General features: G+C 43.0%; 1 protein-coding gene across 1 annotated transcript; it reads left to right on the top strand.

The window, feature by feature from the left end:
• The first annotated feature begins 18,663 nt into the window (after positions 1 to 18,663).
• SNX10 (sorting nexin 10) lies at positions 18,664 to 54,729 on the top strand. The gene is made up of 7 exons (XM_050891306.1): positions 18,664 to 18,754; positions 34,453 to 34,508; positions 40,750 to 40,836; positions 42,888 to 42,988; positions 43,576 to 43,674; positions 51,878 to 52,093; positions 52,540 to 54,729. Exons 2-7 carry the CDS (start codon positions 34,485 to 34,487, stop codon positions 52,616 to 52,618), a joined length of 606 nt encoding a protein of 201 aa, XP_050747263.1. The 5' UTR covers positions 18,664 to 18,754; positions 34,453 to 34,484; the 3' UTR covers positions 52,619 to 54,729.
• The last annotated feature ends 17,360 nt before the right edge of the window (positions 54,730 to 72,089 follow it).

The following is a 72,089-nucleotide window of genomic DNA, read 5'->3' as shown; positions in this document are numbered from 1 at the left end:
GGGCCATATTCAAAGCTGATCTGATGGATGGAAATCCTGCTTCAGCCTTTGGGGAACAGATGCAAGCTCCTCAGAAGATGAGAAGAACCACCAACACCTGGAGGTGCCTGAGGCTCTCAGGCTTTTTCAGCTGGATAGCAGTGGCAAGACCAAGGGAATGCATTCTTGGCACTTGAAGAGCACTGAAGAGCTCACCGTCCTCATCCCCTGCGGAGCCAAGGGCAGCAGCTGTAAGAAATAGGATGCACAGATGTCCCAGCACCCTCCCCCAGTGCTTTGGAGCACCTACTGGTGTCCTGCCAGGCACAGGAAGGATTCTTGCCCCCAAGGCATGATCAGGCCAGGGGCATTTTGCTTCTCTTGGAAGCCCCTGAGATGGCTCCAGGTTGAGGGAGAAAAGGGGATGGGCAGTGCTAGGGTCTCCGGGGAGGCGTGACCAGCCTGTGGGACGAGGCGGCAGGTCTTGCTCACATGCTCAGGGAATAGCCGATCGCCAGCTCTGGGGTCAGGAAGGAATTTTCCCCCAGGGCAGATTGGCACTGGTCCCTGGGGGTTTTTTGCCTTCCTCTGCAGCATTGAGCATGACCACTTGTTAGGGCTCCTCTCGTCCATTTTGGCTAGGTTACTGCCTGCTGCTCATGCACCACGAAGATGGCCTCTCGTGCCCTGCAGCTGGGGGGAGGAAGGCTTTTTTTCCCCCAAGGTGGGCTAGCAAGTGTCTCTGGGGGTTTTTTGCCTTCCTCTGCGGCATTGAGCACGGCCCCTTGCCAAGGCTCCTTTGGGCCATTTTGGCTAGGTACCTGCTGCTCTTGCTCCACGAAGGTGGCCCTCGTGCCCCACATCTGGGGGGAGGAAGCTTTCTAGACTCCCAGGGTGGGCCCCAAGGGTGGCCCCCGCGGGTTGCTTCTTGTCCTCCGTAGCATTGAGCACAGCCCCTTTGTCAGGGCTCCTCTGGGCCATTTTGGCTAGGTTCTTGCCTGCTGTTCTTGCACCACCAAGGCACCACTCGTGCCCTGGCTCTCTCTGGCTCTTTCCCGTTGCAGGTTTGTAGCGGGATCGAGCTCTGTTCTTCCCTTGGCTCCATTTCCCCAGGGGTTCTTGCTTGTGCAAAACCGCCCGTGCTTGGAAGGGCTCCAGGCTTGCTGCACCATCAGGCGCTGCCACTTTCCAGCTCTTCGTGCATGCAGGGCAGGCACAAGAGCACTTTTCATGTGTTACTGACCAAGAAGCACAGCGGAGGAATTTTTTGAAGTCAAAAAGGACGATTGTCATCAATATGTGCAATACTTTTGAAAATACCCCACGGTACCACACACCTCTTCTTCTTTTGCGTGTGATCAGTACCAATCCTCATTCTTCAAATTCTCACTCTTCAGGAAACAGGGACTGCTTGGCCTGTATTCCTGCTGCTACTTTCTGTAGCTCTGTGGCTTTCCTTTGCCAGACTGCACGGGAAGTTTTTTCAAGCTAAACTGAAGAATGCATCAGCCTGCTCCTGGCTACACATGTGCATTGTGTTGATGCTTGTGAGCATTGGCTCTAAAACAGATTCAGAAAAATAAAATAAAATAAAATAAAATAAAATAAAATAAAATAAAATAAAACAAAATTAAATTAAATATAAAATAAAATAAAATAAAACAAAATTAAATTAAATATAAAATAAAATAAAATAAAACAAAATTAAATTAAATATAAAATAAAATAAAATAAAATAAAATCCTGTTTCCACTTGTAACCTTTCTGATTTGTGTCCTTGAAAGTGTTTTTGGAGCTGAAAAAAACCGGCATTTCGGGCAAATAACGGTCTTGTTATTCAACTCATCGTGAGTGCAAGGAATAGAATAGAATAGAATAGAATAGAATAGAATAGAATAGAATAGAATAGAATAGTTATGCAATGTTATACCTAGCGTTATTCATGACAAGCTATGACCTAGGTCTGAGGGGTCCATCCAGGAAAGCGGCTCTCTGCAGTGCAGGTCCCAGGCCCATCCAGGAGACAGGGTCAGAGATGGACACACCTGCAACATCGCTCAGGCAGGGACTGAAGGCCCCAGGCTGAGCTGAGACACGTTCCCTGGGCAGGGACAGTGTGGGTGGGGGTCCCAGGGGAGGCCGGTCCCAGCCATTGAGGCCTATGAGCCACCCCCTGGACCCTGACAGAAGTAGACCTGCACTGCTCATATACTCTCCATTAGACATTTATGGTTGGCCGCTTTGGAGACAGAGTATTGGGCCAGATGGACCTTTGCTCTGATGGAGTACTGTTGTTCTCAGGGTCTTGTGTTTGGTTATGTTTTTCCAAGAGAAACAGCTCAGGCATTTCTAAAATGAATATAAGAAAAAAAAAATTCACAGGGAAATGAACAGTTATTGATCACATCAAAAAGATTTACGACCATTTAGTTCCAGAGCACATCCTGCTTCAGACTGAGGGCTTGATCTTTGAGCCTCACTGGTGTCAGAGATGTGGTCTTTTGCCATCCTGTGGAAACCCAGCTAGGCTGGATGAACACAGAAGATTTTAAAAAAACACAGTTCACACACGCTTTTTGCAAATTTGCTCAGATGCTCAAATTATCTAGAGACAATCCACAGCTCTCACCCTCATCAGAAAGTACATGCCTCCTTCCCACAAAGTGACAGAGCCATTGCCTAGGATGGGACATGATTACCCATTCAATCCCTTCTGCTAGTGCAGGGCTGTGAAGAAATGTCGTCAAAGATTTCCTCAGCATGTACAGTTAGGGAAAGAAGGAGGTAAGAAGAAAAATTAGAATAGAATAGAATAGAATAGAATAGAATAGAATAGAATAGAACAGGAGTAGTTCAGTTGGAAGAGACCTACAATGATCATTAATTCCAACTGCCTGACCACTTCATGACTGGCCAAAAGTTAAAGCATGTTATTGAGGGTGTTGTCCAAATGCCTCTTAAACACTGACAGGCATGGGGCATTGACCACCTCTATAGGAAGCCTGTTCCAGTGTTTGACCACCCTCTCGGTAAACAAACACTTCCTAATGTCCAGTCTAAACCTCCCCTGGCGCAGCTTTGAACCATTCCCACACATCCCAACACTGGATCCCAGGGAGAAGAGATCAGCACCTCCCTCTCCATTTCCGCTCCTCAGGAAGCTGTAGAGAGCAATGAGGTCACCCCTCAGCCTCCTTCTCTCCAAACTAGACAAACCCAGTGTCCTCAGCTGCTTTTCATAAGACATGCCTTCCAGCCCTTTCACCAGCTTTGTTGCCATCCTCAGGATGCATTCAAGGACCTTCACATCCTTCTTAAATTGTGGGGCCCAGAACTGCACACAGTACTCAAGGTGAGGCTGCACCAACACTGAATACAGCAGGATAATCACCTCTTTTGACCAGCTCGTTATGCTGTGTTTGATGCACCCCAGGATGTAGTTTGCCCTCTTTTGACTGGCTGGTTATGCTGTGTTTGATGCACCCCAGGATGCAGTTTGCCCTCCTGGCTGCCAGGACACACTGCTGACTCATATTGAGTCTGCTGTCGACCGGTACCCCCAGATCCCTTTCTGCAGGGCTGCTCTCCAGCTGCTCCTCTCCCAATTTATACTTGTGCCTGGCATTACTCCGTCCCAGGTGCAGAATTCGGCATTTGGTCTTGTTCAATTCCATGCCATTGATGATTGCCCAATGCTCCAATCTATCTAGATCCCTCTGCAAGACCTCTTGTTGCTCGAGAAAGTCAACAGCACCTCCCAGTTTGGTATCATCAGCAAACTTGCTAATGGTGCATTCAACTCCTGCATCCAGATCACTGATAAGATTGAACAGAAAGGGCCCTAGAATTGATCCCTGAGGAGCACCGCTGGTGACCAGTCGCCAGCCAGATGTAGCCCCATTCTCTACAACCCTTTGAGCCCTGCCATTCAGCCAGTTCCTCACCCAGCACACCGTCTCTCTGCTAACCTCACAGTTGGACACTGTGTCCAGAAGGATGCTGTGAGGAACAGTACCAAAAGCCTTACTAAAACCCAGAAAAACTATATCCACCACCATCCCTTCACTCACTAGGCAGGTGACCTTATCATAGAAGGATATCAAATTAGTTAAACAGGACTTTTCCTTTGTGAACCCATGTTGACTGTGCCTGATGACTGCATTGTTCTTTAAATGTCTTTCAATAGCACCCAGCACGATCTCCATAATTTTTCCAGGTACTGAATCAGTTTTGCACATAGAATTGCACACCAGTTCTACATCTCCACAGTAAAGGCGCTGTTATAATGAATTAGGTGAGGTCTAATGATTCTACCAGACCCCACGGATCACTGCACTGTAATTCAGGGCTTTGTGTTCAGTAGATTGTTTACCATAATTTGAAATGATTGATCTGAAACCAAAAAACTCTGCACATAAGCATTAAGTCTTAATATTTCAGAAAAGTGTGTATTGGTGAAATCATAGTTACACAAAGGAAGCCTCTTTGCATAACTAAGAAATAGTACTTTTATTAAGTAATTTGTTTTGGATTATATGAGCAGAGTTGCAGTTTGGGTTTTCAGTTAATTTCCATTTATTTGATTAATTGAAATAAACAGACATATACCTGTAAAACTAGAGAGGAGAAATTTTTCACCAGGGCAAGGAAAGCAACTTATATGCTGAACCTTTAAACTCGATAGTCCAACTGTTGTACTAAGCCATAAAACCTGTTAAGGCAGTAAAATCAGATGTTCAAGGGAGAAACAGCATCTCACCTTGTTGTCACAGACATTCTGCAATTGTTGCAGGAGCATCACTGGCTTTTACTGAGCAGCATTTCTGATTATTCTGTATGATTCCATCTCTTCTATCTCATTAATCTAAAGTTTTGGATGCTATTGGTGAACATTTGATTTTGATAAGCCACAGCACGGTTGATTTCTAGTAAATGCATCTCTCTGAATTCAGGATTGTGTATTTGGCAACCACCCCATTGCTCTAACTGCAATATAAAATCTGACAAAGAAACAGGTCAGTGCAACTCTACAGATGAGGAAATTTAAGGAAAGAGATACTACAAAGATACACCTGAGACATATGTAAAGGTGAATAAAAAGGACTTGCTTCCTTAAGAAATTAGGAATTACAGATTTTGATTTTCAATACAATTCTCGGTGATGTCTGTCCTAACAGACTAATTTGCAAATTTCCAAGTATTCTGTAACTGATGCTAGAAAGTCAGTGTTTTTCTCTTCACTTAACATCCAAAAGCTAGTTTAAACTAGATAACTACATTTAAACCCAAATAAAACAGAGGAAAATACTGAGAAATACAGAAACACAGTTCTCAACTACAGGAAACGCTAACACTGACTACTACAATATTGATTTGTATTGTCTTTTTCTGTCCCACGGGCAATAAGAATTTCTCCTTAGTGTGCACACGCTATGGTCAGCAAGCTAAAAATGTATCTCATTTTTGTGGACAATCCATTTCAAAAGAAGCCAAGAGAGTTACACCAATGAAGATAAATACAGTTACGGAGGCTACTATATAGGAACCAATATGTTTGGACAACTTGGACAACATGAGACTGCTAAATTTATTTTTTTCTTCCACTGTCTGAAATTCAAAGGCTGCTTGAACTTCTTCCCCTCCCTTTTTAAAATACCAATCAAAAGGCAGGCAATGCACTGCGCCTTTGGTTTTCTCAGAACTGCAAAATGCTGTTTATACTGTATGTATTGGGAGGGTTAAGAACTGAAAACCCATTTGCTGCTTCCATCATCGAGCACCACAAGTAGCCTGGACAAGATGCAACATTTCTGTTGAACAAAGGCCAGCTGAAACAGTGTGCAGGCAGCACGCTTCCAGTCACCTGGGAAATGCTTGTGTCCTTCCAGTGTTAATAATCATCGTATTAATGATCCAGGTGGAGGCGCTTCAAGCTTTTGCTTTTATAGAATAATGCATGGTAGTCCTTAGATAAAAAGCAGAATTCATGGGCTGCCCTTTGAAATTCTGTTGTTTCTCTTAATTGTCACAGACCCACAGGTGCCATGCCTGTCAGTATTCTGCACATCACTGCTTAGAAAATGTATGCCATCCCCTCAGTTTAGAAAAAAACCTAGTTAAATCTATTTTTTTTTGAATGAGTTGTTGACTTACAGCTGGTTTTAATACTTCAGGGGTAGTTGAAGATACAGTTGCTAGGTTTAAGCATTTAAACATGTTGTTAGATATAACATGTAATTAAAATATCTCATGTGTAGCTGCTTTTATTTCAAATGCTGTGGCTAAATCTACAAACCCTAACCAAATTGCCATAGGCAACGGTGGTGGTGATTCAGTAGATGGCACTCCAGCCTGGGAGTCATGTAGTTGCCCGCACCCAGCCCTGTCAGCCCCCAGCAGGTGGAGTGGCTGTACCCGCCCTGGCTGAGCAGGCACCTACGAGGAGGAAACGATGGGGAGCCACAGGGGACCTCTGAGCACACCTGGTTGTGCAAGGTGTGAACGGCATCTTGGTCTTACGGGGAGTCAGTCACCCTCATGCCATCCTCCTGTTGGCTCTTCCAAGAGTTTCCGGGCTAAAGGGACCCCAGGCTGTTGTGTTTTAACAGCAGGTTGCCGCCGTCTGTTCCTCCCCTTTCAGAAAGGCACTGATGCCTGGGGGGGTGACGTTTCGTTTTTCCCACATAACCGCAAAGAATTCATAGCCAGTGTGCTATGCTGCAATGATATACCTTTTGACTGCCCCGTAGGATGCAGTTTACAACCTACCAGAATACTGAGGATTGGGGTCAAGTTAACAATGTACCATTTTTCCATGTTCAGTGCTCCACAGTGAATTTGCTGCTAACACTCTAGGTGCCACTTTCAAAGTACTGTGCACCATCTTTCTGAAAACCACTAATACTGAATAGTTATCCAGGCGTATTGGCCCTCATCTTGGTGGATGACTTTGAAGAGTTGGAAGATGCCACCAGCCTGGACACTGTGTCATAATGTGGACAGCATTGGAGAAGAGGGATCATGAAAGCAGCTGTTTCTGTATGGCCATCTCGTTGGGATGCTCCACTTGGGGTGAGCTAGTCCCAAGAATGGAATGGCGAGCAGTGGCCAAAGAATTTCAGAGGTGAACGGCAGCTTCCCTCGAGATGGTTCCAGGCATTGACATCTCCTTCAGGAATCTAATTGTGCTCATTGCTTTCTAGTGACTAATCTATTTGCTGCCAGTAGATCAGCGGTCGGAGCTGCTGTCATGAAGATTAGTGCCTCCATTAAGAGGATGTTGTGTCCATTTAGAGGGAAGTAAGTGGGCCTGGGGAATAAAGGTAGTAATGTAAGTCTTCAATATTAACTGCTTAAATATGGTTCAAGGTTTGAATAAAGAGACTTTGGTTTTCTTTATCCCACGGCAGACACGCAAGATCCATGCTGAAGTTTGTAAATGTATTTTTAGGATGAACAACGACTAAATGATAAAGTTTTAAAAGTTTAAACTTCAATTCAATAGATATGTAAGATAACATTAATTAGAATATTAAAATCCCTTACCAAAGATACTGTAAAGGACTCTCTTAACCTGCCAATAGCTCTGATGAGAAAGAACAGCTTCTCAAGCTGATTTAAGGACAGTCATGGTTACCTTCCTGCTTGTGACTTCATGGCTGCTAGTCACATTGGTAGTGGTGTGATGTCCTAAAGATCCAACTTACCATTTGCTTCCTTGGCTTCCAAGTGGTTTTACTGAACATTTGGACAGGAGGCAGAAGCTGTTTAACTTCATCCAGGAGAGCTGTGGAGTAGCAGTAGGGAGCAGATGTGGATGACTGCAGACTAGCTCCACGTGGCAATGTGCACAGTTTGCTTGCTGTGCATATGTGCAAGAGCAACAGAAGAACCACAGCAAATGCTGGTAAACATAGATTTGGGAAACTTTCTCACCAGTTGGAAATGTTGCCTCTGTAAAATGCAGGAATTTCAAACTGGTTAAAAGATTATGCATTGATTTATCACTATCTTTCCAAGAAAGTTGTTGTGCTAAAACAGCCGTTGAAGCAGCACCTACTGAAACGTTCCTGTTCCTTTTGCAATAACATCAGTAATGCTGGACTGGACTCACAGAGCTGACCTGCTGATGCAAGGCTGAGGATGCAGCAGAGCAGTTAAAGAAAAACAATGCAAATAAATGAGAGCACTTTACCCATACGGATGGAATGATTATAGTGTATACTGGGGATGTTATGTGGAAAGAACAGACATGGAGCATTTCTCTTTTCTTTACACAATTGCAAGAAACCTACAAGACCAATGCCATCAGAGGGTTGATTCCTAGTCCCTCACTTTGTCCCATAATGAATATTAACTGTTCTCAAAATAAGAGATGCTGTATTTTGAAAAAGAGGCAATTTGATTTGATAGGCAGTGCTTTGCAAAGGCAAATACTGAAGTTTAAGGCAATACTAAAGCTTGAATTAGTAGAGGACAATGTATGTACATGTCGTGGTTTAACCCCAGCTGGCAACTAAGCACCATGCAGCCGCTCGCTCACTCCCCCCACCCAGTGGGATGGGGGAAAGAATCGGGAAAAAACCAACCAACAAACAAACAAACCACAAACAAAACAAAATAAAAAAACCACCGTGTGGGTTGAGATAAAGACAGTTTAATAGGACAGAAAGGAAGGAAAATAATGATAATGATACTACTAATAATAAAATGACGATAATAATAAAAAGACAATAATAATACTAAAAGAATTAGAATATACAAAACAAGTGATGCACAATGCAATTGCTCACCACTCGCCAACCGATGCCCAGTTAGTTCCCGAGCAGCGATCCGCCCCTCCCAGCCAACTCCCCCCAGTTTATATACTGGGCATGATGTCATATGGTATGGAATACCCCTTTGGCCAGTTTGGGTCAGCTGTCCCAGCTGTGTCCCCTCCCAACTTCTTGTGCCCCTCCAGCCTTCTTGCTGGCTGGGCATGAGAAGCTGAAAAATCCTTGACTTAGTATAAACACTACTTAGCAACAACTAAAAACATCAGTGTGTTATCAATATTGTTTTCCTACTAAATCCAAAACACAGCACTATACCAGCTACTAGGAAGAAAATTAACTCTATCCCAGCCGAAACCAGGACAGTACATAAAGCCATCAGCACTGGAGTAGATTTCAAAGACAGAGTTACAAACTTAAGAGATACTCTCTGTAAGTGGAGAACTGAAGTTTAAAGAATTGAAGGCCTCCTGCTCTTCCTTATCATCTTCCGTATTACTTGCCATCTGAAGCTGCTCAATTACAGCTGCTACAGACCGCTCACTGCCTGTGTCTCTTTTGAATAAGCACAAAAATGGAACCAACTTCTTTTTGTCTAGACCCAGTCACATCTCACTATTAAGGCAACTCAGCAGGCTCTCACTTAAAATTTGTGTGCCTCTTTCCTGTACTTGGTAAGAAATGAATTCTGTAGTTGCTGAGACTGGTCTGAGTGGAGTTTAGTATATAAAGGCCTGGACTCTTGCAGACATGAAAGACAACATGCTCTGAAAAGGCAGGTGAGAGCTACAGGTAAGGGAGAGTTGCTTATGTACTCCCTTGAAATCTCAATTCTAACTGTTCCCCAGATAATACACAACATATCTGTAATCAGACGATGATCCGTATAACTGCACCTGCAAGCCCAACTACCATGCTCTCAATGCACAGGGGCAAAAATGCTCTTTTTTATTATTTTATTTTATTTAAGTAATACAAAAACTTTCTGAGAAAATAAATTATTGCAATAAGACTTTTGGTTTCTTGCTTAACTGTGCTAATGAAGTGAGGGAGTGCAGCACAGTACAGCATGGCAATACTTATTTGAAATGACAGCAAGCGCATGGTAGAGTCCCACTTCGCAAACTGAGCTAAGACAGGAGGCATTACAAACCTCCCTAGGAATATTGCTATACCAACAAATCCTAAGGTCAGACCAATGAGTTTTGTAAAAATTTAACTAAGAAATTCTTACCACTCTTCCCACCACGGAAGTTACACTAGTATCCAACACTGGTGATTACAAGGTAATTAAAAAATAAACCCAAATGTTTTAGAATTTGGAGTCAGAAAGAGGGAATCAAGCCACAGGCAGAAACTAAAGAGTCACTCAAATGCCTGAGAGCATGTCTAATTAAGCAACACACACTTCAGATAGCCCTTGGCCTTAGCTTTTTTGGCCACGTAATATATTAAATAAACCTCACATGAAGTCATTAAGGGCAGACAAAGCAATGATCTACACCATAGGACTTGTCTACACAGGAAAGAGCTCAGAACAGCTACTGCAGAGTATTTGTTCTGCAACAGCTCCCCGAGGGGACACTTTTTTGCAATAAGTATGCATTTGTGTGGTTTAACTTAATACACATGAGAAGTGAACTATGTTAAAAGCAAACAAGGGCATCCATCATGGAAAATAAGAACATCTACTTGAGGAACTGGTACACCATAGCTGCTGGGCTTTGAATTCTGCACTTCAGATTGTTTCACAGTAACCACCTTATATAGATCAATCCAAAGTGCACTACTCCTTCATTGTAAATGTACAAAATGAAGGAAATGGAACAGTAGACCGCATGGCTTCATGATGAGGTAATAGTTAGCCAGAAGCTGCTTGTGGTGCTGAGCTATTGCTGCAACTCACACATGTAGGCTCACAAAGTCCAGGCTGCCAACTGCAAAGAAGTAACAACAGTCCAGCACCACTCGCCCTACAACATGTTTCTGTGGCCATAAATGGCCTTGCAGATGTTTATGAGACAATCAAGAAGCTGTTTCAAATATACTAGTGCATACAATGTAATTTATATTGTAAGTTCAAATATTACACGGACATGACTGCTTATTCCATGTAGAATTTAGAATGAGTCTGAAAAAAATAGCACCATTTCTTCACTGTAATGCCATTAAGGCAACAGATAGACACACTCTTCTAAAAGGGAGAGAATACATGGGCAACAGGGAGGGCAAAGCCTGTCTGATGTAGCTCTGCCAGGCAGTAGGAAGTATCTGATCCACTTGACTTACTATTGAAAGAAGTAAGCAAGACCCCCTAAAATACAGTGTCAAGAGGGGATTCTGAACAACAGATGGTTTTGCTTGCCCATCTCCTCTGTTTAACAAGCCAGCTGGTTCAATAGATTTCATCCACGTGTACTTCTAAAATTTATTTGCAGCAATGAGGTATTGATATAATTAAAAGTGACAGCCATTGACATGTTAAATGCTGTACTAAAGGTTGTCTATGTATGGGAGTCGTACCACCACATGAGAGTAGTACCATTCTAACTATGCAGGTGTGTCTAAAATAATAAAGCCTTGTCAAAGATTTCATTAAATTGGCATTAGGAGGGTATATAGATAAGCTTATGCCTGTGCTAAGGAAGATGATAAGTTATACTAAGATATGATAGCTTTAAATCAGCATAATATATTAGTACTAGGAATTGTACAAGTATATTTATTCTGGTAAAAGATTACCCCCCTAAACAGCACCTACACCAGCACAAACCCTGCATGTAACCAGGCCACAGGGCCAAGGGGGGGTAACGGCAGAAGCCCTGCAAGGGAGCAAGCTGCCATCGTTCCTTGGCCTGGTGGGAGCCACCCACAGATGTGATCTCAGAGCACTGGGAAAGCAAGGTGATAGCATTTAGCTTAAATCTTTGTTTCCTGCTAAATGATATTGTATGATAACGGCATTTACGTGAACCAAGAGCAGAGTCAGTGAAACTCAGCTGGTGCATGGTAACATGTTCAGCTGCCACATCTTCAGCACAGGCGTAAGCCCTGACACTTTGCTGTCAAAGTACCAATGGGAAATGTTCGTTCAGTGTGTAATTAGAACAAGCACATGCTCTCCAGCTGTTAGGAAAAGGGGTCCCTTCCCCAGTAACAAAACCACTGTCAGTAATGCCAGACCCTATAAATCTTGGTCTTTCCAAACCTGCTTCTGCTAATTACATCTCTACTGTTCTTGATCTTCTAACCTCCTTGGTAGTCACCTTGCTGCAGCTTCACTGAAAATATTCACCACCAACTCGACCCCTCCCATCCGTGCTTATCTCAGATAAAAAGTATCAATCCAAGTGCCTTTCAAAATGACTAATTCCTCCCAGCCTCTTTATCGTACCACCCCCCCCCCCCCAGTTCCCACTGCTGGTACTCTAACTTCCTTCTGCCTGAGGGCAACAAGAAGTTACCTTAGCAAGTCATTGCACAGACACCGTCTAGAAGCCAACTGCAGAAGTCACCTCAGCGGGTCAGACCCACCTGCCCCTCAGGCTCGGGGTACCGTCAGCAGAGAGGCAAGTTCCCGAGGCTTCAGGAGTGTGGGGAGAACTGTGGGGTGATCTGCCAAAGGAAATGGATGCTCATTTGGAAATACACATGTACAACCTGCTTAAAACAGGGCTCCCTCTAAAGTTTATAAAGAATGGCTAATTTTTTCATGGTCAGTTTTTTTTTCCCCCCAATGTGGAATAAATGGCACATGAGAGTTTATCACGGGTTTCTTGGCATCAAAAGGAAAAACAGAAGAAAAACACAGGAAAGGTACTTCCTAACCGAGACTATATGGACTGAGAATATCGCAAGTCTGTTCTTATTCCACCTCTTTTTATGAATGTATCAGGACAATGGTGGGGAGTAGACAGTAGTCCACAGAGATACTGCCTTTCGTATGACATGCACGTTTTCTGTGCTAACCAAATGCCAGCTCACGGCCAAGCCTCTGCAAGCCAAAAGAAAAAAACCACCATTTTATAGCCAGTCTGACCCAGACGCCTCCCACTTGAGGTATAGAATTGCCCTTGGCTGCCTTTCCGGATGCTGGAGGCACAGGTGTTTTCAGAGGACAAATTAAATCCGAGTCAGTCTGAATTGTCTGAAGGAGATGTTTGTATCTGCCTCGACTACAGAGAGCTGAGGGACAAATAAGGCCCCAGTGTAGCCAGGGAAAATAGAGCAGCCAGGTCCTTGGCCTTTGTGCCTTGCATCCCAGTACAAAGGGCCAGAAATAGGAATGGAGATAGGGAAATAAACACTCAGCTGGAATTCCCTTCAAGAACAATATTGTTCTGGTCTAATATTTTGCAAGAAACCAGCACACAACCAGTAAGAAACTGCAGGTGGAAAAACAGCGTCTGAGGCTCTTCCCGTCAATCGCTGCTTTACACTATTATTATCTTCTCTGAAATAGCCATAAATATCAAGCCAAATTTGAGGGCTGTATATTTTGTTACTCTAGCATTTGCCCTGGATGCTGATTTTAATTTGTCAGTCTGGTGGACCCGTGCAAATAAACATAGTGACTTTATGTTATTTTATTAAACCTGACTTAGGGAAACAAAACTAAACAGAACAAAAATTGCCTAGAAATAAAGGGAGGAAACAACAAAGACCTTGTAAGAAGCAAAGTTAGAGGGGAGAAGGGAAAAGAAAGTCTGTATTCCTTTGCTTCTATCAAATGTGTAAAGGAGGAGTCCCTTTAAAAATATTCCTGTTTGTTTCATCCTTGCTTATTTTTACTGCAGAATATCATGCAAGTCTTGCAGGTTGGCCAGACAACTCTGCAACACCGAGTGTGTGGCGATGGATCATAGCTCTTTCTGATGGTTTTCAGTTTTTAACAAGGTATTTGGCTTCTGCTCTAGTTGAAAAGATGGCATAGGGTTTTCATTAATAGTTCTTTTCTTCTCAGTTGATAATTTTCTTCTTCTTCATGCTAGAAACACCAAGGCCTTCCATTTTAGCTTGTCTTCAGATCAGATATAATACAGAAAACTGGAATTACTTATGGGGAAAAAAGAAAAAAAAAAGAAAATAAACAGTCCTTTTTCATATTACATGCAAATCCAAATAATCCTCTCCCTCCCACAGTCTGACCCAATTTTGCTTGGGCAGACTTTGTTTTTCTAAAAGCCAGGCACCTTTGAGACTGCAAACTTAGCAGATACTACTGAATACGTGAGCACAGCACTTGCAAAATCAAGTTTAAAGCTACTACGTTCATGGCACTAAAATGTCAAGTGTACTGACAACTTGCCTGTTCTAACCAAAACTCCTCCCTTAGCCATGCTTACATAAATGGACAAACCAAAGCCAAGAATTTCATTCCTCCAGCAATTTTAGATATCAGAACATCCATCCAAGCTGCCTGAGGGAATGTCCTACTCGCAGGTAGGAGTATTTAAATATGTTCAACTGCTTATTGTTATACATACTTGGAAAAGGGATAAAAATTATTAGCCGGACATCAGCAAATGTGTTGATTTCATGCTTGATTGCAAACAAACTACAAAGAAATCCCTACTTGCCAAATACAATGTGACAACATGGTTGAGGGAAAATTGTTGTTTTCCACCACAGAACACAAACCAGTAAGGGGAACTATTTGCAGAGTTCCTTCCTTTCTTCTTCTCACTCTTTTCTTAATCCTTACACCTTCCACAACATGAAAGCACCGGGCATCTTTTAGAACTGCAATCAGTGACACAACTCCTGTCATTATTTATTGGTGCCTCCTGAGAGTAATGCCTAAGAATCCCACCACAGCCTAATGCTGCATGATTTCCTCCCCTCTTTAGCTACAAAAAGGAAATTACAGGAGAGTCTTAAAAACCTATTTCATTTTATTTTGTGTCCATAATACGCCATGTGTGTTTGTTCTTTAGTTCTCTAGTTCGAAGAAGCGTACCTTGCAAATTTAAGAATCTTCCTTTGTATCTGAAATTTTTCATAACGTGATCAAGCAGTCAGGATCCAGATAGTCCTGTAGCATTTTCTGGATGCAGAGCTTTATTCCAGTCTAATGAAATAGTTGAGGGATTATAAGCATGCAGTAACAGAACCAGCATTTTAACCACTCTGTCACTTAGGCTATGTCTATGTTAGCAAGCAGTGGGATGCAACAGGAAAAGCTCTGCAGTGCAAACCAGCTTGTGCGGAGGACCTAACCTTCACCCTCTGCGTGCTCTGGAGGGTTTGTTCCAGGCTGGCTCCATCAGTGGTTGGAGTGCAGCTTTTGGTTACGTTTCAGGTGAAACGTTTCTTGTGTCTTCTGGGTCTGCTCCACGAAATGAACCGAAGAGCAGGAAGGGAGGGCAACCAGAGATTTGCTTCAAAAAATACATACCTCATCTGAAACAAAACGCTAATGTAGATGAATGCACACTAAAGTTTGCCCTTCTGAGTAAATGGACGGCCATAGCTGTGGCAGATTTAATCTGAAATAAGTCAAACTGATGTCAAGATAGCAGAATAATAATTTATTTCAGTGGAAATTTTGAGAGCGCGCTGTTGTGGAATAAAGTCCCCCCTTTTTTTGGCTGAAACATGGAGAAAATACCTGATACAGATTCAATAACTCCCTGAAGCACAATTAGTTTATCACAGCTTTGAGAGGCAAGTTCTTGGCGTAGAGAAAGAAGTCCCCTCAGACCAGCAGGTCAGCCGACGCCAGCAGCAGGTCCCATCGTTCATACCAGCACTACAGCTCCACCCCGAGAAAGGCCCACAAAAAACCTTGGTGCAAATGCGTTCATGGACACCATCTCAGGACGCAATGCTGCTGTTGTGAAAAAAGCTGGACAAAAATAGCATGAGAACTTCACAGAAAATGCACAGGGATTTCCTTTATGCAAATTCTCAACTGGCAGCAGAACTAAATGGGCAACACCAGTTTGCTAAAACTCCCCCTTACCTCTGATTTCTATCCCTTTCCTCAGGATATTAATCCCCTTTTTCCAGTCCTTTGGTCTTTTTCCCTTCCCTATCTTTCTTCTGCTTCCTCAGTCTTTCCTGTTGTTTTCCTAGGATGCTATATTTTATATTTTTTTATTTAGCAGCTGTAACAACCCTGAATTTTGCTGTTGAGCTGATAGCTATTTCCCCTGCAGTAGGTCTGGTGGTAGATGCTCTGAGCAGTAACCAACAGGTCCCTCTGGATCTCTCACCAGACAGCGTTATATAGCTCAAGGCAAACTGAGAGCCTGTTTTGCAGGCAAAAGGAAGAAGGAAAAGGAATTGGAGCATACGACCCCTGCCATCCATGAATAAATGGAGAGCAGAACATAAAATAGGAAACATCAACGAAGATGACTGAGATTAGGAAAATTTTGTCTATGGTAGCAAAAACTGAGTGCATTGACCAAATTAGGCTATGGAAAAAGAAAAGCACCCTTTTGAGGAAATTCATCAAGGAGGTCTTGGACAGATCTTCCACTTCAGAACCACGAAATGTGGATATTGTGATGATTGGCATCCGGTCCTTTTGATGCAAGCTTTCCTATAAAAATAGGAAGGAAGAAAAGTTCTGTAGGAGCATCACTCACATGTTCATTCTGCTGCTCACCGCAAACAGTCATCTTAGTAAGGTCTGATGTCTTCCAATCTCCATTCTTTCCTGGAATATATCTGCACACCATATCCTTATGAAAGGTGGTAATTCAGTATGACGCTGAAGTGGGACAGAATAAAAAAAGTCTGGAAAAGGAACTAAGGATTGAAATCCTACAAATAAGCAGTTTGGAATTTTGAACCGACCTTCTCCAAAAAGAAAAATTTGTTCCCTGTCATAATTGTTCTTCCCTTTTTCATTAAGAACACTTGCCTGTACAGCCTCTGTTTGCTAAATTTATCTAATTATGATTTTTTGCTGGCAAAATTGTGTGGCTTAGAGGTAGCACTATTTCACATCTATGCAGAGATAACTAAGATTTATAAAACTCATTGATAATAATTTTTCTTATGCTAGATTATATTGAAAAAAACTGATTTCTGAAAATGAGTTTATACTAGCAATCCCACAGAGAGCTATTTAATTGCCAGTTAGCCTCATTCTTCCTTTTCACTTCAGTCTTCTCCTATGCTGGCCTTCCTTTGTGAATCATTTCTCAGACAGGATGGTTGCTCAGAGCCGCTGCTTAGCACGGCGTCTGACAGTAATAGCAAAAAAGGTGATGTCCGGCCTCGGTGCTTTCACTACCCTACCACAAAAATCATCTCTACAGGACAAATGCCAGCAGGCGCTTGGAGCCCCGTCTACACTCACGCGGGGTCTCCGCTGCCAGCGATGTTGAACCACCATTACCAAAAGTGGCAAATATTTTGGGGAAAAGGCTGATGTAGACACCTCCTGTAGCACCCCTGTAATTCTCTGTTACTATGAATCAATGGTTGTTCATACTGATCTCTACCTCTCTCTGCAGTGTTTTGCTTAAGGGCTCTTATCAGATAAAAGTTTTGGGGTACTCAGGACAAATTAATAATAAATATTTTCTTTTAGAATTTTTATCCTAGAACTTGCTTCATATTTTAATATCTTATGGGAAAAATCAGCCCATAGTTTACATAAAAAGACTAAGAAAATAAAAGTTTCTAGGCTTTTCAGTATTTAGAAATGAAGTAAATATGTATAATAGTATTAAAATGAATTCTCCTTTTTAAAATAGAAGTTGCTCAGATTCTTTGGTGATTCTTTATCGTACATAGATAAGTAAAGATCATTCAGGCTCTTCAGAAGCAGAAACCCTTACTACTTCTTGCTGTAACAGCAAATTAACTTTTTTCCTTCCACTCGCATTAGTGGATATTTCCTAAGGTGCTTTTATTTATTCCTCTTAAAAGAATTTCAGCACACAAGAACAGCCTCAGCATCAACAGACAAGCATTCTCAGAGATAAATGATTTCCCCAAGCTTGTTAAGCTCCTTTTCAGAAGCCAGACTCCAAAACCCAGGAATCCGAGGTTCCAGAGATGTGGCATGAAGTTACCGTACTATCTCCAAGACGATCTCCAAGCCCTGGCAGACAATGTTAATCATGTATTTCAAATCCCTCTTGGAACTTTAACATCTAGCAATCAAAGATGTGAGTGAGGTAAAACACAAAAACCCAGTGAGGAAACAAAATTACTGGTATTTTGATTTCCTGAGAAATCAAGTAAAGCTGAAAATCAGCCTTCAGGAGAGATTTTATTCACCCTTAAAACAATAATTAATTAATTAATTGGATTTATCAAACTTAATTTCTCTGTTTTTTCTCCCCCCCCCCCCCCTTAACTAAAAGGCCCCTAAAAATAACTCTCTCTGAGGAAAGCCACTCTTTGCACCTCCGGGTTTCCAGAATACAGGTGGAGAGCGCAGGGCTTAAAAATTAAGCAGCCGCCGGGAAACCCACTCGGCACCCCGCGGAAAAAGCCCGGGCGCAGCCCAGGTGCTCCCTCCCCCTCCCCCCGGCTCTGACTGCCGGTCCCTCTCCCCTCCCCCTCCCCCTCCCCCCCCCGACCCGCGCCGGCTGGTCCCCCGGGGACGCGGCGCCGGGGGATGGTGGCGGGCGGGGCGAGGGAGCGCGGCCCCGCCCACTGCTGGTGACGCACCGCCTCCTCCCGGCCTATGGGAGAGGGCGGGAGCGGCGGCGCTGGGGCTGTGCGCGGCGGCGGCGAGCGGTGAGTGAGGGGACGGCGGCGGGCGGGCGAGCGGACGGCCGGGAGGGTGTCAGCCAGCCCCTCCGGCCTCCCGAGGGGCTCGGGGTGGCGCCGGCCCGGCCGCGGCACCGCCGGTACAGCGGCAGAGCCCACCGGGGGCTCGAGGCGGGATTGCTCGGGCTGCGTGCGTGTGTCTGCAGCTGCAGACGCCGGCGCGGCTGGGTGGGTGTAGAGCCGGTCTCCGGGCGACGGTGAGGCGCTGCGTGAGCTCGTTAAGACAACCCAGGGTTTAGGCAACGGCTGGGAAAGCGCAGGTACGAACAGCGAGCCCGATCGCAGAACTGCTGGCTGCGGGAGGGCTTGGTGCCTCCCTGTCTTTTAAAGAGTGTTTGTTCCCATGATCTCTGATGTAGGACTCCGCCGTGATTTACAGCTGTGTAAGTGACTACTGTTAGTAATGATTAACACCAGACAGTAAGAAACTTTGGCTTAAGTAATTAGTAATCTTGTTTTGAACCAGTGCTTTTTGTTTTGCTGAAGTGAGTCCATCACCTTTGGCAACTATGATCTTTATATGGATGTGCAAAAGCTCTGCATGTATATACATTATATTATTATGTATATACATTATATAATCATGCATATTATTGTGTGTAATATATAAATATATAATGTATATAGTATAATGTATATAATGACATAATTTTGTATTAAATACATCGTATTTATACCTTTTTGTTGATCAGGAGACTGCCTCATTATTATTTTTAAATTCTGTGTGTTATTTAAATTAAGCGGCCTGGGCATTTTTAGGTCCATATGAAGAAAGCCTCCGAAAACACAGTGTGCAATTAAAACTAGCCGATCTATAAACGAAACGAAGTTCCAGTGATTGAGTTGCTGGGTTTGCCTTGGGCCGCATACAGGAATGAGGCACAGCGGCAGCTGCCTGCGCTCTTCCTTGAGACGCCCGTGTTTGCTTGGTGTCTCGCACCCAGCCCGCTGAGATTGCCCCGTAGAGACACACAGTTGCCGTCAGATCGGCGCAACGGGCTGGGTGTTCTCGCAGCCCCTTCGAGGATGTGGCAATTCTAGGTAAATATTGCCTAATTCTGCTAGCAGTGGTGGAAAGGTAAAGGCAGACGGAGGTGTGGAGCCAAGCCACTGAGGATCAGGGTCTGGCCCGCCGAGGTGCGTTTGAAGCTCCCACCTGGCACGTGCCCACATCACCCGTTGCCCAAGGAAAACGGCAGCTTGAGTTTTCGTTGCCCACTCTGCTCCTCACATGGACAGGAAGAGGATGGTCTTCCTATTTGCGCTAGCGAAAACTGAAACTAAAAGTAATGCAAGGCAGAGCTTTCCTGAATGACACAAACTGGACTTCCTTTAGAAAAATGGAAATACTGATGTTTTCTTTGTGTAGAAGATGAAAATAATATTTATGCCCGCTTCAGCCTAGGGTATTATGCTATGTTTCTAATGCTTGACTTGAAATCCAGAAGTCTCTTGTTTATCATGTATATTTTATATTGAATCTAAGAAGTATTTACCCTTTAATGAATTTCAGTTTAAAGATCTTGCATTGGAACACCATGCTTTTATTCATATAAATACTTTTAAGTATTACCTTTATTATAGTTTATTATGATTTTAAATTTTATTTGCAAAATAATTACATTTAAGTATTTTTCTAAAAAAGGAGAAAAATGTTCTGAAAATATTACTACTAAGGTACTAACAACATAATCTCTCCAATGCTGTAGTGTAATTAGAAGACAGTAGCACCTAGAAGTCTCATTCAGTTATTTGTGCCCCATGGTAGGAGCTGTGCAAATATAGGCAGAAGGGCAGTCCTTGGTCCCAGAGAACTTACGAAATAGAAAACAAGACACTATTTGTGAAGATAGACAGAAATAGTTGTTTAATCAAGTACCTCCAAATGTTCATACTGGTGGCAAATACATTATAAATTATATTGGTATCATGGTTCCTCTTTCATTTATGTCTCTGTAGTTTAACTGCAGTTAACTGTTATCAGCTGAGCTACTGGAATTAAGGATTCCTACTTCTATACCATAGCAAAACAGCAGTTGCCAGCTTGCAGATGCTCTTTCCTAAAATTAGCTGTTTTGTGATAGGATCTACTGCAATAGTTGATATATTTGAATAAGGTAGTAATTTATTTGAATGATGCAGGTTTGGTGGGTTTTTTTGTTTGTTTTGGTTTTTGCCTTTTTTTTTTCTTTTTTTTTCTTTCAAGATATGTTTATGGTACAATCAGTCAGGGATAGCCCAGTAGAAAGCTGGAGTAGCGTCACAACACTGCGTTGCTGTGTTTCATGTAATATTGCCTAGATCCTGTCTCAACAGACTTACGGTTTTCTGGTTTTCCCTTGTTCCCTGCCTTGCAGGCAGAGCTGGGTAAACATTGCCTTTACTCTTCAAAGCCTCTCCCTTTCATCTTTTAATACACTTAGGAGTTGTTTTCAGCTATGCTTTTCTGCATTAACTCCTGAAGAACAGCTATTCTGAAGGCAGCACCTTTCATCAGCCCTGGTATACCTGCTTAAGCTACCTCTGCACTCGCTGCATGCCCTCAGCACTGTGATGCTTTTAGCGTAGATGCAGCGTACAGGTCGGACATGAGCAGTGCCCTGCTGTGCTGCAGGCTCCGAGTGTCCTGGGATTTCCCTTCCCAAGCGCAGTGCCACACAGAGCGAAAACCGCTGGGGATTTGGGTCAAACTGAGTAATTCTCGGGCATAAGAGGAGGTGGAGCATTAACTCAAGCCGGCAGTTGGTAAACGTGTTGTGATGTGGCTTCTCGGGGTGAACTGTCACCATCTAGCCAGGACTGGTGATGTGACTGATGTAAGGTAGTAGCGCTGAACAGATGAGGACCAGAACATAATAAGGGCGAAGGCTATGTTCCCAGAAATTTTTACAGAGCTCGCACTGCTGCGGCACGTGAATCTCTTACAAAATAGATTTTCCTACTCACAGAAGGTCGTGGCAGTCATCATTTTGAAGCTTCCTGCATCCTGTTTCTAGTTAAGCAACCCTAGAGCACCTGTCCTTGATGCTTCCCTCCATCCCCTTGATGCTTATTGCCCCTGCTGTAGGGCAGTGTTGCCTTTGGCCCAAGGGGCTGCACCTGCTGGTACCAAATGTGCTTGCTTCAATGTGGTGTTCCCCCTCTGCCTGGCCTTCTGCTGGTCCTTCTGCTGGTCCTCTGATCCTGTGGCGTGACAGATGCTGTCAAGAATATTGGTACAGAACTTGGGCCCTCCTGACTGTAAAGGGCTGAATCAGTCTTGCAGCCCTTTTTTAGTCAATTTTTTCTCAGCACTTTTCCTAATCGCCATCATATCAGGCAACCGCAACCTTCTCTGCTTTTATCATACAATTTTGTAATTTCTCCATCTGAAAGAAGGAAACACTTCTCTGGCATGCCGATTTAAAAAAAAAAAACAAACACCACAACAAAACCCACACCATAATAAATCCCAAAGTAAAAAGGTTGTGAACATTTGCTTAGCAGCATGGACTGCTGGAGATGTTCCTTGCTTCCTGGGAGTAGGCAGGTAGGATAGGAGATGAATTCGGTGTATCATATCTCTGCAGTGTATCACATGGATCTTATTCCCTGCATGTGGTATGTAGTATGCATAAACTTTTGGCTTTTGTAAGCAGAGAAGTAAGAGATCGGGTTAATTTAGGATATTGTGATTTTTCTTTCTTTCTTCTTGTTAAACATTTTGCATCTTTTTATTATTTCAAAAAAATAACTCAGCAACTTTTTTGTTCTTCTGATACTAAAAATACTAAGAGATAAAAACAGCTATGTATCCTACTGGAATTTCCTGACTTCTTGGCAGGATAACTCTTGGGATAGAGAAGCAAATTGTGCTATAGTTGCTTGTTGACTACAGGGAACTACATGCACAAGTCTGGTGCATAGTATTTTGGCTCTGGACCTATTTATTTGTAGCATTCCTTGCTCAATCTCTACACAGTACAGCTTGGGCATGGGTTGGTTGCCTGGATGTGGGTGACTGGTGCCTTTCAAGGGGGCTGTTCGAGGGGATCTGGGACATCTGTATGAGGCTGACATCATGCAACATGACCTACAGCTGATCCACCTTCTTCTTGGGCAGCAGCTGACGAGTAAGTAGGACACTTTGTGAGCATCCACAAAGACACTGAACATTTATGTTTAGCTATCTGAATCCTACTTGGGCAGATTTCTGCAGAGCAGGGGGATCAGTGGGAGATTTAATGGAACATAATCCAATAATGTAATTGCAAATGGTCCTGCATTTCCCACCATGTTCCTCTAGTGATCCTCTTTCAACTTGGAGAACTTCAAAATAGTATTTCTCTTCTCGAGGTCTAATTAGTGATATGTATTCACAAAATCTTTAAATGCCCTCACGGCTTCTGGTCCCAGAAACCAGTTTCCTTTCAGACTTTGCCAGGCATGTTCTCCACAGACTGTGCGCTAAAGGAGTCAGTAGCCCACACTGCCTGCCAGCCTCTCTGCTGGCCCTGTACTTGCTCCCCGCTACGCTCATTCCTTCAGTACTTCGGGGACAGTCACATAAATAATGTACATCCTGCATTCTTGCTTGTTTTCTTCTGTTTTCGCGAAAGCCTGCAGTTAAACAGGGTATGTCTTGGGATTGGTGCTATGCAGGTGTTGCTCAGGGTGTCCGTACACCAGCACTGCACGTTGTCTCACTGGCACCTTGGCACAAGTTATTTCAAAATGTCTCCTGGTATGGCAGACAAATTCATTAATAGCCGTGAACCTTGCAAAAACCTTTACAGCTCGGCATCACTCTGTGGGCCCAGCCCAGACGGAAGGACTTGATCGGTTTGAACGGAGTTTCTCTTTGCTGCAGCATCTTCATGTGACTGGCGTTACAGATTGCCCCAGAGTTGTTTAGCAGGATGCACACTGATAAGTGGTTTATTTGTTCTCAAAGAAATGAAAAAAATGATTTTGTTACGGATCTTCTCTCCGGTAACTCTTGTGCGTAAAAAGAGAAAGCAGTTTACTTTCCATGCCTGCTTTTTGTGGTATGAAGGAATTCCTGTTTCTTGGTATTTAAAGGATTTGTGGCTTAAGAAAATTACTTCTTCCTCTCCCTTTCTTCTCTGTCAGAGTTGTCTAGGAGGATACAATCACTCATAGGTAAACTACTCTTCAAAGTAAAATGGATGTTCTACTCCTGTAGCAAAGCATCTATTTTATTGCAGAGCTGACAATGAGTAATATACCCTGACCTCTGTGTGTGTGTGTGTGTGCTGCCAACACATCCTTCAAGTTCAAGTTCCTGCCCCTCCTTTCCCTCAGGGAAGCCCTAACTGCTCTCCTACCTTGCTCCATGTGTACAACAGCAGTCACCAGGTTATAACTTTATGCCTTCTAATAGTCTCATTGTTTTAATTGCATAATGGTGATGTGTGGTTTTAAATTAGTCATAACTTCGGTACCCGTTTTAATGAGATCTTCAGCTGTCTTCCCAGAGGGGAAGGCTTTGTTTTTCCCAAGAGCGCCGTGTCTCTTCCCAGAAGAAATGAATTCCTACTAATGAGGCGTGAAAAGGCGAGGTGGTAAGGGGAGTGTTGGGGAGTGGTTACAGGGAGAAGCAAAATAGCTGCGAGTCTCGGGTGCCGGAGAGCATTTTGATAATGCCAGAGCCTATGACGTGCTGGGCGTTCACATGTATAAATAGTCGCACCAGTGCGTAGTGTCATTGTGATCATGCTTGCTTTGAGAACAGCTAAATGTAATAGCCTTGTGTCTCATGGCATGGAGGAACACAGCCCAAAGATACCCTCACATGTCTTCAGACATGTGAAATAACGAGACCAGCGTTCAATGGCTGTGACACCAGTTGGTCTGCTCCCCAAGAATTTATGACTACGTTGCATTCGTTGTGTCTGTCTGGTCAGGGTGAAGATTGGTTGTGGTATGACTATTTGGAGTTGAATCAACAGAATTGTTGGGGAGACAGGAAGGCAAATCACTCATTCCAGAAGAGATAAATAATACACTGCAGAATTATTTTGACCACCTGAGGATCACTAGAGCCTCTATCACTCTAACCTTGGGTGGTAATTGATTTGTCCTAGGCATCTGAAATACAAGTTTGTTGGCAGTGTGGAAAATGATAATTGGGTTCGGTGTATATTATTACCCCTTCACTGGATTTCTAGCAAAGCTTAATTCTAAGGAGCGCTGTCTTTCCCCCATAAGCTCAGCTAAACTAGATAACTTTCAAACCTTGAATAGCCTTATTCTCTCTTTAATGCAGATGAAATTCTGGTTTTCAGCAGTCAGTTAATAGCTAGCTCTTACAGTTGCAAAAGTTGTGTTTTTAGGCTAGATGACAACCATTCTCCTTCCTGTTCTCCTGCTAGATCAATAAAACAGACCCTGTCAAGGACAGCACTATCCTTAGAGTGCTTTCCAAGTATGTAAAGCACTTGCCTGTATATAAAGTGCTGCAGGATTTGAAACCTGCCTATAAACTGGAATGCGTCATCAGTAATCGTTATTTCCATCTCCATTGGCCATAGTGACCCAATTGCATCAGTTCTGCAGAAAAGTTACTGGCAGTGACCAAGTAGGCTGGATGCCTGCAGTGAGGCTTTCCTCTACTGGCTTCCAGCTGCGGAGGATGTGCAGTAACTGGTACCTTCTGCTCCCGCCTCATCTGGGCCGTTGGTTTTGCCAAGTTGCCTTGGTTGCAGTTTCGTTCTGACGCGTGTGTAGCCCTGGACTGAAAAGCCATCGTCCCCGCAGCATCGCTGTGTTTCTGCAAAATGGTAGAGCTGGAGAGGATCTCTTGGTGGTTGTCAGGTCCCATCAGCCACATGATAGGCGTTTACCATGGATTTGCCTGTAGGACCACAAAATAGGATTTCAAATATGTCCGTACATAATGTGTAGGTTTCAACTGGTTTAGCTAAAAGTGTGATTATAGAAATTGACACTTGTTCAGTTTTAAGACTGGATTGTGCTTTTTTTTGTCCTGAAGTAAATATACTTAAGTGAACCTGGAATAAGCCTTACTTAAACAACACAAACCAGGTTCATCTTGATCTGTTGTTTTCCCATAGGCTTTAATACAGTCTGAACTGACCAGGTTTAAAATGAATTTCAATCTGTGCATTCTGCTCATTTAGGCAGCACCTGCTCCATGAGTAGGAAGTCTTTTTCCTGCTAAAGGCAGAAAAAGTCCTTCAGATTACTTAGTGGTCTACTTGAATTTATTGTTGGAAAAATATCATGTGGGTTTGGGCAGTGTGAAAGCAAGCTGTGGGCCGTATTTGTCCTGCAGGCATGAAGTTTTCTACCTTTGCTCCTCTTGGTGCTGGACTTTGAGCCAGTGTTTGTTGCAGGCTGGCCGGCGACTCGTTTGGCTTGGCTGTGATGGCAGAGCAGTCAAACCCAAGTGCTGCTTTTCTTCTCATCCTCCTGTTTTTATGTGTTTGTCATGTCTCCTGCTGTTCTCTCACAACTTCTGAAAGGAGTTTTCCATACCAGAAATCTGCCTCCCATGCTGAGAGTTGGCCAAGGGCTGATGCCAGTCTTATGAAGTCACGGTGCAATAGCGGGGTCCGTAATTGGGGTGAAAGTAACCAAAAACACATCTTAACGTTTAGTGGGCACAAAAGAAATGAGAAGCAGAAAATCCAGGGATATGGATAAATCAATGATTTTCAGCCTGATTTTCATATTGGTCAGTCTCATGAAAAGTTCCTCCTGCCAAATGCTGTTTGCTCCTCAGAATTGTCTGCTTTAGTAATGAGTAACGCTATTTAGAAGCTGGTTACTTCCAAAATATTGTTTTCATGCCACTGCCGCAGGCTAGCTCAGAAAGAAAACAAAGCCTGTTGAACAAGCAAGCTGCCCAGTTGAAATCACTGTTAATACAGTCTTAGTTAATTTAACTGTTGATAGATCCAGCTCATAAACTAGTGCAATGTATGGGTGCAGCTACACAGATGCAACACCAGTAGGTTTCTGCCGTAACGATGGGCCCTCTGATGCATTCTTCAGGGGAAGAGTGAATTGCCACTGTGTGAAAGACTGGACAGCTGATGCAGCTGGACCATTGTAATGATCCCTCATGGGCTTTGTCAACTTGAAAGACCCAAGAAACACAACAGTTTGAACAGAGTTGATCAAAATGCTTGGTGAGCACACTGTATTGACTGCAGTATCTTCTTCCTACCGCTGTTTTGAGCCGCAGTTATAGACACTGCTTAGTATCGATCCATCTCAGGACGTTATTACTTAACTATTCATTTTATTTTTGGCTGTATCTGTGCTTGGGCTTTCCCAGCCATCTCCCCGGATGCATGTCATGAGACTGGGACTTCTAATTCTGTGGTTACAGCCAAGACTATTGCTTTTGCTTCACTTTCCTCTCCGGGGACAAGAACAAGCACTAGCACTTCCTAGACAGGACCAGGTGGGGCGTCACAAAAACAGCCGTTTTGGTAGAATAAGGAAATCCACAGCAGGAAGAAAGCCAAGCTAAAACACGTAGTGCTACGTAACAGCAATTCAAGCAGCAGAGAAAAATCATATCATAAATTAAAAGCGTTTGAAATGAACAAAAAATGAGAAATTTCTGGCACATGAGATTCAAAATGTTCCAGGGGGTGAGTCAGAAGGAAGGAGTCAGTTGATGTCAGCCTCTGCATTTGAGAGACTGAGAAAGAAATGTTGCAATAAGCCTGCATGGCATTTGCTGACTTTTGCTCTGCTTACGCAGCAGGAAGGAGAGAAGCTGCCATCAGCCCTTCTTTCCCCATGATAAGTAAAAAATTAGTTATTACAGATGGATACCTTGGGGAAGATTGGCTTTTTAGGGCAACTTAATTTGATTTAATGCAATGAAATATTTAATTCCTGTAAGAAACATGACGTTTTGGAAGAAAGAAAAACATCCATTCTCTGAACATAAACCCTCCCTCAGAAGCAGCATTTAAGATTTTTCTTAGGATTTTAATCAGTGTTCTGAAATGCTGATACTTTAGTCTCTATTTACAAATCCCTTCTTTTTGGTTTGTAATCCAGCTTGTAAAAGCAACAGCTGTCTAATGTGTTGTTTGTAACTGGCATCATGTAAAAATATCTAGGGGTAGCTTATATGTCTGTGGGTGCTTTTATATTGCCGGTTCTCATTGGTGCATCTAATAAGATGTGTGTATGGTTTGTGTGTGCACAACACGTACATATTTACTTGTCATTTTTGTAACTGAACAGAACTTTGACTTGGAAAGTACTCAGGTGCTATGTCAGCAAGTGGTTTTAGCCTGGAAATTACTTGCTGCTTTCCCTTTGTTTTCAAAGGTAGTTTTACTGCCAGTGGTATGCCCTATTTATATAAGTATTGGTAAGAAGTCTAGTGCTTATCCAGTATTTTCCATGTTGAGTATGGCTATAGTTGAGAGGTGATTGAACTTGCCAGATTGCCAAGGTTGCTGATTCTGAAATGGATTTCTCTTAGCTCAAGGGATCTCAAAAGTTCTCTGGAGCAAGCATGCTTACTGAGACTTTACCTTGGAGGTCACCAATGCTTCCATTCAAAGACTGCCTCATCTCTTTGCTGGCCTTCTGAAAATGCCCTAGCAACAAAACCAGCAATTATTTACGCTACAAAATAATTTAGTGTAGTTTAAGCTACTTATTATGCACCGTAATGTTTGCAAAGAGTTAGCAAAGGCAGGCTCATGTGGCAGACCAGCTTGACAGGCTGCCTGGAGAACACAGGAGCCAGAGGTGCAGGAGAATTTTGAGTGGCCCCCAGGTTGTCTGCAGAAGCTGTAGCAAGCTTCAGCCCGGAGTGATAACTAATTACCATGACGAAGGCTGGCATGTACTGTTCTTTCAGTGTCTTGACCCACAATTACCGTTCTCTAGCCATTGCCTAAAAGCCCAATCTGCCAGCGTTAGCCTTACTGGTATTTTCTAATGGAAAAAACCCAAAGTAATAGTTGCTCTGGGATCAGCAACCCACTGAAACTGTGGAATGTACATGAGGACCTTTCGTTGAGCGTATGTCTGCAATTTGAGACTGGAGGAAAAAAAAAAGGAGGAGCATGAAGTAACATCCAATGCTCTCTCCTACTGTGAACAGATTTCTTAGTACTTCTTCCTTGTTTATCTTTAGGCTTTTAGAGGTTTCAGAGAGGCTTGGTGTGTGAGTCATGCTGCTGTCCAGCAATATGGTATTAAGTTGATGCACTTCAAAGCGTGATTATAATACCATTGTAATTGGAAATCTGTGACCCACACCTGACACCACAATCCATGTCATGTATATATTTTGGAGTGGAGAGGGAAATTGGTATGTTTGATTAACTCTTTGATTTCCATGTTCCTCTGAAATGAATGAAAATTTCTTTGATAGTTTTTTTAAATGAACTGAATTCATTGTCTTGATAAAACAGGTCTCAATAGCTAGGAAGATTGCAGCGCAAGGGAAGGGCTGGTTGGGGAAAAACAATAACATAGTATTTAAAGAGGAGCTATCTTATACCTGGTGGCCATAAACAAGTATTTAGCAACCAAATGGAGTGAAATCCTGTAGGAAAAGAGTAGTTAACTAAGCATCTTGACAGCAGCGGCTGGAAATCGGAATTTTAAGTGCAGCTGGACAGGCATGATTTTTGGCAGTGCGTTTCTGCGTAGCGTTATGGTTGGAGGGGAGGTCTGTGAATCCTGTCAGTGATTTGGAAAGCTCTTGTTCTTTTAAAAGCAACTTAGAAGGTGTCCTCGTTTCCTGCTCAGCAACAAAGCGATTCTGCTGCTACTGTAATACAACACGGATGAAGCAGGTACCTTGAGCCTGGAAGGTGAGATGGATTCACTCAAGGGGTACTTTATTTTATTGTGGTCTAAGTGGTCTGCAGACATCTGAGTGCTGTGCTGAGTTAAGATGAAAATGCTTATGTATTTCATATTTTTCTCACTTCTAACGAGTAGACCCTTATGATGATTTGCTGAGGGAAGGTGAGGCGGGTAACCAGCAGGGTAGATGAAAGAAGGAAGGATGCTCTGTGACCTGCACAGTCTAGTTTCAGTCCTCACCATCCTGTTCATGGACAGTGAGGGACACAGGGGAACTCATGACTCCTCTGATGACTGCAGTTGGGTTGACCCCAGTATTAAACTGGACCAAGTGAAGTAGAAGGCATTTGCTTACGCTGAGGCTGAGTTACTCTGGACTGAGTGGAAGTCCCTGCTTGGGGAACAGCATTTGAATAAGATTTTTCCCATCAACAAGCACAGTAGTTTTGTGATGGCCATGTACCCAATTCCTGTAAATGCCAGACTGTGTTATACTGTGGTCAGTTTGGCATCACAGAATGGTACATTTATATGTGTAAATGTATGCTGCCTGTATATAGTTTTCACATTATTTTCTTCAAAACTGGGGAGTAAGCACTCAAAACTTCGCCTGTTTCTTGTACTCTGAGGTTCCACTACAAGTCACTGTCTAAGTCTTTGCTGGACTAGATGAACATTTCTGTTGATATATACAGTATGGCTGTTTTATGACTTTAGGCAGTTTTGTTTCATAAGTAAGTTAACATTGCTTTCTGATGCTTGTTATTCTTTCTTTTGAAACCTGTAATAACATTTCATCTATGCTTCTGAACAGCTATGAATTTACTAAATGGGGCTTTGGCTCCTCCATTTCCTACTTTCTTGCAACAGTACTGGCACAGGCATCTCTCAGGTCCTCCCCTTCATGTAGGACTTCCAGGAGATGCTCTTTCCGCAGCAGTGATGCTCTCTGCCAGTGACTGACCTTTCAGAATTAGGCCAGAACCTGGGGCTTCTGCAAATACAATCAATGCTCCCCAAAATAAATTTGTATTATCCCATCCTGAATCTAAGTACTACTTATGTTTTAGTATGGGATTATATGAGTTTATTATAGCCTTTTTTGAACTCTCCGGAGTTAGCATCTTCTTTTAGCACAGCTCCATTCTTCATATCTCTGCACCCCCCTCGCCCTATCACCATGTGTATTTTCCTTACAAATCCATATGGATCCATCTCAGGTGTGTAGTGAGGTTGGGTGCACACAGGTGTGTTCTGTGATAGTGAACTCCATGTAGGGATGCAGCCTAACTTTCTACAGGCTGTAGATTAGAATTCTTATAACATTTTATATGAGTGTTCAGGTAAGCAAAACCTAAAATACGGGAAAGATCTTGAAGTATTTAGAGATTTAATTGTGATCTCTCTCTTGGTCACATTGAAGCCTTGAAAGAAAGTTTCATTTGATACTGATGACGGGAACAACCTTGAAGGTGCAGGTGAGAACTTCGCTTGTGACTGGATAGGACTTTCAGTCATCACCAAGGTCTAAAAATAAATCACTCTTCCCCGTTAAAGCTTGAAGGTGGTCGTTTAGTTATATAGAAATAACCAAAGGTGGGTGGATGGGTAATTCTTGAGCCGAAGATCAACAGTTATTGCTTGAGAGGAAACACTGGCCGCGTGGAATCTGTGAGCACTCCCAGAGCAGGCAAGAGCATTGCAAAGGCCACTGCCCAGCAATGAGTGAAATCATAAAATTTCTGTGCAGCTAAACACAGCTACTAGTGAGGCAGCCGGGAGGGCTCGCATTTGTTTGTGCTGTTCTTATAGCAAGTTGTCATGGTTTTTGTCTGTGGTACTGCTTGAGATGTCATCTTTCAGTTTGGGAATGCAGGGGAGAAGTTCCTTCCTCCTTTAAGAGCAATCCATTTGCATGATAAAAGGGCATTCCCCTAGTAGTATTAAATAAACTGTTTTAATTTAGATTTTAAAATATAAAATCAACTCTAAAATATGAAATAAAATAGAATACTTAACAGTATTTATCTATTATCCTTAAGGAGAGCACTGCAGTTAATCTGTTATCCCTAAGACAACCACCGCAGTACTTGGGTTTGGTTCCCTCCCCGCCCGCCCCCCCCCCTTTTTTTTTTAGGCCACAGGAAGTATGGCAAGTCATCCTACGTAATCTTTTTGCTTTTGAGTGGTTGGTGGTGGTAGTTGTGGAGCCGTTCCCTGGCGGTTTCGTTGGTTATACAATTAAGAACCGTCAAAAATATGTACTGCAAGGAGCAGGTGTTATATTAAGCCAATGAAACTAAGTAATAATAATAAAAAAAGTCTTCAATCTGATAATAGATCAGAAGCAGAATGAAAACTTACTCTAAGCAACGGGGTTTTTTCCCAGTCACAGCAGAAAGCATTTTATCAAAAATACAGATCTACCACTGACTTTTTTGATTCTTTTTCCCAGCACTGGTACATTTCTCTGTCAGTGGAAATTTTTTTTTGAGTAAAAAGACCAGCAACCTTCTGTTTGTCTTCTGAAGGCTGCTTCTCTCCGTCACTGGTATTTTGGGTAGGGTTTTTCTGAAGATAAGAAGACATCTTCTTAAGCAGACAGTTGAACTGTTCTGCTTCACTGGCTTCTACATGTGTTAAAGAAGTCCCAAAATATACGTCTTGCTACCAGACAGACTACTGCATTCAGTATGTTTGCAAGTGGCTGCAGCACAACTGGGGCAATCTCCCACTTGCTGAAGTCAGTGGAAAAGGCAGCTTTGGTGGGCTTGCATTTCCCTCCCCCCCCCCGATGAAAAAATGATGTATTTTAAATATTTTAGGAAGGTTTTGGGGGCTGAAATATTCATTTTAGTCATTAAATATTTAAAATTGCGATGGCTGTTTGGAGTTTAAACTGTTCTTTCTAACCTGCACTGGCATATAACTCGGTCATTAGAAAAACGGATGGCAAAATGAAATGTGTTATTTCAGCCCTGTCATCCACTAACAGTGTCAGGAATGAGATATTTTGGGCTTGCATAATTTCTTACTTAAATCAGTTAAGAGACAGGAGAGAAAGAGGCTGCAGAATCTGATAGAATAAAGATATATAACTGAAAAAAAAATATTGAATTGCCATTTAAAAAAAAAAAACCAGAACACATTCAACTACAACAGAAGGGGGGAACCCCCCCCCCAACTGTATAGGTTTACAGCTGCACCCAATGGGGAGAAATAGCAGACAGAATCCTATTCTAACAGCCCGAGCCCTGCACAGTGTTTTCTGTGGTGTGGGCTTGTGCTCTTCTGAGAGGTAAAAGCCATTTATCTCCACCAAAAGGGAGGCTCCTAACATACTTCTGTGTTAACAGCAGTTGTAAGTGATGAGCCAAATTCTTGCTCCACCTTGCAGAGCTGCTTGGCACTGCTGAGCCTGTGCATCAAGAGGTGTCCGAGTGCTATTCTGTGCCTTCAGCCTGGAGCATATATGCCAGTTAAGCATAAATACATTGAGTAAAAAAAAAAAAAAAATTATTGGGAGTGTGTTTTCGATATTCCTCTCTGCTTTTATCAGCACCATCCTAGCTACAGAAGTGAAATGGTGGCCTTATCTTTATGGAGACGGGAGCTGTACTGGTGGCACTGTTTAGGATGTCTGAAGTCCTGTATATGGACATTTCTATTTGGAGGCAGAGTATCCTATTTTGATATAACTGATCCTATAGAAATTTGACAAAGATGTGTTTGTTCGAAAATAATTTCCTGGTCAAAGAAATATATGTGTGCTTATCTTTGTGCTGTGTTTCATTAAAATAGGTGGAGTTGTAATCTGAAAGTTAGGCGTGTTTGTAAGAGGCATTGGGCAGAGGTGGGGTGTCCAGGAGTCCTTAGCTGGGCTTGACCTAAATACATAGTTGTATAATAACAAGAGCGGCTCCAAGCTCTGTATCGCTAAACCTTAGCAAACCACCTCCAAAAACATAGCCATGTGTCTTCCCTAGTCACATGTGAACATTTTGCAGCTGGCTGACAACAGCTGCCGGGGATTCCTTAAGAAAGCTGCAAGTTCACCTTTTCCAGTGCAAGGTACCTGCCCAGAGGGATGTGCGGGAGGATTTTGCTCAGCTTCTCCTGCTCAAGTGGCATCCATCCTGACCGTGGTGCCAGTGCAGGGAGTTGTGCTCCTGGGGTGAAGGAGGGATCCTGCTTGGGTCCTCTTGGTTTGGAAAGAGGAGGTTGACTTCTAACAGCTGAGGAAGCAATAGGATGTTTTTGTAGCTGGGTGTTAGCTGGCAGTGGCTGGATGGCATGTGGGAGAGGTAAAGGGGGAAGGCAAATTGCAAATCCTTTTCCCATGGCAGTTGTTTTTAGGCAGGCAGTGTGTATGTAAGCTAGCAAGTGAATAAAGCTGCCCTGCTCTTCCCATGTGGGTACCTGTCCTGAGCAAACCAGCTGGTTTACGGGACTGCAGAGGTAGTTCAAAATTTATCGGGATTTCCAGTGAAAGAGTAGATTTAAAACATAAGTTAATGACGGGATTTTTTGATTTGGTCTTATTATACGCTTCCCTACCTGGAGGTTTTAAAACAGTGGACACCGTGAAATTTAGCCTGAGTTTTAGCTAGCCTGCAGGATCCAAACAGTTTGTCTCTCTGCTTATCTCGGTTTCGGAGAAACAGGTGAGAGGGGCTTTTGATTCTGCTGACTCAGATGTTTTAGTGTCTCTGGACCTCAGCCGCAGTCACGCAGACCTGTGCTTGGGTGCCTGGGAGCAAGGCGTGGGCAGCACTGCCTCGGCTGTGTTTGTGCACTGGGGATGCTGGCTGCGCGGAGCTGTTGGGAGGTGGGTGCAAGGATGAGCCCCAGGGCAGCTCTTGGAGCAATGAAGAAAAGCACTGACTTCCAGAGATGGACAGGCATCACTGGACTGTCACGTATGACAAATATCCCCAGAAGGGGACTAATCCAGTGCTTCTAAAATGGGATTTTTTTAAAATGAATGAATTCTTAGATATAGTTAATGCAAACATGTTTTCTGGTATATATGGCACTGAGCCTGGCTCTTTCCACTGTCTACTAATGCCTAGCAAAAGTGATAATGACCTTCAAATAACTATTAAATGCTAATCTGATGTCTCTTTTGGTTTTTTAGGTTGATTTTTATTTTAATACAAACCAGTGAAGATGACACCAAAACATGAAAAACAGGTAAGTCATGTCTAAGCTTTAATAAAAAAGAATTCTAGTTTGGTGGTTGTGGATTGAATTTTGTTAAGGTTCACATGGACCAGGAAAGATTGGTTGTATTCTTCATGCTTTTAATAGCCAGGCTACAGAATATTCTGGAGTGATGCAGTGCCAGTTCCTTCTGTTAAAGTTTGATGGAAGAATGAAATATTCATTGGATCAGAGAGGAGGAGAGTAAGTGACTCTGTGCATAAGGGGCTCAGACACTGAGACAGGAGAGAAGGACTTGGATTTCAGTCTTCTCTCCATCAGTCTTCAGGTATTTCGTAGGACGTAATGGTTGGAGCTGGGTCTGAACTCTGATTACCAGATGCACGGACCACAAGGATCACACTTGCATGTTCTCTTTTGCTCAGTCCCAATGAACATTAAAAGTTTCAACAAATTATTTTGTCTCGGCTGTTAGTCTCTTACCAGCCTTACTACTCTGCGTGAAGTGAAGATGCCAATGCTCTCAGCATGAAAAGCCCCATGTCCTTTGTGGTTATCCTTTTACTAATAGGCAACCTGATGGGAAACTCTATTTTTTTTCTTGGAAGCTTTGTGGAAAATGACTCTTTGGGGGCTATTGACTAATCAAATGTGTAACAGTGGCACCATGGAGCATGAGGTTATCACCTGATATGGTCCTGAGCACAGAGATTTGAATTAAAAGGCAGTTGGAATGATTAATGCAAATAATTATCCAATGCGAGATTATTTTTATTGCTCCTCCTTGTGGTAGACTTTTTTTTCCCCATATTAAAAATAGATGTTTCCATGTCAGATTTCCTATTTTCCTAATAGGAAAATGTTAAAAAGAGACATCTCAGAAACACAGTTTTTGTGGTCAAATTCTATACAGTAGAGCTTCAGGCTTATCCTTGTCTCTGAGCAATCCATTGCATTGTGCAGAAATATTTCCAACAGGAGAAGGGGGGGGGGGGAGGGGGAAGGGGAGGGGAAAAAAAAAAAAGAGAAAGACTACTTGTGTTTGCTTTGGATGCTTTTATGGTGTATTCTTCCTTTTGAGGCAAATCCAAATGGGAATGTTTCAGTTTTCAGTGCTTGTGTGTACATGACCTCAGTGCTGCCCTTTTCCTCTGCTGTCAGCACTCATGTTCTTTGCATAGGACTGTAACCATGAGGGAGTAGGTGTAAACCAGGCTTGGGGTTCACTTTGGCCATTTTGTCATTTATGTGTGACCCTAACTACTTGGACTGCTCCAGGCCTTGAGGACAGGGTAGCAAAATGCCACCAGTGCCATGTGTAAACTGGCACATCCAGCCAGAAAAGCTGCTCTGCTGATTCCTGCTTGTTAAGTAGTTATGACTACTTTTGGGGCAGATCTGAAGTTCTTCATGAGGATGTTTGGGCCAGCATGGCTGCTGGGATCCATATCAAAGCTATAGCACTAGCAGTTTGGATAAGAAATGTTTTGCTTATGAATTTAGCAGTTTCCAGGGAGGAAGGAATAAATGGAGATGCCACTTTTTCCAGTAGCTTTCTGTTGAGTCTATGTTGTTCCCAGTGCAATGGGCCTCCGCAACCAAGCTTGGACACTTCAAACTGTCAGCAGTAAGTTCTGGTTTTGAGAGAATTGTTGCACTTAAGCATTACAGGACACACATCATTCTTGAATGCATAATAGACATGCATGTATTGCGCCCCTCAATTAAAAAAAACAAAACCAAAAAACCCAAAATGGAAAGTATATATAATGTGGCATAATAGCTAGATCTGCAATTCTGGAAAAACCAAGCAGAACTGGGTGGGGGAAGAAGACACCTTGAAAAGGATTGCAGTTGACGAAAGTAAAAAGTCCCTGAAGCCTTGGCTCTCTTCGGGCTCTGCTTCCCAGTTTGTACGGCTGGACTGCAATGCAGTCTTGTGACAAAAGACGAAGTTAGTCTTCATGTGGGCTGTGGGAGGGAAGAGGTCAGCCTCACCTCCCCTAGGTGAACAGTGCATGACTTGAAGATAGACATGCCTATTGAGAGTATCCTAATTCTTATAGCAAGATGGGGAGGGAAGGGAGAATATACAGAGGAGAGAGGCAATTATTACCTGGAACTGCTGTAATCTGGTGACTGTGACCAGTGAACACAGGATGAACTGAGCATACAACAGCAATCTCCCAGAGGAGTATTCTGCCACCTAACTCTGCTTGAACCCTAACATAGCCTACATGTGAATATTGGCCTTTACAAGCCTACTTTTATAGGGACAGGGAGGCATAAGCACCTTTTCTGGCAGCGTGTCTGCATCTATACTGGGCAGTTAGGGCTGCTTTGATTAAATCAATATTGTTGTCCCGGTGGGGTCTTGCATCCTGGAGAAGGCTTAAAGGTCAAAAGAGAAGGCATAGTCTACGTGTGCAATGCCACTGTTTCAGAGCAGCAGAAACTGTAACGGGAATTAGGATTAACGCTTCCTGGATTCAAGATGTTTATAGGGGAAGTAACCATGCATCTTGAGAAAGGCTGTACATTTTTGGTTTTGTTTTCTAGTTGCTTCATGTTTATCTTGCTTCATTCTGAACTCAGCCTTGGTATTCTTTGGTAAATAAAGGGGGGGGGGGGGAAGAAGCACCCAGTCTTCTGCTGAAATCCTTGTGTTTCAAATTGGAGCTGACACTGACTGTGTGAGGGCTGCGGTTTGCTGAGGTGCTCTGCTGTACTGCAGATCATTTTTACTCTTGGCTCAGTGACATACTGCCTAGACACCTGCCTGCCACAGCGTGTACAGCGGGTCTCCTTTCTTCTATAGGTAGAGTCTGAAGGGTGCTTGACTTCCTCAGTATTGAAACTCAGTAACTATTTAATTGGAAATCAAAAGTGTACAGAGTTTTTTGTGTAAATCATATGGTCTGGAATGATTTGCAAGGTAACCCGTAGCTAACCCTCAGCATATCCAATAGTAACTTTTAATCATAATACTTTGGTATAACAGAGGTTGAAAGAAGCATTTTACTTCGAAGATTATTTTGATTCTGCACGAAGGAGAGAGTTATAGAAGGTTACTTGGAAATGAAGTAATTTGGGGAACCTGGACAAAAGGAGGTGCAATGAGAAGCCAGTACAGCGGTAGATGAGAGGAAGGGGACCGAGGTTAGGTTATGAGCAGGCTACCTGCAGTTGTGACTCCTGGGCTGCAGTAGTTGAGGGGAAGAGGAGAGCAGTGTCCTGTTTGAAGCTTCCTGGCGTAACTCCTCTTCTTCCACTTGCAGGACTGATGCATTTAGTGCTCAGGAAAGAAAAGTAAGTATGTTTAGGAGAAGTGATTGCAGCTCTGGGGAAGAGTGGGACACAGGGAAATAGGAGGCTGGGGAAGACAAAAACTTGGGAGAACGTAAGACTATGGATATGAAAAGATATTACAGTGGGTCCGAAAGTATGCTCTGTCTATGTATGTATGCTAAATATGATAGTGAGGCAGACGGGGGGGAAAAAAACAAAACAAAAAATGGTTTCCTCTCCTTTGTTCAGCACATTGCTCAAGATGTGCTCAGGAGCGGGAGTAACTTCTTCATGTCTCCCACTAGTGTTTTTGTAAAAGTAAAGGCATGACCCTCAGCTGGTAGAATTGATTACAGCTCTGTTCATTTGTTCCTCTTGTGCCATGTTGGCATGGGATTAAAAAGCTGCAGAGGAGAATCGGGCCTCCGGTGCTCTTCAGCGAGGAAAGAAGCAGCAGAGGTGGTGGGAGCCTTTCAAACGGGCTTTCTTTGGCAAGGTGCTCGTGACACACACCAAAAGGGTATCCAGCAATAATGCAGAAAACACCCCTGTGACTAGGAGCTGGGCTAAGTGAGATAAAACCGTGGGCTGTATCCAGCCATCAGGCCACAAGCTCCCCATCCCTGAAGCAGTACCACCTGGAAATCAACGTGGTAAATGATTTATTCCAGACCACGAACACTTCCCTGCCATGAACAGAGTGCAATGACTGTTCAGGGAAAAAAAAAATATGTTTTCTGTTCAAGGTTGTCATTGTTCTCCTGTCGGTCCATTGAAGGTTGCTGCTGGTGGCATGCACAAGTGTAATGGTGGGGGGAGAAGACTTGGCTGAAGAGTGAAGGTTTCTTTTCTGACATCTGTGGTTTGGGCATGGAGACACACATTTTGAGAGCTTTCTAGTTCAAGATTTCTTGATTTATGCAAAGTCGTACTAAAAAAGCATGTCATTTACCAGAGACGCTGTCATTCCTCCCACAGCTGATTCCTGTACCTGGAGATCTTGTGCAGTGCCTTCCTCTCGGGGAATATATCTACAGCTTAAAATGATATGGTTTTCTTTAACTGAGTCATTGTTTAAGTGGTTGGCTTAGCTTTTTGGGTGAATAGCTTATTTAAGCAACTGAAGTAGGGCAGCCTATTTGTTGCCTGGGAAAGAGCAGGTAGTTAGGCACATTTTCAACCTTTGTATTTTAAAGAAACCTTTTCCATCCCAGTATGAACATACAGGTTTACCAGGTTCATTGGGGTTTTTTGTTGTTGTTTTTTTTTTTTTTTTTTCCAAACATGTATCGTGGTTTAACCCCAGCCAGCATCTAAGCACCACGCAGCTGCTTGCTCACTCCCCCCACCCAGTGGATTGGGGGAGAGAATCGAAAAAAAAATGAACTTGTGGGTTGAGATAAAGACAGTTTAATAGGACAGAAAGGAAGGAAAATAATGATAATGATACTACTACTAATAAAATGACGATAATAGTAATAAAATTACAATAATAATACTAAAAGAATTAGAATATACAAAACAAGTGATGCACAATGCAATTCCTCACCCCTCGCCAACCGATGCCCAGTTAGTTCCTGAGCAGCGATCCACCCCTCCCAGCCAGCTCCCCCAGTTTATATACTGGGCATGATGTCATATGGTATGGAATATTCTTTTGGCCAGTTTGGGTCAGCTGTCCTGGCTGTGTCCCCTCCCAACTTCTTGTGCCCCTCCAGCCTTCTGGCTGGCTGGGCATGAGAAGCTGAAAAATCCTTGACTTAGTATAAACACTACTTAGCAACAACTAAAAACATCAGTGTGTTATCAACATTGTTTTCCTACTAAATCCAAAACACAGCACTATACCAGCTACTAGGAAGAAAACTAACTATCCCAGCCAAAACCAGGACAACATGATACAAGTTTTCACATGGTCATTAGCTAAGAGTACTTGGAAGTATGTAATTCTTCAGCCTCTTCCAATTCCTGTTAGTGATGCCCAGTTACATGACAGTAATGCCCACAGGCCTCTCACGCTCCTTTGGGATCTCTCTAAATTATTATATAAATGTAGGAATTAAAAGGAAATAAACTATATATGACAACTTCTATGACAAATACTCTATATCATCGTCCCCCCAAAATGGGGAATTACGCTCTGCAGTGTGGCTGTGGTGCTTCCTTGGGCAGGTTGATGGGCAGACTGGGATATAGCAGTGCCCAGGTCCTGCATCCTCTGGTGTACTCCATGGCTTACACTTCCTGATACACCAGGAACTTATGTGGCACAGCAGAGGGGGATGATTCATCTCCTTCCACACAACATCTGGGACGCTAGGCTTGAGACCTTGAATTCCCTGTGTTAAATCTGTGTCTGGGGCAATTAATAGTGGTACATCCTTTTCCAGTGGGCTGGAGCGAGTCATTTGGGGCATAGAAAAAAGGCAGTTCTTCAGCTCCTTGTGGAGGTGCCAAGCGCTTACCTCAGATCCCTGAAATCAGTGGGTATATATACTTGATATAAAATAATACAGGTACAATGACAAAAGAAATTTAGGAGCAAATAAAATGCTATATGTATGTATTTGGTACATGGAGCAGGTTTGTAACACATTCTTTGTGAATGTTGACTACAAGGGTGGGAAAAGCCTAGTTCTCTCTTACGTGTGTGACTTTGAATGTTAGGTTTTCAGTTTGTAGCTACTAAGATTACCAAATCTCCAATGCATGAAACATGTATGGCTTTTCACAGTATTACTTAATCTGAACTACTCCTTTTCAGCTAGCAGTTTGGCAAGGAATTTCCCGGACATGTGGTGTAGCTCAGATGATTCATTGCTTTTTGCTTCCCCTTTTATAGGGTTGCAAAATTCAATAAAACAGCAGTTCAGCTTTTAATCTGAGCACAGTAGTTTGTGGAACAGCAGAGCAATCAAGAGAGTCTTTCAGGCTCCCTTTGTCTTCTGAAATTAATTGCTTGATTTTTATTATGCACTTGCAGGAATTTGTAACTGTCTTGGTGCGAGACCCCAGGACACAAAAAGAAGACTCATGGCATTCTTACGTAGACTATGAGATATTTATTCATGTAAGTATAAAAAATATCAGTGCAGATTCTTTGGGCTCTTATTGCTGTTTCTGTCCAAACCAGGGTTCTCTTTGGGGTATTAATGGAATTTCTTTACACCATTTCTGGAAGGCTGGAGAATATTATTCTCCTTTTAACAACCGAGATGCAGTGGAACAGGTAAGGTGGGTTGGCCAAAGGTCATGCAGAAGGTCTGTGACAGAGGTGGGAGGCGAACCTGATATTGTGTTCACGTGTGCACTCCACAATGTCTTGCAACAGAGACTATTCTTAGATTTACTCATCAACTAGAAGATTATCATAGTCAGTGATGTCTTACCACTATAGAAGAAGTTTGGTGTTCAGGTATTCATGGGAAAACAACTTTCTTTTCAAGTAATTATCTGGTTATTTGTACTTTAAATTCTCCTGAGTTCTTCTTTTTGCCAAGTTATTTGGTTGCTGCAGTGTGGTTGTTTTCAGTGTACCTTGATATTCATATTATGCTAGTTTAGTGGTGCTTGGATATGTCAAGTAACTACATTTGGGTTTTAGATTGTAGTCTACCATATGCTAATGGGAGTGCACTTAGAATTACGGTTCTCTTGTGTCTTAAATCTGTCCTATACATCATCTTATTTTATTGATTATACTTCTTTGGTGGATGACATACGGAAGGAGTTTTCCTAATTTCGCAAATCTAGATCCAGGGATTTTAACTGCAATGTAAAAAAAAATTTTCTGAAGAGTATCAAGTATCAGGTGAAGAATTTGAGAGCACCGAGTTACATGGTAAATGCTTGGCACAAGACCAAAAGCATTTCCTTCCTGTGTGGGATAGTTAAGCATTCAGCGTAATGAAAGCAAGCAGTCAAATGATGGCTTATTAAATGTCCATCGTGACAAGTACTTCTCTCCTGTGTGGCAAAGCTGTGAAACATTTACACTTTGCAATGTGGTTTAAGTACTGGTTCCAAAGCAATTATATTTTTGACTTCTGGTAAATAAAAATTCTGTAGATTTGGCAGGGTGGGTGCTGTATTACTGTTTCACAGATGTTGGTGCTTCTGAATAGAAGTATATTACTGGCTTTCTCAGCGACTGCTAAGTTGGGGTGATGTCATTTAGACCCAGTGTTATATGATTCAGCACTGGGCATCTCTGAAGCTGATAAGCATCAGCTCAGCTTCCTACCAGCACAATGCCAGGGCTTTCAGAGACCAAGCCTCTAGGTCAGTCCTACCATCCAGGCTTCTCAATGGATTCAAAATCTTGGGTCTGCTAGGCTCTTAGCAGGATCCTCCTTCTGCCCAGCTCCTAGAGCATTTGGCTTCTTAAACTGTGAGGTATCCCAGATACTCATCTATTCCAGAAAGCTAGCATCTTTGGGCCCTCTACAGTCTGCATCATGTGGCTGTCTAGGAGTTGTGGCTCCTGGCAGGTGATTGAGGGTGGGTTGGACTGCAGGCAGATTTATAATGGAGTCCTGTCTGGTAGGTGGGGTTTCATCTAAACGTATGTTCCACAGGAAAATTTGGCAAAAGCATTTAATTTCTGTGAATTGCTTCTCTTTTGATGAATTGGCATTTTTCTAGTGCATTAATAGTGTTCTGTTGGAAAATTTCCAAATGCTGATACTTACAGAGAGCAGTCACGTTGGTTTCTTTGATTTGATTTAAGTAGGATTGCACACTGGAAGAACTCCATGCAGCTAACTGTTTGCAGGATTATAACTAGAATAGCTAAACATGTTTTTTTTTCCCTGCAAAGATTGGCATTATCTGCTGAAACTTTTTTCTGAGATCTTTTTTCCTGTTACTGCAAGTTGTACAGTAATCCAGATCGTTTGCTTTTAAAAAGAAAAAAAGCGATGAAAAATATTTCCCTGAGAAGCAGTAGAAACTGTCACCAGTCCTGTCTGAGATAAAGCACAGTCCTTAACCTAAAGTGAATTAATGTCAAGCTTTCCATTGGTGTCTCAGGGATTAGCATCTCGGATGTGTTTTTAATACCATGCCTGCACTTTAGCTTAAGCTGATTTACAAAGTAAAATGTTTTTTATTTCCCAACAGACAAACAGTATGTGCTTTACAAGGAAAACATCCTGTGTTAGAAGACGCTTTCGAGAATTTGTTTGGCTTCGACAGAGGCTTCAGAGCAATGCAGTGCTTATGTGAGCAACTTTATATATGGCTCTTTAATAATCTGTCAGTCATGGAAGGGGAGGATTGTTTCACCTTAATTCTGAGAATTGCAGAAATCAGAGCTGGAAAGTGTCCTGTGTTTCTTACTAGCACAAGTTTATTCTGTACAAGGCATTTTCTCTGCTTTAGACCCAGAAGAATGTGGTGTTTACTGATAGCCTTTGTTTGGTGAGCCCCCCTCTAGTTTGTAACAGATTTGATCTGCGTTTCCTTTTGCTATGCACAGGTAGCAGAAATAGCAGTCTAGTGTAGGTGTACATACCTCTTCTCTGCGCTTTTAGGATGTGCTTAGGTTCTGCAAGGACCATGAGACCCAGCCAGACATGCATGCAGGCTTAACAACTGGACCAAAAAAATCAGATTAATTTATTTTTCCCTTTGAGGTGTGTGAGAAGCCCTACAGTTTCTCAACCTTGTGTTCCCAAATTCGATTTCATGAGCTTCTGGAACGTGACCCGTGATTTTCACATGCTCGGGGTTGGCATTTGCTTATTGCCTTTTTCTCCGCTGTTTCGGATTTGATTTTTAACTGTGTGTTTGCTGCTTCTTTATAAAGACAGCTACCTGAACTGCCATCTAAAACGCCCTTTTTCAATATGAACAATCCTCATCACGTGGACCATCGCAGGCAGGGTCTGCAAGAATTCCTGGAAAAGTAAGTACAGCCTATCCTAGAGATGGCATTTTTATGATGTCATCAATTTTCTGATTTAAAATAGCTCATCTCTGGTACTTGAGAGCCACCGTGTGGCCATCTGTACATGTTACACATTTGGTTCTATTTTTTATTTGCACAGTCATATTTCATACACGTGACTTCAGCTCTATTGGTTATAAGGAAACTTCAACTGGGGCTTTTCCATTGTGTTTCATTGTATTGGTTATAAATAATAGTTTTGAATTTATGTCACTTTGCCATTGTGTACTAAGGTTGGGAGATCATTCACTGTGATGTCTATTTCTAGCTTTCAAGAATAAGCTACATATTCTCATGCAAAGAAACAGACTTCTCTCCCTCTTTATGTTCGTGGAAAATCAGTGTCTTTGTGGGCTAAACCCCTGGGAGCCTGGGAAAATTCTGTAGCAAGATCTCCTAACATAGATATTTCCTATAATGCCAGTTACTTTGTTTACCAGTCCTACTAACATAAACAAGCTCTAGCAGCTGTGATCATTTTCAGTACAGCTGCAATCTGTATAAAATCATTCATCAGACATAACTAGAGTCTGACCTGCATTACAAGGGCGTACTGTGTATGAGTTTCAGTACTGCATCCCTTAGTCCCACTGCTGTAACCGCTTCACCTTCTGCAGTGGCAGAGACCCTCTTGGTGTAAGTTTCTGCTTTCTCTGCCATTCTTGTAGTGCCCTGGCACTGCCAGTGTGAGAGCAGGCTGCTCACAGCTCCTGGGGCAGGAATTGTGCATGCACTTGCTGGGTAAGGGCATGGTAAAACACTGCAAGTGGAGACTATTCATCTTCTTTCAGTATCAATGTTTCCATGAATCAGAACTGCATAAGCAAAGGGAAAAAGCAAATAATTTAAATAGGCTTTAAGCCCTGTGGTTAGTGGGTAGAGGAATATTGGACCCACTGTTTTTCCAGTCAGTGTATTAAGCCTCCCTAACAGACAACAAATCATTGGTCCTGAGGTATATTTGTTAGGCTTAACAGCTGAAGGCAGGGAGAGCTAAACGCTGCAGGAATAATATTCTGTTTACAGTTATATAGGATCTGTGGCCAAAAGGATAGCCCGTAAATACTGGCTGAAGGCGTGTGAGACAGGGAAGGGAAAGCAGAAAAGGATCAGAGACTTTTTTTTTTTCTGCACCTCAGGAAAGGACAGTGAAATAGAGTGAATGTGCTGTTGGAGGCGATAATATTAATGGTCATACGAAGGGTGTGGTAGTTCAGGTCCCTGGGTCTGAGCAGTTCTAGCTTCGCTGTGCTGCCCCATGGAGTAGTGCGTTTCTAAAATCACTCTCATTTTAAAATGGCAAAGAGGCCAAGCTGGTAACAAGATACAGTATTTCAGCATCAAAAATATTTACAACCACTGTCTGTGCTTCAGAAAGCTAAACAGAGAGGTAGATTCTCTTAAAACACATCCTCACTCTCCAATTTTGTGGATGTCTGTAGCTTAAATGGGTACTGACAGCAGAAAATGACAGCATGTGGAGCATTTTACCTTGCTGCTGTTAGTCCAGGAGTGGGAAAAGAGGCATCTCTGTTGTAAGGTAATGATTTAAAGGTTTGAACTTGGATGCTGTTAAGAAAGGTGTCAGCTTTCTCTCAGCCCTGGGGAATAGCTGGAAGGAGTTTTCAGAGATAGAGTTGTGTTGTGATGAATTGGCTTGGCACCTTATGTGCTCTACCATTGCCCTCTGCTGGCTGGCACCTCTGTGCTGCTGCTGCTTACAAGAAGGGATCTTTTTACTGGCTCAGCTAGGCTGCCATGATGCTTTTTTCCCCCCCCCCCCTTTTTTTGATGAGTCTGAACCAAAGGTTATGATTTCTTTCTCTGAAATTGAATTTGTGGGACTCATTAACAAGTGTGTGTGTGTGTATACATATATGCACACACACTTGACTTTACTAAAGCTCTGGGTCTGGATGCTGCATGTTCTGTAGTGTGGCAATGCCAGGGGAAGCAGGACCTCCCTGCTATATTAGAAAGGGGGTGGGAAAGGAGCCAGAAAGTAGTTGCGTGGGGCAGTGTAACCCAGAACTGCAAAGCCGAGTGCTCCGTTCGCCCCAGCAGTGATGGCAGTCACTGTGCGCAAGCTTAGAGCCCCGCTGGTGTTTCTTTGTGACAGTGGGAAGAAATGGGATTCGAGCCTCTGTGGACCTGCCAAGGGAGAGGTTCGCAGGTAACACTTTTCAAATGCCCACGTGCGATGCAGGAACCCGAGCTCCTCTCTGCACTCAGTGCCTTGTGAGGTTATCGGGATCCAAGCCATCTCCGAAATGGAGTTCAGATCTTTCACAGTCTCGGTTTGTGCCCTGTGCCTGTTGCTGTGTGAGCAGGTTGCTGTAGTGTCTGCCTGGGCAGGAGCTACGTGCCCGAGGAGTAAGGATCGAGCAGCTGGAGGCTCTCTGGTATTCAGCTTCTGGCCCTGGGAGCACCTCCATATTGCCTGTATGTGGATGGCTGTGGACTTCTCTTGTCCTCCTTCACGTCTCACTCCAGAATGAGTTAGCATGGGGCAAGGTGCGTACTTAGAGCCTTTGTGAAACCTCTCTGTGCTGAGCACAGTAGTGTGAGAATTGGACCAACAGCTGGAAACTAAAGCAAAGCACTAGAGTTTGGTGGAATCTGGAAACGGGTGTCCCATTTTGATTTGGCTTTACTGCACAAATGCAGGGTAAGACCTGCTTGTCTTATAGGTTATTATCTCTGAGTGATGAAGAGCTGTAAAGCTCACTTCTTGTCTGGGCATAATTTAATATTTCAAGAGGCCATTTGCATTAACGGAAGTCAGCTAGCCCCTTTTCAATTATGAATTACTTCGTAAGAATAAGGAAAATTATGTGTTTTTCCTGGTAAGTATCCTCATCCTTTGAGGATGTCTGTAAATTCACAGGAAAAGCTTATTCTTAAATTAGAGGTCAAAATTAAAACACTATCTTATAATATTAGGTTCTGTAAGATCCTCTTTTGCTTTCATCCCTTTGTAGCTGCACAGGTTTAACTTTGGAATTTAGATTACCTTCACAGAAGATCATTTGGGTTTGCTTATTAGAAAACTAATTAACAAAGCAGTTTTAAATGAATTGGGGTTCAATCACTGACTTTTTTTTTATTATTGAATACAGTTGGATCCCAAAAAATTATGTGGTTTAGGAAAAAGAATTAGTCTTCAATTAGTTTTCAAACATACAGTTTATGATGGGGTGTAAGACATACTAGGAGTTTTGAGAAACGCAGCGCTCGGGTCCACAGGAGACGAAGGGCATCCACAGTGTCGCTGCTCTGGATGGCTGTCCATCGGGCTCGCTTAGTGCTGGAGCGAGCAAGCCACCCAAAACTTGCCTGCCTAAGGCAGAGCCGTCCTCTGGAGGTGGCTGGGGTTTTGCCCTCCTCCTCACACCTCCTTACCCTCCCCACTGCAGTCCCACAAGCATGAGCTGGTGCAGGGCCGGAGGACTCTCCCAGAGGTGTCTCCACCAGGTGCTCTCTCAGGGATGTGGAAAGCGGGAGACTGGCTCCAAAAGGGATGGATGTCAGCTTGCCGGGGCTCAGGCAGGAGCATCGGTGGCCATGGGGCAGGTGGGATCTCCTCGGGCGAGTAGTGGCGGCCTCTTTCCAGTGGAGCCTTCCTAATATTTCCTGTCTGGTGAGTGAAGCGAATAATGCCTAGCAGGCGTGTCGCTTGATGCTTTCCTAAACGTGTGCATTATCAGATGCCCATGAGTTGCTTCACAGTTGCTCGCTATCAGTAACATTTCCTCCCTTATAAAAAATGAAGGAGGAAACGCAGTCGGCTATTTTTTAAGAGGAAACTGGGGCTTTGTTTGCTGTGGGCTGGGGCGAGAGGCTGAGGGGCTGGATGCTCAATAGAGGGCACCACAGCACAGGCTGTCATCCCCCGCCTCTCAGCTCCTGGTTTTGTTTTGCTTTTTTTTTTCCCTTCCCCTTGCTCTCATGATATGATGTAAATGGGCAGAATAAATTTGTCGAAAACAAAATCAGAGTGTTAACCTTCCACACACATGCAAGTGTGCATCTGTCATTGTATTAGGTTACAGTAGATACAGGAAATCTTTAGTTAGGATTAAGTTGTACTGTTCAGCCATATGTTGTTCTCCTCCAGCAGAACAGTGTATAATATACCTAATAAAATCATGTTGAAGAAAACCAGGTTTTGGACCTTGTCCAAATAAGACAAAACACATGTTTTGTCTTTTGTAAATGTTCTTGCCGTAACACGGGGAAGGAGAAATACTCCTCGTACAGTATCCAGCATTTCCTCAAAAAGGGCGTTATTTCTTCTGGTTGTGGAGTGACCTTTTTCGGCCCTGCTTCTTTAAAGGTCTGGAGATCACGAGCATTTACTGAAAGCTTACAAACAAAGATTCACATGGCTGTGAATAAAAAATGATTTTATTACCTCTAATTCAAATGTAGAGCCTTATCCTGCAGCCCCCTTAATCACATAAGTAGTCATTATGCATGTGAGCAATCTGGCCGAGAGGAGTGAGATCTCTGACAAGTAATGACTACTGATGGGATCAAGACTTGCAGGATTTAGCCTTTCGTTCTTATTCCAGGCGTGCATAGAAAGTCTGTTGTTCTCTTAAATATGCTCAGTCAGTTTATAGGAATTATCACCGTGAGCCGTGACTCTTCCATTAGCGCAACGGCAGCGAGAGCTGATTTACGTTGCTGTAACCGCAGCTTTGCATTGACACTGGCTGTAATAAAACTGTTTGAGAAGCACCGGGAGTGCTACTGGTTGTGTTCAAACTGCTCATGCGTTCAGCCTCTGCTAAGACATCCAAGTATTAATATTATGACACTCCGCCTTTCCTCTTGCCTTTTCAATTTGGTAGGTGGTGTTTTGTAATTTTGATTTTTAAAGTCCTTGGAGCTAAATCTATGTTTTTTAGATGTACAACCCTTCATACAGTGAGTCCCCAGGACAGCAAAAGCCCCAGAGAGCAACTGCTATACCAGCACTTAATACTACTAGGAACATCTGGTGACAAATGTATGGTTATTTCATTGAAGAAGGAGTATTTTGAACAGGAAAGCATAACACTTAGGGATAGCACAGAATTTATTTTTCATTTTGATTGCTTGAAGGATGCAATTAAAAAGCAATCTAACCTGTTGGTTCAGATGGGGGGCAAAAAAGCGGAAGTTATTTTTTAGTTAAAAGAAAGAAGAAATGCTTCAAAAATAAGACTGGGTGAAAGGTGTTCATGTATTTGCTTTCAGGTTGGTTTTAAATGGTTTGCAAAATGCATTGAACGTTTGGTCCCTTCCCCCCTTGTGAACATCTATATATGTGCGCACATGTACATATATCTATATATATACACACATATATATGTGTCTGTCTGATTAGCTTTATGAACATCTTTCCATTTCTTTGCCTTGATTTCTCTTCACTCCTTTCACCTCCAGATGGCACTATGAAGCAGAAAAGAAAATTACTGTGAAATAATGAGACCAATGTAAAGTAAAATTGGAAATTGAATTATAGCTGCAGAAAAAGGACAGTAGCCTTGAGGTCCTGATCAGTCTGTACTCTTATCACTTTTGTTTGCTGTTCCATGTGTTAGGTTACTGCCGAGTTAATAACAGTGCTTTAGCAGTTCAAGGCTTAGCAGAATTGTACTGGACATGAAATAAAGCTAAAATGAATTTGTGTCCAATATCATTGACATTAGTGCTCATTACTTCTCTGGTGTAATGCCTCAAACCATCTAAAATCAATTTTAAAGATTACCCATTATTTTATAAAGAAAATAAAATACATTTCAAACAGCAACAGAGCTGTAAGTGTAGTGTAATCTCATGAACAGTTAGTTACTTGTGTTTCTGCTGGTTGGCAGGAAACTTTTGAAGGTACGGCAAGAGGAAAATCTGTGAAACTAAATGCCATCCACTGAATTTAACGTCTTGGCTTTTTGCTGGGTTACTTGGTATTAGACACGCAAATGTTAGAGTTGCAGAAATGTGCATCCCCTCATTGTGCTCATAAGCCTGGGAAAAACAGTTACTCTAGTTACTCTACAGTAAACTCCAGCATGTTTGGTTTTGTTTTTTTTTTTAAGAGGAAGAAAAGAGGAAGGAGAATATTTACTCCCCCAATTGCATAAACTATAAACGTGGATTTACTCCCCCAATTGCATAAACTATAAACGTGGATTTATTGTGTGGAATGATACTTTTTCTTTTACTTTTTGTTGCAATGTTTGTCTTTGTTTGGAATGTATGTTTATCAAGAGTCAAGGCTGAAATCCTCTTTTAGTGGCCGCTGAATGATGGCTTTTCAAACTGTATTCATGAAGCTGTTGCTGTCAAGGTGTGTAGACCTGTAAATTCTGTGTTTTGAATTATTTTTGCACAGCATTTGCTGGCTTCTTTTAGACTACGAAGAAGTTTTTCTGTGTATTAATACACTGTGTGCATTGATTTTTACAGATGTCTATTTGCTATGCTTATTTTTAAGTAAAATTGTGAGAACTTAGATCGGATTAAAAAGGCTTTCTCTAGGTATGAAAGTGTGCTTATTTTGAACTTCAGCGAAATGTGGTCCTTCTGAGACTGAATTTCAAATGCACCTGGTAGATCATTAGGGTCATTGCAGACATTTCCTCATTGGAATGTGTCGAAGTTTGAGTTATTTGGTTGAGGCTGTCTGTGTGTTTACCTAGGCAAATTAAATGTGCATGTACACAAATATCCCGCATTTTCAGTTAGATATCTCTTATTACTTATTTTGATTTGACAGATTTTTATAGGCTTAGATGAAGCCAGAAATCCTTTAATGTATTTATTAAACATTATTGTAATGTTGGCCACTTTAGAGAACAGTTTTCAGAACGTATTTGTGTTTTAAAACATTAGAGTCCAAACACCATTAATCTTATTTGAGAGAAAGAACTAATCAGTTATACTTTTCATTTTAATCAGAGTACCTATAGAATGCAATATTTCTTTCTGCTCTTACTAGTTCTTACATTAATGTCATCTGTTGTTTCCTATTGCATAGCAATTATTTTTTTTGGTAACGACTGTAACCTAAATGGGTAGAAATAGGTAAATATTGACTCTTAATAGTTTTGATTTGTTTACAGATTAATAATTTTCAGTGGTGCACTGTTTGGCATGGTCATAGGCTCTGATGACTTTATTACATGAGTAAAATTACATGTACATATAAAAAAGTCTCTTGTTAATCATTCCAGGATTTGTGTTTTAAAGAATTTTCTTCTTTAGAGAAATGTTGCAGCGAAGTTGCTTTTTTGCCCCCCCCCCCTCCCCCCCGCTCCCCCCCAAATGGTGATGATGATCCTCAATTCTTAGTCCTTGTAAAAGTATCTCTAAAACTTTCTGTGTTACTGGAATGTATTGTATTTTGTTTACTCTCATTTGATGTAAGTAAATACTCTGTGCTAAATGTATTTGAAGACTTAATTTAAAATACATATAAACTAAAGATTAAAATGGACTTTTGAAAAGAATAGCTGGAATGAAATAGTATTTAAGATTCCCTGAAAACTGTTTGCAAGTAAATTTAAATCAGTGTTCAGTATTAGCATTTTCATTCTAGCTTAAATGTACGCATATTTGTAAAAGTGTAAGTGATTTTAGCTAGTGTTGGCTCTGTTGTTTACAGGTATTTCAAAGTCCTGACACTGCATGTGTATGAAGTACTCTGTACACACTTCTTCCCGTCCCCCTGCCCCCCCCCCCCGAAGAAATTGGTGACTTGTAATTTTCAGAAAAGCTTAGCTATTAAAAAAAAAAAAAAAAAAAGAGTTCTCAAATGGAGACCAAATTTTCGTAAGTGTATATGCCTCCAACTGCCTAAAAATCATTAATTGATCCATGTGGTAATAACAGATGGTTAAATGGAAGAAATGTCCTTGAAGTTATTCTAATAGCAGATGTGCCTAACTATTAGCTTCGTGTTTTTACTCACCTAAAATTCCAAATAACGTAATAAGAAAGTAACACACACCTAATCATTTGAATATGTTCATTACCTTCTGTTACTGATTTAGGATTCATCTGAAAACTTAAAAGCAGGCATCACTTAGAATTTGTTCTGGTAAAACACTTCAGAATATATGTGCATGTATGTGCATCTACATAAAAACATTTGACTTTTTTCTTTTTCCAGGATCCTACAAGATGCATTATTGCTTTCAGACAGTAGGCTTCACCTCTTCTTACAGACTCAGCTAAGCCCAGAAGATATGGAGGCTTGTGTATCCGGACAGACCAAATACTCTGTTGCTGATGCGATTCATAAGTTCGCCTCTTTGAACAGACGTTTTCCTATAGAAGACGAAGAGAGAAAAAAGGGAAAAAACGATGCGGACTCTGATTCAGAGAGGTGATTTCTGTATTTCCTTACTTTCTGTGATCATATATACATACATACACACGCGCATGCTTCACTTTTTTGTTGATGTAATACTAAGATAATGAAAAAATTAATTGACTGAGATTTTATTGAGCTGTGACAGCTCATCATAGAAGTCTTCACACACACCTCCACACTGAATTAATGAATGCAGTAGAAATTCAATTATCTGCATTCTGATTATGTGAATTTCATTTAGTCAGACTTGAATTATTCGCGTTTAAATTATCTTGCTAAAAAAATATCCAACTGCACTCCAAATGGCTAATTAAAAGTCCAAATTTCCTGTCTCTCTTTGTGACTGGAGATAATTAAAGTTCTCCTCTGTTACTCAGGCTTTGAGTGTGTTGTGAAAACCAATTTCCTCCTTTTATTTTTTTTTTTTTTTTTTCTTTCCCCTCTCCCCTTTTCTGCAGTTCATCCTCCGGGCTCAGACCTAGTGATGACAGCATTTCATGTGGATGTAAAGCAAGCCCAGCTTCTGAAGAATCATGAAAAATCATTCCTGTATTGCTATCTTAAGGACAGTACAAAGCAGTTTCTGCTCTGTTTACTGGTTATGTGTACCACGTAAACACGGCTGGCTGGTAACGTGTATCTAAAAGACACGTCGTCAATACAACCATATGTCCTTACAAAATTTTCAAAACAGACCTTGATACTATTTCTTTGTTGATTTATTATGTACGTTGATTCACGTCTACACGCTACCTATTACATTTAGGTTTTTGTGACTATTAAAAACTCAGTATTGGGTAAGTCATGCTCTGCTGACATACGTGGCAGTTAAAATATTTCCCTTAGTGAGTACGTGTCTCGGATCTGGAAAATAAAGATAACTTAATTCCTCAGCTTAAAAGTTGGTATATCATATTAAATATATTCAAAGCATCTTTTTGTAATTTGCATCGGAGAAGTTTCATCTTTAGAAGTCATTTGACATTGGTGATGAAATTACATACCCCGCAAGGTATTAACTTTTTAAAGTAGCTCAGCAACATCAGCAAAACAACATTTGTACAAACTATATGCTGCTGACAATTTGAGATATATTTATATCTTCCTCTAGTCTTTCTGTAATGTTTATGGAAAGCTTGGTTTTGTCATGCATAAGAACTGAAGGCCAAAATTCTTGAACATGGTTGCTTAGAAGTTAGAAATATTAATAAAAATGACATCATTTCTAGGCTTGCTGGAGATTCTCACTTCCCAGGGAATTACGGATACTCGTTCCTAGTGAAAATCCTGGATGAGGTCCATTGAAACCAATGGCTGAATTTTGCATCGACCTTGCTAGGGCCAGGATTTCGCCCAGCGTGTTTAACTTTAGGCACCTATATTTGAACGAGCTGGGAGAGACGTTTTAGTTTAGCAGCTCGGTTTTAGTTCAGTATCTCTCTCTCCAAGATGATGATAATCACATAGCTATAACATGCTGTACGGATGTGGACCTCTCCACTCTTTGGGAGTAACAGGAGCTGCTGATTTCATTGTGGCTGTAGTTAACGCGTTGGAATATTGACTTTTTCACAAACAAAAGGCAGGCTTGAACACAACTTTGTGACCACCAACACTTATTTTGATTAAACGTCAGTTTTGCTCTTTATTGTTAACAGCAGCTGCGTAGTGTCTTGTCCCAGATTCTGTCAAAGGAGTATGTTTCACTGTGGTGTTGTATTTATATTTGACATTTAACTGCTATTAAAAAGAGCTAGGGGGTCTGATCACCCTAGCAAAGCTCCCATTAACTTCAGTGCTGTACTTACTGGCCTAGAAATGAAGGGAGAGAGAGAGTTGGTTTTTTTTTTTTTAAGAATTCTGTGGATACTTTCAAAGAAGGAGCATTTTAAACCTGTGAATTACAGAAACAATAGATTATTAAATGGCCAGCTAATAAAGGGTAGCATAGGCATGTGTGGGCATGCTTTTTTAAAGCATCCAGCTGGGAATCTGTGTAATTTTAGAAACATGTTTTAATAGCCCGAGGATAACATCTCTTAGGTAACTACTTTAAGCCACTGTATTTTGTTGATGGTAGCACTCTTATATGATAAATATCTGTGTTTCTTTTTGCTTGGTCTTATTGAATTGCACAAATGTATCTATTCACCTTCTCAGCTTGTGTGTGAGTTAGCAGCAACGCTATTTTAATGTAAAAGTGATAACATTTAATTAAAGCAACAAGTTATCCCTAAAAGTAGCTTAAAAAATAGCTGTTTTATTGCCAGGCAGAGATTTTCATTACTTGACTTTTTTTTTTTTTTTAAGATAGCACATTACAAGAAAAATTGTTTAGCACATTTATTTAAAAGATGGGGAAAATATAAAAACAAAAACTGGAATAATGTCTGAGAAAGGTATTAATGGTTTTATTTAACGCAATGTCAGGGTAGTGGGCTTTTGTTTTAAAAGATTGAGCTAAACTGTTGAAGCACTTTACAATTCTCGCCAACTAACACATCCTCAATATCTGACAAAAATTACAGAAATTCAAGGTTTGGAGAGCCTTTGTGGCTATTTTTTAATTCTAGGAGCTTATCTGTATGCCAGTGAGTGTTTTCCAAATGAAGATGTTTCTGAAATAAATATTTGTTTTCTAATCATTCTATTGTTGTTCTGTTAACTTCTTCGTCACCCTGTTCAAAAATTCTAAGACTATTATAACAGAACTTTCTTCCCAGCTTTGACAGAAATTTGTTTAAATATTTATCTTTTGAGTGTCGTTTGTGTAGCTAGTATTACTGGAATTTTTCTTATTAAAGGGGAAGGAAAAGTATTCTATGCTATAGTATGTCGTCTTTTTGTATCAGCTGTATGTAACTGCATATAAATGCTTTAAGACATTTTGTTTAATTTGGAATATTTAAATGTAACTTACAAATTTAAATGTAAAAAAAATTATTTTTAATGTCTTTTGTGACTTCAATGATTTGGTGATTTTTCAACACTGTCATATATTTTGAGCAGTTGATCACTGGTATTTTGATTCTAATTCTTTAGTTTTGAATAATGCTGATATTTCCTGCTAGTTTTTTAAACAGGCTAATATCTAGTTTATAATATCATCTAATTACTGTTGCTAATTTATATCTAATTGCAATAATTCTGCACTCAAAAGCTTCACTTTAGCTTTTGCTTAGAACTTTATATTCTCATTTTTATGATGATTTCTTAAAAGCTTTTAAGTAATTAAATAAAACAAGTTACTACTTTCTATCTTGTGTTTAAACCTGCCAGTAAGGCTTCCTTTATTTCAACATCAATATCCTAATCACTTTGACTTACCATGTGTAATTACTCTTCAACTATTTTTGTAGTGTGTGTGTGTGTGTGTGTGTGTGTGTATATATATACACACTGTTGTGTTTGGGTTTGTTGTTACTGTTTTTGTAGAGAATGTAAAGAAGTGAAAATCTCCAGGCATATGTGCTATCAAATTCTGTAACATGTAACTTCAGAATATTGTAAACTAGTGTTAAGCAACCTGTTACTTACAGTGTCATTGAAATATACTTTCAAGAGGGACGAGAAAGATTGTCCTTGGGAATGAAAATTTTCATTTAAATAGCAACGTAGTTTTGTAAGCATTGAGAAAATTTATGCTCTTAAACGCCTCACTGTATAACACTGCACCATTCCCTGTTCATGGCTTTTTTTCACATGTGATAGATTGAAATTTTTTCCAGAGCAATATTTAAATTATATAGGTACGCAGTGTTTGTGACTTGTTCTGTTGTAAAATACAAGGTGCAGATAAAGTCAGCGTGTTCTGCGGCGAGAAGAATAAAACGTGTGTGTTTGTGTAGTCTCTCTGTAATTGCAGGAGTAGGAGCAGTGCTAATGACCAGGGCGTTTACATTTCTCCACTAGCTTCTACAATGTTGCAAAAATGTAAATCATTATTTCCAGAATCAGGTTGATTCTTTTCATGAGAGGCCTAAATGCTTAGGGAAGACACAATTATTCTCTTCTTCGGTGTTAAAAATACTCTGTAGCGTGTTTAAATCGCTTCTTTGCCTTCCGGAATAAAACCTCCTCAGAAAATAATTCAAGTGACCTTTTAAAACAGAAATCAAACTTTCTCCTTGGGGCTTAATCCCCCGAGTTTTTAATTTGCGAGACACCCCTAGCCCACGCGTGTGTGGCTGCTGAAGCTGTCACGCAGGGGCCGGCGAGCGCTTCCCCTCGGTTCCCCGCGGGGCTCTGCCACCGCGCTGCCCGACAGCGGCTGCTCCCGCCGGGTACCGCGCTTTGCCGCCGGTGCAAGCGGCGAGCGCGGAGGAGGACTTAAAAAAAGGGGAAGGGGGGGGAGAAAAAAAAAAAAAAACCAACGGGAAAGGCAGGCAGCATCCCAGGTCGCGCTGCCCGGGGCGCCGGGAGGCAGGAGCGCCGCTCCCCGCCGCCGCTGCGTCCCGCCGGCCCGGCTCTTCCCCGCGCCCCGTCCCCTCCCGGCCCTGCCCCGGGGCCGCCGGCCGCGGAGCGGAGCGGGGCGAGAGCCTTACCTGGGGCCGCCGTCCTCTCCGCCCCGCTCCGCTCCGCTCCGCTCCGCCCCGCCCGGCCGGAGCTGCCCCCCCCCCCGCCCCGGCGCACGGCTGGGATCGCGGCGGCGGTGCGCGCGCCGGCCGGCGGCTGCGTGCGCGCACGCGTGTGCCCGCGCGTGCCCGCGCTCGCCGGGGGGGCGGCTGTCAGGGAGCGAAGCCGCCCGGCCTTGATCCGGTAACTCGTGGCAACCGCAGCCCATGGCAACGGCGGGGGGAGCGGGAGGGAGCGGGCCGGGGCGGGGGGGGGGGGGGGGCACGGCCGCCCGCGCTCCCGCAGCGCCCCCTCCCCATCCCCGCGCCCACGCGCGGCCGCGGAAGGCGCCGGCCCGGCTCTCCCCGCGGGGGCAGCGCGGAGACCGGCTCCGCGCCCCCCCCGCCCTCCCCGGGCAGCCCGTTGTTGCGCCCCCCGCCGCCCCGGGCTCCCTCCTACCCCCTCCTCCCGCGCAGGCGGCGCCGCCGCCGCCCCGCGCCACTCCCGCCGGCCGCGCCCGCCGCGCCGCCAGGGGGCGCTGTGGGTCAGCGAGAAGCGCGCAGCCGGGCGGGGCGGCGACCCCCGCGCCGAGCGCGCGCTTCGTGTGCGCGGCTTTCCGCGGGGGCGCGGGGGTTGTAAAATATTTTTCGTTTATTTCTCGGTTTTTACTGTTCCCCACCCCCCACCGCCGAGCGCCCCTCCCGTAGCCGCGCACAGCTCCGCAAACGGGCAAGACAGGGAGGCGCCCACCGCGCAGCGCTGAGCCCTGATGGGACTCAGCCGGGGCGGGGGGGGGAGGCGGCACCTGCCTCCCCACGGGAAAGCCCCCGCCGCCCCCCACGCACCGGCCCCCACGGCACGGCAGCGCCGGGCTCCGCAATTTTTAATTTTAATTTTTTTTTTTTAAATTTTTAATGTTTTTTATACAAAAGCAATTAGGGGCCAGTGCAAAGCCAAGGCGTGACATTTACCAGCCTCCGTGGCAGGCAGGCTGCACTTAAATGGAGGCCTTTCTGCGGAACAGCAAGAGCCAAAAGGCCTTGTGTCACCCAGTTATGTAAGACACAATCTCGCCTGAAAATGCACAATGAATCGGGAAGGATTTATGTAATTAATTGACCAGTCTTAACCTGTTATCGTGATGTAAGGAATTTGGAACTCATTAATTTGGGCCCTGACAGATTTCATATTAGAGCTGGCAAATATGGATTGAGCCTCTTATTCTTGTAGCAGCTGGAATTTCCATGACAGTGAGGATTAGTGAAGAAGACCTATTGCTCGAGTCAAACTGCCTCTTTTGTAATCAGCAGCCCTGCTCTGCATTAAAGGGGTAATGGGAAAGAGAAAAAAAAATAAATACCAAAAGGAGAAAAAAAGAGAAATGTGTTCACGTACGGAGCAGAGCAGGGGAGGGAGAGGAGGGACGTATCCTGGAGAGCAGAGGCACCAGAGTGGGGCTTTCCCGGCCCCGTGGCAACAAAAACGCCGCGAAGGCAGCCCTGGCGTGGTGGAAAGGGAAGGTACCCGAATGACAGGTCTGCAGCGTCAGCGTGGGGCTTGCTGCCTCTCGGCCAGACCTTCAGATGGAGCCTCCCGGGAGCCACCGAGCACTTGGGGCCGCGGCATCAGAAGTTCTGGGAGCGGGCTCTGGGCTGCCAAGGCCTGGAAGGATTTAGGGATAGAGGGGTTTGGGTCGTGATCCTGGGGAGGTGGGGACCAGGAGGCACCTGTCTTCCAACCTGGACCGTGATGCCCTCCCCAGCAGGGAAAAGGATGCTCAGGGTGGGTAAGGACCAGGTGCGGGGACGAGGACAGGCCTCCATGCAGCCACGGCAAGGGTGACTCCACGCATGGTATGCCTCAACTTGCCACGTACAAAGATGAGAGTAAGAAAACTCCCTTTGTCTGCTGGTTCGCGACAACCTCTCAGTACGGTTTTTCACAGTGCCTGGCTGGGGAGGGCCCTCATCCCATTATCATTTCTAGGCATTGATGTCATAGTAATAACATCGAGTGCAGACTGTATGGAAACAGTCTAGGAGCTTTTATTTTCTCTCCTGACAACATGTTAATGACTGCCCTGGTAGTGAATACAGTTGTTAGAAATGACTTTAAAAGGTTTCCATGAGGCATCATCATATTTGTCCCTGCAAAGTGTTTACCTCCTCTTGCGACAAACGCCATGCAAAGATGGAGGGGTATTTTTCCTTTTCTCATCATTTCTTTGCTTTATACTTTCCGGTAGTTGAACATTTCCCCTCCATGATCGCTTAGATCCACTGTTTGTTCCTGTGAGTCATTTCTGCATAATAACCTGGAGAAGGGAAAAGATGAAAAACGGGGGGAATTGACAGTAAAATCACAATTGTTTGCAAAGGCTGTAACGGCAAATGCAGATTAAAAATAAAATGCAGCGAATAAGGCCTACGTGGCTGGAATCCTCTGGACAACTTTGTCCACGCGCGTATTGGCCTTGTCTCCCATCATTGTGCTGGGATGATTACATGAATCCTGGTACCAAAACTCGAGCATTCAGTCCTACGTTTGGGAACCTCCATGGGGTTGAGCACTTGGTGCTGGAGACCTGCCCTTACCAAATTACAAACTCTTTGGAGAAGGGCTACCATGTCTTTTGGAGGGGGCTAGATCTAGCTCCGTGGTAGCCTTTACATTGCTCTCGTAGTTGTCAGCTAATAATCCGGATCATAGCTTTAATCTCCTTGATTTAAAACAAAAAAAAAAACCAACCCAGACCAACAGATTACAATTTGATTGTGCTCCTTCAAAGAATATCTTTTGTCTTATTGTCTCCTGATAAATTAAAAAATCTTCACACCTGTCAGCCAGCTCAGATTTCCCCCAAAGGTAGGGAATAATTTATCTTTTATGGTGGTACACAGACCCAACTCAACCACTGTCTCACCGAGTCTGTCTTTGCTTTTTTTAACGATCAGGAGTGGCAAACCACTCAGGTACTACTGCAGTGATAGGTTTTGCTCAAATGTTCCTCTTGTTAAAATGTTGATCAGGCACAGCTAATTTCCGTGCTAAATGTGCCAGCAGATGCCTGAGCATAGAATTATTTCAAACAATGAAACAAAGCATTTTAAAGTTTAAATGGATATTGTAATTAGAAGTATTAGCGCTTTCTCTGATTCCTTCCCATGGGTATATTTAAAATGTGCCTGAGTGGTAGAACTTTCCTGTGACACCCATGATTTTGGGTGCTTGCAAAATTAAAGCTAGTACTTATTACTAGTAGTGTCTTCCCCTCCTTTTTTTTTTGCTTGTAGGTAAGAAAACAGTCATCAGCTGAGATGGGTATTTTGTCAGATTCTTACACTATTTTTGTTCTTTGACGGTTAATCAGAAAGCAAAGCAAAAACATGATATAGAAAACTGAATACAGAAAAAAACACAGTTAAACCTTCTGAACAGAAATATATTTGCTTCAGGTATTTTGTAACTTACACCAATACCAAAAGTCTGTTTTAGTTTATGTGCAAATACTAAATGCAAATTTCACAGTAGAAGTGGTTAAGAAATATCAAGCGCTGGTTCAGTTGAAGTCAATGGAAAAAACTTTGTGCTGCTTATGCTGAAGGTGAAAAAATTCTGTCTTCCGAATGGCACTCAGATTAAAAATGACATTCTTGTTTGAGCCAATAGGTGGCCTTTTTGAATGTGCTATAGTTAATTTTTTCCTGAAAACAGAAGAATGTCTGCTTGGAAGTAAAGAACATTTTCAAACAGTAATTTTCAAACACAGTGAAAATGTATTTTTGTTTCTGAAAGACAATAGATAGTAAATTAAGTTCTGGATTTATTTCCTAGTATTCTAGAAGTTTTTGGTGTACTTATGTTTACGTTAAGTCCTGAGTCTTCAATACATGATAATGATAAATAATAGTGATGATAAAATGGACTACAAAGTCTATCCTTTCTTTTTTTGTATGTTCATGTTCTCAAAATGCCATATATTTCCAGTTTCTAAGACCTCTCATAGGTCCTTATTTCCTGTTATTTACACAGGTAATTAAAACAGTTTTAAAAGAACAGTATCTCCTTGTGCTTCAGAAAAGGAGCACTTGTGATTTTTCAGAAGTCACACCTCTGAGCCGAGCGTCAGGAATCTTGATTCCATTTTATTTCCTATATAAGCAATACATTCTTAAAAGGATTTCTGCAAGGAAAAGGCAGCCAGCAGCCATAGGCGGCCAAGCTCTCTTAAAAGCCTGGGTCAGGTGAGGGTGTTAAATACTTGAAAATGGAGCCCTAAGTTCTTCAGAACATCCCTCACTTGGGCCTGGACCCCCTGAGATATTTTAACAGCTCACTCCCCGAGTTGTGTTTTTCTGGATACATGACTATTTCTTGCTATTTTGCCAAATTTTGGGCTTGTATTTTTGTCCCTGTGACGCCAGCGTCAGGCTGAGAGCTGGGCAGGTAACGCGGGCATCACCCTATGCCTGTCTTGCCCCTGCGGTCTTCTCTCGGCATTTGCTGGTGGCCCCCGTCCGAGAGCAGATTCAGAAGACCACTGGTCTGACCCAGTTCTGACGTTCCTTGAAGGCAACGGCCATCAGGTAGTAACATACAACTTCGTCTGCACTCAGCACTCTTACCATGAAATTGGGCTTTAATTAGAGACCTCAGCGTGGGACAGGAGTTCACCCACGAAGTCCAGTGTACCTGTGTTCCCATTTGTGTCTGCACACCGTTTTTTACTTCCGATGTTCATTTGAAGGCTCTGTGCGTTGAATTATGAGACTGAGGCACCTAAGGTCTGGGGAGAGTTTTTCTCCAAACCTAACGTTAGCCGAGGGAGGCTGATTCCTAAACAAATTTAGTTGCTCCGACTCATCCCCTGAAGGAGCCCATCACTCCCCTGACATGCGAGAGCCTTGGGAGACCCGGTCCTATGACAGAAAAGTAACCCTATGAATGTCCACCTTGGGACCGTAGTACTTAGGCCCAAGAAATAACTTTGTGGGAAGAGTAACCTGTATACAGCAATAGGATGGCTTCTTATTATATGGCAAGAAATGCCTTGTAAGTGCTGTTTATATGAATCTTCTCTTTTATTACTATTTTCTGCTCTATAAAAGACCCACAACTCTTGCTACTTCTAATGATCTAAGGCACTGGGAGGGGAGGTGGGATACGACTATCTATCCATCAAAATGTTGCCGATTTGGTTCCACAAAAAAGGAAGTCTTAAAGCAAGTTTGGCTCCTGGATGGTTTGAATTTTGCTGGGAAGTCAAAGTTCCCCCTTGGCACCAGAGTCAGCACATCACTGGCTGGATATAGGAAGTTAATAATTCGTCTGTGTTTATGATAAGGCTTTCCTGTCCAGAGTCTCAAAGCCTTTTGTGATGAGGGATTAATTCAGCCTTACAATAAACAGGATCTACTATTTTACAGCTGGGGAAACTGAGGAACAGTGAGGCGACGCACAGGGACGTACAGGGTGTTTGTTGCAGATAAGGGAGGAACAAGGATCCTCCCGCTGCTGGGCTCCACCAGTTTACCTGCTGGGAGGGACAAAGTGCCACACTCCTTGTGAAAATCTCACCCCAGCTATCAGCACCAAGTGTTCCTAAGAGGTAGCAGAGGGGCCCCAGTTTTTGATGTTTGACTTGAAACACCTGAAAGGGATTTGCTTTTTGCTTCCAAGCGCTGTGTACTCTCGTACTTGGAAACCAAACTCCCTCCGGCATCTGTTGCATCTGAAAATTTTGGGCTAATTATCCTTCGGGTTGCAGCATTCAGAACAGAGATTTATGTCTGTCTTGGAAAAAGGGGGTTACTCACTCCTCTCGCTAATTAAAAAACAGGAGGTGAGAAGAGAGAGGCAATTAGGGTACCTTGTTTAGATTGGTTAAATAAGCAGCACCGACAGGATTTTCTCTGAGGGACACTTGCAGAAGTGCTGCAGTCTTGTTGATATCAGATGGTGTTATCATTGGAACTGGACTGAAGGAAGCAGGGCTGATGTTGACTGAAAACTATAGGAAAGATTGATTTTGGCCAGATCTTTCAGTCTTTACTCATCCATCCATGACAGTACTTACTAAAATAATTTGGGACTGCTAGCATGAGTAAAGACCATTTGTGTGAATGAGCACTGCAAACCTGGGCTTTAAACTTCCCGTACCAAAGTTGTGTTGCATGTTCAGCTGATTCCAGCAGACCTCCTCGCACCACGTGAATTTATTTTGCTGATGGGATGTGTGATCTGGCCTTCCATGCTATCATAAAAACAAGTCTCAAAAATTGACTTAAAATACAAGCATTATAGGTAAATATAATTTTCTAGATTGCAACAACCCATTTAATTAAAGCCAAGCAGAATCTTTTAAGGTTCATATTTTGCTTTCTGACCAGGTCCTCTTCTCGGGGCGGTGACTGACACTTCACCAGAAGGGTCTGTGAGCTTATCCTTGATTCTGCACTGTTTGTACAAAGCGACAATGACTTCTGAGCAGGAGATGAAGACTGTGCCAAGGACAGAGCATTGTGCTGTGCCTGGAGCTTTACCGGCTCTTCCCTCCCACCCTGTTTCTTGCTAATCACAACGGTTTCCTACAACGCATTTATCAGCGCGGGCCACTGCCTGTAAATAAGAGAGCTCTTGTCCTTTCCAAAAGCCAGAAGTACAATGTTATCTTTCCTCTTTCCACAGAAGAGAGCCATTAGGAAATTCCTTGGTTTAGTTTGTCCCTGCTTGTTCCTGGATGATGTTGGAGCCATTGTAAAAAGACTAGGCTTACATTTCCTTCTGAAGATGGCAAACTCATTGATGCATTGGATTGATGAGCTGGATGTGCGCTGATGTGTTGCATCCTGTAAGGAGCGGAGTGTTCTGGGCTGCTTCAGGGCTTGGGAGTCCACAAAGCATTTTGCTGGTCTGGGAACGGAGTACTTGGGACTTTCCTGGGTGAAACACAAGGAAGTATAGACCTGAATGTTAAATTTAGTGAAAAATGATTTGGGGATTCAGTTCATGGCAGTGGTGGTGATGTGCTTGCACTCATTCGTGACCATCACCCTTAGCACCCCCTGAAATTTCTTTGAAGGCAGTCCCCTAATTCCCATGTGGGAATAAGTCGGGAAGGAGACCTCAAAGATTTGGCTTTAAAACGTGAAATGCAGTTCCTAGAGAAGGATCCTCTGGCAGTTCTCCTTTTCTCTGTCTGCCATAGCAGGGAAGACAAGGAGGGGCCCCTGGCTCAAGCTCTCCTGCCACAACCAAGGGGGACCGCTTTGGCTGTGGGTGGTGTCAGGGATGTCACCAGCGGGAGGGTCACCCGCTCTTGCTCATCCCCACTTTGCACCACTTTGATGTGGTTGTGCCCTGCCCAGCTTTTCCCCCCAGGAAACGGTGCTTTGGGGCCCACTGAGAGATGCCTGCCGAATTCTGCCACTTGAATGCATGAGGCTTTGCAGCTCCCCTGATAGATCTGAGGAGTTCAAGCTCCCCTCTCGGTTAGGCAGGTATTAATACTGTGCACATGCAGAAATTCTACAGTCAGATAAAGGATTTTACTTTTCGTGAGTCACAGATTAACAACCAAAGCATCCTCACTTACAGGAGTCATCCCCTGGGGTCAGAAGAACCATTTGTGTTAGCAAGAGAGGCGAGACCTCCCGAGATGCGCCAAAATGATCCTGAGATGAAATTGCTCAGCTCTTCCCGGGAGGGCCCGCAGCATCTCGCAGGGTCAGCTGCATAAATTGTATGTTCTTCAGGGCAAGGACCTTGCCCTCTGATTTGTCTGGGAAGCACGCGTTCGGTACTCCATACCGCAAATAATAAATAACCGCTTCGGCTGCTGGCTGGGCTTGGGATTACGAGTCGATTCTCCCTCCTGATTCATTTCTTGTTCCGAGATGCCAGCGATGCAGTTTTACCGGAGTATGTCAGCGCTGGTGTTAGCCCCCCTGCTCTTCCCTTGCTCACGGTAAGGCAACTGTCATCTCCTGTCTACAGCATACTTTACAGCACCGAGGAAGAATATTAATAAGATTTCCAAAGGGCTCACTGCCACTTTTGGTGGAAAGGTTTCCTACAAAGGATGTGCAGGAAAACTCCCAGGAGACAGACGGAGAAAACCCTCCCACCGAGAAGAGCTGGTGTCGTCCCATTTCATTGTCTCTGTGTCACCGTAACACCCCTGTGACTCTGACACGCTGCTCTGTGCTGCTCCAGCTTGTGCTGCTCAATGTAATTTCCTTGGTTGAACATCTTTATTTCAGATTTGTAACAAGGTGTTAACTAGTTTCCCTGTGCCTAACTGTTAGCTGTTTGCAGTTTAAGGAACAGTCTCCTTCCTGTTAAAGTCAGCTAGACTTTTGCTTTTCCCATTTGTTTTTGCATCACATCACATTGAAAAAAACCACCTTATGTGCCATATTTCCATCCAGGTTAAGGGCTCAGGATCACAGCAGTGCATGTGACAAGGAAACCAGAAATGCACCTTCTTAGTGAGTAACAAACACATTTAGCCCAGCAGCCAGGAAAAGAAGGTACACACAGAGAATCCCAATGCTAGGCAATGAGGCCCGCAGTTTACTACATGTGTTTCTTCTGGGTGAGCTGGCAGAGAGTCGGTGCTAATACAAAATTACTAGAGTGCACTTTGAAAAGCAGTAGACATCCCTGTTGCGGTTTCTTAGCTGTGTCTCGCTTGCTGCCATTGCACCTAAGCCCGCGCTGGGTGGTCCCGGAGGGTGGCCACCCCTGCCCTGCGCCGGCGGGGCACTCTGTGCTCCCACCGCCCCTTGCCAGGGGAGACCCTTCCTCTCCGCGAGCGGCTCCGGCGGGGTGCGGATCTGCCAGAGGCGCCTTGTCAGGGCATGCCTGGCGTCAGTGATCGGCAGACAGACTGCCTTTTCCAGGTCTGCTCCTGAGGATGCCCCTTAAATGCGATCTGGGCATCCTCAGTAAGTCTGTGGACATAAACAGGGCTGCTCTCTAAATGAAGAGGTAAAGTGCAAGGGAAGGAGGCTTTTAAAGCAAAAAAACCCATAATGCTAATTGTCAAAGAGCTCCCATTAGATGCTAAGCAACCTCAAGCCAATCCAGCAGCTGCCTTTGCAGATCTTGACTTTTGTTATTTTTATCTTCTTTGGGTTCAGGGAGACAATTCTTAAATGGAATTAGGAGTCTGTGAGCTGGCTCTGTATTTGTAAGCGGATGCTCATCAAGCAACTGCAGGGTTGACCAACAGATTGCCATACCTTTTACTGCTCATTCATGCATCATACATATATATTATGTAGTTGAATAAGCATAATTCTTTAGAAAGTTTGACTAATATATCAATCGCATCATCCACGCATACCTTTTAATATGGAGCAGTGATATCACTTGGCATATTCAAATAATAAATCCCTAACTACCGCGTAACGTATATAGAGTTCTTGTTTCATTTTGTTTTCAGCTTGAAACCGGGAAGCTGATGTACATGAGTTGGCCTGTTCTGAATCTTTGTCATCTTGGACAGCCCTGCTTATTGCCAGCTCATTTCACAGAGATCTATTTCAAATCAACTCATAAATTATTAATAGTACATGTGTAGGTCAGAGAGACACTAACCCTGACAATCACACCCTAATATTCTCTCTTTAGCATCAGAAATAAGAAAGGAGATGTGAATAATCAATATTCAACAACCAAGGTACATCTCATACAGATATGGTATATGCACTTAGAAAAAAAAAAAACAGATCTTTGCAAAACCTGTCAGGCTGGCATTAATCTTGCATGATGAATAATGTGGCAATCTATGAATTTTTAACACCTTTAAAATGATAAAATTGTGGGATGTGATATCCAAAAGTAAATTTGTTAAAATTGGAGAATATTTTTGATCAAATGGAGATATTGAATAATGTGTATAAAAATATTTAAAGATCAATTTAAATTGCACAGCAGGCAAGACAGTTCATACGGGTTTGTGACTGGGAGCAGCTTTCCATCACAAATAATTCACCTGAAGATTTAATTATAACTCAAAGCTTAAGCTGTAGCTCTTCTGAGAAGAGACCTAACTCTGGAGGCCCCAAGCGGCTCCTGGGGCTGGCAAGCAGCTCTCGCCCCCCGGCCACCGCCGGCGCAGGAGGGGCCGCACGGACCTGGCAGGCTCCCGGGCCAGAGAGGGTTGCCTTGCCTGGTTCCTGCTGTGCAACACCCTCTACAGAAAAGCTCACCGAAACCGGAGTAGGATGCTTGCAGAGAGGATGTAACACAGCGGCAGAAAGGGACAGGAGCAGAATTTCACCTTTTATTCACAGCAGGGCTGAACCCCGGAGGTGTTGCGCACGCAGGGCTCTTGGCTACCCCCGGGCACTGCCAGCACTCACCAGTGAGCAGGATCAGGCCCTTGCCCAGCTGATAGTGCTTGGTGGGAGGGGGGAGTTTGGGTTTTTAGGTTGGAAAAAAAATGAACCGCAAATGTATAGGAAATAATGGGATGGATGCTGTCCTACCTGAAGTCAGTACGAATTTGTTGTTGACATTCATGGGGACAGGATCAGACTTTACATTTGAAGTCACCTCCCTCTGAGATTACCTGACAAACACTAAACCAAAATGTTTCATTTAGAAACTGTCAAAAAGGAATTACTAACCTTTTATACTTATTAAAATTGCTACATGCGTTCCTGTAAAGGGACTAGAGAGCAGCTGGACATTTTAGTTTTCACTCTATGCAAAATAAAAATGACACTCAAGACCTTTACCTATTTTTTAAATCCTTCTAATGAAAGCATTTTATTCTGTTTTTATTGAACAGAAAATAAAATGTGTTTGTTTCCCCAGATTTGAGGAGAATTAACATGTATCTGATTGTTAATATTTGATCCTTCTTTAATTATTTATGGTATCAAGGAATGAATCTGTCAAGTAAATAATGAAATGCGTACATGCAGCATATGTAATTAGGTTAGGTGCATAAATCCAAAGTGTTCACTTTATAGTTGTCAGTGCAAAATTTATTAATAATGAGAAATGCTAAGTGAAGAAAATCCCTAACAGTCTACTCATTAGTGTAGGTTAGAGCAGTTGCTGAAGAGGAAAGTTATCATTCCTCTCTTACTGTATTTCTTCATTTAAGAATGTTGGTAAATTGCTATCATTTTCCTCATCTCTGCTTTAAATCTGTAATAAAAGCAGTCTTCAAGTTGTGCTGGGAAGGTGCACTTTATCATCATGCTGCAAACAGACAGCTATCAAAGTAGAGGTTTTCTTCAGCTTTGTGTATTTTAAAGCCAATGTTATACCCTGGCCCTGCTTTCCTTAGGACGCAGGAGTTCCTATAGATTTAAAAGGGAAGAACTGCACTGTACTTATCTCCTGGTATTTTAGGACTGAAGGTGATGAATGAATGCTTATCCACAAGAGCAAATGTGACTGTACATTTGTCAGGGGGGTAGGACACAGCCCGTACAAAATGGTGGGTGATACCGTGTGCGTTTGCTTGAGTTGTGTGCCATCTCCTGCACTAGAGTAGGTCACATAGCCACAGCCTTCACACAATGTGCGTCTTCCTATAACATACATGTAGCAGAAAAGCTCAACACTTAGAGGTCCAAGTTTGTAGCCAGGTGTAACAATCACGTGTCGTGGTTTAACCCCAGCCGGCAACTAAGCACCACGCAGCCGCTCGCTCACTCTCCCCCCGCAGTGGGATGAGGGAGAGAATCGAAAAAAAAGTAAAACTCGTGGGTTGACATAAAGACAGTTTAATAGGACAGAAAAGAAAGGGAAAATAATAATAATAATAATAAATTATACAAAACAAGTGACGCACAATACAATTGCTCACCACCCACTGACCGATGCCCAGCCGATCCCCAAGCCACTGAGTCCCCTGGCCAACTCCCCCCAGTTTATATACTGGGCATGACGTTGTATGGTATGGAATACTCCTTTGGCTTGTTTGGGTCAGCTGTCCTTGCTGTGTCCCCTCCCAGTTTCTTGTGCACTCCCAGCCTCTGCTGGCAGGGCAGTATGAGAAGCTGAAAAGTCCTTGACTTAGTATAAACACTGCTTAGCAACAACTAAAACATCAGTGTGTTATCAACATTATTCTCGTCCGAAATCCAAAACACAGCACTGTACCAGCTACTAGGAAGAAAATTAACTTTATTCCGGTCGAAACCAGGACATCATGATACCACCTATTTTGAGTGGAGTGGTGCATCTCAGTATTTCTTGGGCTGTGGGTGATTTGGTCCACACAATCACAAACCTTAATGTATTGCCAAGGGTGGGTGACCTGAGTGAGGAGCTGTGTGGCTGTGCCTCGAGCCAGGAGTATACGAGCCAAACTAATTGGCTTTAACAGCAGGGCTATGGCCCACGTCACTCTTCCCACCCGTTCACCTTAGCTTGCCATCAAGTTGTTTCTGCTTTTTGCAGATTAAGGAAAAAATTGTTCTAGTTAATAAAAAAACAAAACAAAATTAATCTGCGAGTTTATGCCTCTTGGGGCCTGAGAAAAATGTGAGAGAGAGATGAAACACCTGTTTGAGACAGAGAACTGTTATTATGGGACCACAAAGAACATTTCTTGATCCCAAAAGGTATTTTTCAGAGCTCCCTCTCTGAAAGAAGATTTGATTGCTAAATGTATATTTAAAACAATATTTCACTATCATTTTGAAGCTTATCATTAGCACAAGCACTTCATGGGATAATTCTCTATATCCAAGGATAGGCATTCACCCCAGCTCACTTTAGCTGTTGAAAATTAGATATCTAGTCTGAATTAGTCATCTGGGCTCCCTCCACAGTCATTGAGATTCATCCCAGCCTGAAACTGGTACTTGAGGCTAAGCCTAAGATACAGGAGGTGAATCACCCTCTGGAGACACCTGCTCTCTTCTTGGGCTGCAGAAAGCTCAGGCTGGCAGCCTAACTTTTAGGCTGCTAAATGAGATGAGCTGAATGCCACGCTATGCATCTGCACTGGATCTGACTTCCAGTGGGGAGCTTAGAGGGAAGGTCATCACGCGATGACCCTAAGGTAGCTAAAGCTCTTGGAGACTGACGACGCGACCACAGCAAAGTGCTTATGCTGGCTCTGCCTTATTTTTTCAAAGCATTAAAATAAGGAGGACTGGATTTGCCGATCAGCAGAAGCTGACCTAAGTCTGGGCTGTCACTGAAAGCCCCCCAACCTGAAGCTGCATGTCTGTATCCCTCACTTCTGCTGGCCTCAGCATCCACGCAGCGCAGTGGGCAGCTGCTTTGAGAGCTGATTTGGCTGAGCACTAGTCTTTGGGGGGTGTCGCAGGGTAACTTTTCATTTTTAGAGATCTAGCTGACCATGCAGCCCCACAGTCGCTAGTGCTGGCACAAGGGAGAAGACGGGAAGGCAGAGGTTGCCGGTGTTGTGAGGTGGGAGGGTTGCTGCAGTTGGTAGTGGTGCAAAATTAAACGAATTGTGAAATCGAACCCTGAGCAAAAGGATGCTGACAGCCATTCATTAAATTTTGCATCACACTGTTAGATTTTAATCACAGCATTTTGGATCAGAATCACAAATCCTCTTATCTGCCGTAAGAGCTTCTTTCAAGCTTAACGTTTTTATGCCCCATATAGGATGCAACAATATTCATCTCTGCTAGTCAAGCTTAGAAATGCATTAAACTGCCCAACCAGAAAATCGGGAACAGGCATTTAGTGATGCAAAATGGTCATTCTGCAACCTAATGCCTAAGGGACAGATCAGTCATCACAGACTCCCACTTCTGCCTGAAAAGACCAATTAGGTGACTCTGCCTATTCAACTATCAATACAGGATTGCTCCCAACAGGATATTCCCCTGTGCTTTACCCACTCTAATTTTAAATTACTCAAGTGCCAAGACTTCTATCACTTCCCTGGGGTGACCGTTACACAATTGAAGGCCTCACTGTGAGGAAATGTTTCCTGATATTCTGTCACAATTTTCCTATGCTTAGACTCATCCCATTTTACCTAGTTACACGTTCTTGAACAGCTCTACCTTCTTTCATAGCCACGTCGTTGCAAAATATAATGAGAGCTAGCATTGCCCCCCTGCTTTTTTTTTTTTTTTTTTTTTTTTGTATACTCATTCCTGCTAGGCATTAAACACATAAAGGAAAAGCCAGTTATTTCAACCACTGGTATCATTATTGGTGTTGTTCCGGTGCTGAGGTGCCCTGATCATTCAGCATCAAACAAAGCTTCTCCAAGAGGAACGGGTCTCTGTGCACATCCTTTGAGGAAGGATGACAAAGGCTGAACAAAGGGAAGTCTAGGGGAAAAACAACTTGAGGTGTTACGTACTACTGTGGAAAGAGGAATTTGTTACTGACACGAGAGTCCCCTAATAACGAATAATTAGGATGAAACTCCTCACAAGAAGAGCTTGAGACTTACTCTGTACTTCTAGGTTTTGGTATGCCAGAGCCCAGTGGGTTGTGGCTGGTTCGGGCAAGAGGCAGCAGCCTTGTGTTACAGCCCAAGTGGCTCTCAGGCACTCTCAGGTGCCTTTGCTCCATGGAATAAGGCTTGGGTGCATCTTGTATAGTAGGAAGACACTTGTCTCCAAGCATCTTGGGCAAATGAATGGCAGGCCTCCTCCTCACCGGTCTTTTTATGCTCAATAAAGGGACAATAATATTATGTTGCTGCTCCTTTCATCTGAACCAAGGCCACCCCGAATTTTGGGTCGGGTATGTTCAGGATGAGCTTTCCCAAGGTCGTTGCAGGACCTTTCAGCCTGCTTTAGGTAGGATTTCTTTTTGAATTTTTCCCCCACACAGTGAGTGTCGTATAGTCAAACCCTTCATCTGTTTTATCAGACAAGCAGAACTGGGAGTCTGATATCTTTTAAAAAAAGATACAGTTCTCTGATTAACTGAAGAGTAATAGCATGAAATTCTAGTCTCCAATAAGTAACATATTGATGCTTATGTCTAATTTAATCAGCATCAGGGGGGACGGGGGTGCCCATTCCTTCACCATCAGTTATGCAGCAGTTCAAGGTGATAAATCCTATCTGCGGAATGATATTCCGTCGACATTTCTATAATATTAATTAGATCACCGTGTCAGGCTGTAGGAAATTTGCTTAACATTCATTAGAAATTTCTTATAGATAGATAGGCATCCCTCCCTCCTTCTCGCCCCAGCTTTCTTTCTCCTGTGATTGACAGATGAGGTCAAGCCGGAGACAGCCCCCCCTCCCTCCTCGTGTCTGAAGAGCCAGGTCACCGGACTCCATAATGCATGGGGAGTGGGAGGGGAGGATTATGCCTTGAAGAGATATCCTATTAAATTGGACAAAAGCTCGTCTGCCTCCAGGCTCCGTCGGCAGGTCTCCTCGGCCTGCAGCCGGCACGCAGAACGCAGGCGAGTGTACGACGCAAAAGCCATTTGCATTACCCTGCAGTCATTTTTATATGTGGAGGT

Source organism: Gymnogyps californianus, chromosome 2 (genome assembly GCF_018139145.2).
Source record: "Gymnogyps californianus isolate 813 chromosome 2, ASM1813914v2, whole genome shotgun sequence".
NCBI classification, from domain to species: Eukaryota; Metazoa; Chordata; class Aves; order Accipitriformes; family Cathartidae; genus Gymnogyps; species Gymnogyps californianus.
The sequence above is the reverse complement of the archived record's forward strand: the minus strand, read 5'-3'. Positions and strand labels throughout refer to the sequence as shown.

Excerpts from the sequence above, each read along its gene's own strand:
- SNX10 (XM_050891306.1), top strand. The coding sequence starts at position 34,485 with ATGACACCAAAACATGAAAAACAG. Across the intron at positions 40,837-42,887 it reads ACTATGAGATATTTATTCAT|ACAAACAGTATGTGCTTTAC; the intron begins GTAAGTATAAAA and ends ATTTCCCAACAG. Across the intron at positions 52,094-52,539 it reads GCGGACTCTGATTCAGAGAG|TTCATCCTCCGGGCTCAGAC; the intron begins GTGATTTCTGTA and ends CCTTTTCTGCAG.